General features: G+C 49.3%; 1 protein-coding gene across 11 annotated transcripts; it reads left to right on the forward strand.

Annotated features, from left to right (window-relative positions):
- The first annotated feature begins 9,946 nt into the window (after positions 1–9,946).
- Positions 9,947–57,605, forward strand: TLE3 (TLE family member 3, transcriptional corepressor). 11 transcript variants are annotated; one of them, XM_039856722.1, is made up of 20 exons: positions 9,947–11,072; positions 11,625–11,725; positions 12,208–12,271; positions 13,300–13,344; positions 31,165–31,227; positions 32,795–32,899; positions 41,382–41,586; positions 42,982–42,998; positions 46,633–46,752; positions 47,573–47,623; positions 48,288–48,440; positions 48,883–49,024; positions 49,513–49,712; positions 50,545–50,621; positions 51,378–51,627; positions 51,998–52,245; positions 52,733–52,880; positions 53,664–53,814; positions 54,674–54,750; positions 55,832–57,605. In XM_039856722.1, the coding sequence occupies exons 1-20, from the start codon at positions 11,049–11,051 to the stop codon at positions 55,937–55,939; spliced, it is 2,349 nt and encodes a 782-aa protein (XP_039712656.1). In that variant the 5' UTR covers positions 9,947–11,048; the 3' UTR covers positions 55,940–57,605. The 11 variants fall into 11 exon arrangements, with proteins under 11 accessions (XP_039712656.1, XP_039712658.1, XP_039712657.1 ...); XM_039856724.1 differs by having other exon boundaries at positions 49,513–49,697; XM_039856723.1 differs by having other exon boundaries at positions 48,883–49,015.
- The last annotated feature ends 12,932 nt before the right edge of the window (positions 57,606–70,537 follow it).

The raw sequence follows: 70,537 nt of genomic DNA on the forward strand, positions 1-70,537 counted from the left end.
CCTTCTTTCTTAACACTGAGTAATATTCCATTGTATGTGTAAACCATCTTTTATTTATCCATTTATCTGTAGATGGACACTTAAGTTGTTTCTGCTTCTTGGTGATGGTGAATAATGCTGCAATGAACATATGCCTGCAAACATCTCCTCAAGATCTGTTTTCAATGTTTGGGGGTACATACCCAGCAGTCTAATGCTGGATCTTACGGTAGTTCTATTTTTAATTTCTTGAGGAACCTCTATACTATTTTCCACTATTTTATATTCCCACCAACACTGCACATGAGTTTGAATTTTTCTACATGCATTATCAACAACATGTTATCTTCTGTATTTTTTAAAAAGTGGATGTCCTAATGGCGTCGAGGTGATATCTCATTATAGTTTGATTTCATTTCTCTAATGATGTTGAGCATCTTTTCCTATGTGTGTTGGCTACTTGTAGATCTTCTTGGGAGACATGTCTATTCAAATCCTTTGTCTATGTGTTAATTGGGTTATTTGGTTTTTGTTGTCGAGTTGTAGGAGTTCTTTATATGTTCCGGATATTAGCCCATTATCAGATATGTGATTTGCTGATATTATCCTGTCCCTAGGTTGCTGTTTCAATCTGTTGATTGTTTCCTTTCATGCACAGAAGTTTTGAAGTTTGATATAATTCCATGTGTCTATTTTTGCTTTTTCACATGGGCTTTTGGTGTCATATCCAATGCCATGAAGCTTTTCCCTATTTTCTCCCAGAAGTCTTGTGGGGAGAGCTGCCTCTTCTAGTACAGTCAAGAAGATGGGGATTGAGTAGATGGCCAGCTCTAGAACCTCTAACTTCAAGCATACCTGCTGTTGCTAAGATTCAGAGCTTAGAAAGCTGTATCACCCCACCACAACTTTCCCTTGACATTTATGAAGCTACTGACTAGACGCTGGAGCATGCATGGGTGCAGAAAACTCATCATCTCCATTAACGTGTCATCAGTCAGAAACAACTAGGGTAGCCAAAGATGACCTCTGCCATACCTCTGTTTTTCAGTCCTGCTTGGGAACATCTAATTGTAGAACCATATTTTCATTCAGGGCCTAACAGTGAAGGAGTCTAAAAGTGTGACTCCGTAGCCTCTTCAGTGCAGGAAGGTGCCCAGTAAGGAGGTTGGAATGGATGATGAGTGTCATGGGGCCTAAGCAATAAATTAGATGATGTATCAAAAAGTGCCCGACCCCTGTTTAGCACAGAGCATTATTACATACTGTGACCCACCAGACATGAAAGAACGGTAGGTTGATGAGGCAAGGTGGTATTGGGTAGGGTAGTAAAATGGTTATGGGCACCAACTCTGCAGCTGGACAGGGCTGATGTGTAATCCCAGGTCTATCATGCACGAGCTGTGTAACTTGAGCAGATCGCTGAGTCTCTCTGGGTCTCTTTTCTCCTCTGTAAAAAGGCAGGAGACAGGGAAATGGCTCAGTATAATCTGCAGCTCCTCCCTTCTGGGCTGCCTGGCCATCCCACATCCTTAAGGGGTATGATTTAGGACCTTAGCCTCTCTGAGTCTGTCTCCCTTTCCTCTTAGGCCATTTCACTGAAGCAAATGGGAGGCCGAGTTAGAGTGAAAGGGCTCTCTAAGCATGAAGACAACGCAAGGTCTTCTCCTCTAAGGCATCATTGGGACTCCTCCCAGAGTGTGAAACTTCTGCAGCCCTTCTCTCTAAGCAAAAGAAAATTCTGTAGTCACAGTTGAGAATATCTGGACAACTACTGTGTAGTTTAGTGATTCTAGAACTCATATTTTAGCCCCGGAACCTCTTCCTTTCCCCCCAAAAAAATATTTTGTAGAACCTAATCTATAAAACAGATAAAAATTGGAGTTGTTTCAACTGAAGTGGGGGAGGTGATTCCTGCAGCCACTCTCCACTTCACCATCTTCCAATTTTATCAACTTCTGCAGATCCTAGGACTTCCTTAGACCACCATTTGAAAACTTGACTGGTTTATGGAAATAATTCATTTCAATGCCAGAAGCCCGATTCTGGCAGAACTCACCTTAATCAACTTGTGTGTTGGTGGGCACAACTTCCTCTGGTCCTTAGTTTTTGATCTATTAAATGAAGATAATTTTCCCTGCTCTACATGTGTGTCTTGCCTGTAAGTCCATAGATATGATAGCGCTTTAAGCTGAAAACTCAAAAGTAAGGTGGTGCTGGTTTTGTTTGCACCTTGCTTAGTTTTGTAGATGTTTTGCAGTGGCCTAGTGGACCTCCAGACTTTCAAAATAAGTCTCTTGTTAGAACTTTATTCCAACATCCAAATCCGAAATGGTCTATCTACCTTATTTCCTCCTTTCTTACAACTGAAGCCCCTTCCTTCTTTTTCTGCCTCATTACCCTCTTCTTTCTGCCTGCTGCCCTAGCTCACACTTCTCTAACTGCCCCAGATTCCCTCCTGCAGAACCTCAATTCCAGGAAGGGCACCCCGAAGGAAGGCAAAGTATGCACCATTCCCGGGCCACCCCTCTCCCCGCCCCTAGACTGCACACAACCTTGTCCGCCTTGACATCTTTCAGAGCTAGGCCAACAGCTACTTTCCTATTTTCCAGCATAACACAGATGCCTAGGGGGCCCAGGCTTGCTGTCACCACTTGTAGGAGCTACCAAGGGGTCTCAGGACCTCATCTAGAGCCAACTCTTCATAGTGAGACTTCATTTGAATGAGTACATAATTGCTAATTTATAGGGCAAGTTTTAAACTGGCTTAAATTCTATACAAGATAGGATCCCAGAGCCAGTTGGTTTTAATTACTTTTAGTAGAGGGAGCACTGAGAATAGAGTAAAGAAAATAAAAGGGGTCTGAAGACCCTGCTAGAGTTTGAAGATAGAGGGTCTGAGTTAACAACCACTTCTTCCCTGCCTGTACACGTGATATTTTCCTTCTTGTGTCTTAGTTTGATCATCTGCAACTAGGGACATAAAGAACTAACCTGCTTGTTAAGATTAAATGAGTTAGTGTATGTCAGGGTTTCTCACCTCAGTACTATTGGTATTCGGGACCAGATAATTTTTGCGGGGGCTGTTTTGTGCACTGTAGGATGTTTACAGGCATATCTGGCCTGTACCTTCTAACTACCAGTAGCACCTCTACCCTGGGTTGTGACAAATATGTCTCTAGATACTGTCCAATGTCCGCTCGGGAGCGAAGTCACTTCCAGTTGAGAAACACCCATGTATGTGAACACACTGAATAAACAAACTCTTCACTATTATTGCATGTATGTGACAAACACAGATTTATCAATTCATTTACTGAAAAGATAGAAAGTTGAGAGCAGTTTGGAAGTGAAAATTAAAGCTTTCAGGTATATACCCTCTCCTCTCTCCTCCCGCCACCCACCAGGAAAGGCCAGGTGTGCTTGGCGAGAGTCCTGCCTTAATCATCCAGATTGACCCAGAGCCCTCCCCTCCACTGGCCTGGATCAATCTTGTAACATGAGCCTCATCCTTGTGAAATTGGATGCATTAATACCAGCAAAATATTTCTTAATCTCCTAAGCCTCTGCTTTGAATCCTTAAAAAGGAAAGAAAGAAAAGGCACAAATCTCTTAATTAGGGTGCCCAATCACTTCGATAAATATTTACCTGGTTGCACATGAGGCATGGAAACCCTGCGCCATCAGTCAATAGAGGTCAGCAAAGTGTACCTCGGGAACCACTGCGTGCAGTTCAGCTTGACTTTAGATGGTGTGTTGAGAGAATGTTTCCAGTCTTATGCTTCTGCTAAAGATGGGTGAACAAACACAAAGTCCCAGTTGGACACCAGAGGGTCATTGTAAATCATTGCCCGGCTTCCTTAGCTTTCTGGAAGTTGGGCTACCAAGCACACCCAACCATCCCTAGCGTTCCCCAGAGTGTCCTGGCTGAGCACATTGACCTTACCTAGAACTTTTCCCCTTCTTCTCTCTTGGCCATACCAAGAGCCACACCCTCAACAGGCAGCTTCCCTGACTGTCAACCTCCACCCTTCTATCCAATACTACTTCCCTACGTACTGTTTAGCTTAGGGCCTATACACAGGCTGGAATTAGGAGCTGTCTGGCCTTGTGTGTGTCCCAAAGGCAAGAGCTTCCCTTAGATGTTGGTATCCCCAAAGGGATCTAACACAGAGTAGCTTTCTGTAAATTCTTGCCTGGTAAGCAATCGAGTACCACTATTTCTATTTTACAGATGTGGAAACTAAGACCTTGAGAGTTTCTTGCAGATCTGCAGGCCTCCTGATGTTCAGGCTGGGGCTGCCGCACGGTACTGATGAGTGGATCCCTCTCTCTTGAACTTAGGAGTCTTCAGAAACAGATTTAATTGGAGCCTGAAATGGAAATGGGGATGAAGGAAGCAAGCTCTTAGCTTCTTTCCCCAAGGAGCAAAAATGCCTTGTCAGATGGCATGTTAGAAGTATTTGCTCACCCCGGCCCCTCTGCCCACTGTGACTTCTGTCCATTATTCTGGCCTGAGCTCGAGCTCTGCCTGCCCTTCCAGGAAATCCTCTGAGAACCCCATTTCACCACTCCTGTTCTCCCTCAGAGCCAGACTACTTTATACTCATATACTTCATTGTTGTGGCTTTGTGCTCAGAAATGCTATGGGCTCCACTGCTGTCCCAGTCTGATTTCTCTGTCTCGGCCTCAGTCTTCCACCCCCCATACCCACAGGGCTATTCCTTGAATTGTTCCCCTATTCTTTTCTCCCCATACCCCACTCGCCTCAGGGGTCCTTGAGCAATAGAGATGTCCAAGGTCGTCTGAGGACCATGATAAAAAATGGGAATTCCAGCAAGGGAGAGGAAGGCCTGCGGACCAGAGAAGAGCGGGGTGAGAGCTCAGGGGAGGGGAGCTGAGCATTCCCAGATGGGTTTAGCTATGAATATGTAGAATAAGATTGGGACTACTGCCTGGTTTATTCCCCCAAAAGAGCTGGGACATTAGGCCTTCCTCTCTCTGCAAGAACCCAGAAAATGTGTGAGGAGCTGAATCACTGGCTGGTTCCATGTCATCATCATAGCCACCATAGCTAACTGTTATTGATCACTTAATGTGCCAGGTTCTGTACTAAGTACAACGTATGCATTATCTCCATCGATCCTCAGAACAAATCTCTGAGGTGGACTGGATTGTTATCTCCACTTTACAGATGAGGAAATGGAGACTTAGCAAGATTAAAGAAGTACCAGAAGGTCACATAGCTTAGACCAGCCAGAGAATTGGAAGAGAGGCTGAGGGACCCTGGAAGTTCCCTTGACTTCTCAGAGCTCAATTTCCTTCCCTAAAATGAGGTAGCTCCAGGAGAAGCTCTACAGGGACTCCCTCTGAAACTTCCTACGCCCCCGCCCCTAGTGTCCTGTGGTCTGTCTTGAAACCCTGATCTGCATTTCCAAGAAAGCCAAGCTTGTGGAGACAGTGAGGTGTGGTGGTAAAGACTCTAGCGCCAAATTGTCTGGGTTCAAGTCCATTAGCCACTGAGGTGACCTTGGGCAAATCATTGTAACACTGTGTGTCAATTGCTCCGTCTGTAAAATAGGGGTGATACTGATAGCATCTACTTCATTGTGAGAGGATTAAGTGTTAACATGTGTCAAGTACTTAGAACAGTGTCTGGCCCAGAGTGAGCACTATGTAAGAGTTGGTTAAATAAATAAAAATTTCCTTTCCTGTCGCTCTATGGCTAGGTGCTCGCTTGTGGAGGAAGGCCTGGGATGACCAGTGGGTAGTGGGGGTGAAGTTGGGGACACAGAATTGCCCTAGCAATAGAGCCAAAGGTCAACAATCAGAAGAGTCTTACAGAGTCAACCAAAGGGAGGTGGGCAAGGAAGATTACTACTCTCTTTGGGCAGTCGGTACCAGAGGCCTCCAGAAAACCAAAGCCCATGGAGGCTGCAGAGAAAGGGATACAACCCTACCCAAGGCACTGGGATGGATTCCTCAAATAGGAGGCCACAGCCTGGTGGCTGACCTGAGCTAGACCCTTTAATTCCTGAGAAAGGCAAAAAATTAACAAAACATTTATCACCACTCTTTCTAAAGCGTTTGACAGTGATTTTTGAAGAAGCAGAGGAGCAGCTCTTGGAGCTGGCAAACAAACAGATGCCCATCAACCACCCTGCACCCCAAATGAAGGGCTGGGAGCCTTGCTCTGCAAATCCAGGCCAGGCTTTCTGTCTCACCTTGGTGACTTTTTTTTTTTTTATTGTGCCAGGAATTCCTCTCCCACGTGGGGTGGACTCCGAGGTACTCAATTAAGCAGCCAATGAAAAGTCAGCTCTCCGGTAGCAAATGACCCTGACACTTCTTGTAACATAAACAGTTGAAACGTTTCCAATTAGAACTGGAGACAGAGACGTTTGAACTCTCTCTCCATTCCCCTCCTTCTTTAAAAATAATTGTCAAGCGCTTAGGACAGGGTGTTGTATACATGTTTTTTATTTTCTTCTCTCCTCCTCGAGCATAAAAGAAATTTATTTTTCTCCTTGGTTTTTTGCTTTTTTTTTTTTCTGACTTGTGGGGTGGGATGGAGGTGGGGGTAGAGATGCGGCGAGCTTAAAGGGGTGTTGGTCTAATTACTTACCTCCTCGATCCTTCTGCTTCTGGTTCAGGCAGCCCGGGAGAACTAGGAGTGACACTGGGTGCGGAGTGACTGGGAGCGAGCGGCAGGCGAGCTGGGCCTTTGACACTACAGAAAGGGCTGATAGTATATGAATGAGTGAATAAATATGAATGAATGAATGAATGCTTTTCCTTTAGCAAATGCTCGCACGGATCCAGCTCGCGCAAGCAGATGGGGCGCTGAGGTTGGCTGTCCAGTCGGCTGCCCTAGATTCGAATCCGGACACCTCTTCCCAGCTTGAGACAACTTACTGAGCTTTCTCGGTCTCTCTTTTTTACTTTATAAAATGGGGCTACCAGCCAGGCTTCCTCCCTGGGGAGGGAGGTGAGTATGAAGAGAGTTCTCTCCTGGGTAGCATTGCCCTGCCTTGCACGTAATAAGCACCCTAACGCAGTACGCATTCTTGACTGCGAGGCCAATCCATCATACTCCGTGTCAGGCTCTTCCAAGGTGCCTGGGCCAGCGCTGGTCTCACAGATGAACTCGACAGGAGTCTGCTCTGTAGGCGCGCCCTGGCTCGTGGGGTCACCAGGAGCGTGGACGTCGGTGTAGGAGCGAGGCCTGAACCCGAGACAGAGCTGCTGTGCTCTTCCGTCCGCAGTCCGCGTAGATCCGGCCTCTGGGCCAGGGCTCGTCGGCCGACTGCTGGCGGGCGCCGTCGGAGCCAGTCCCGAGTGAGACAGAGAGCGAGAGGGGCCGGACGAGGCGCCGAGTCCCGGCATCTTGAAGGCATTGTGCTTAATAAATCCGGGAGAGACGCTCACCTACTCTCCCCCTCTCCTCTCGGCTCCCAAATCGAGACCTGCTGTGGGATACCCAGTTTATGGGGGTCTTAAAACCCCCTCCACTTTGATTAGCGGCTTCAAAGAACTCTCTTTAATGTTTGCCCCCTCCCTGCCCCACTCCACTTTTACCGGCCACCCCTCCCCCATCACTCCTTCTAGACAACAAAATACTTAATGCAAGTTCAAGGGATGGGGGGCGATTTTCAGGCTTCCTCCTTGTTCATGGGCCGTAGAAATTACCTGTTTCAGGCGTGCGCAGGAGTCGGGGAACCATGGAGTTTGGGTGTTTTTCTTTCTTTTTTTTTTCTTTTCTTTTTGGTTTGTGTGTGTGTTTTTTTACCTTTATTATTTAAATTGATACGTTTCATTACTAGGGAGAAAAATAAAATATTCCTTTGATACACAAAATCAAATTGATATTTAGCCTCTGCTTACTTTTTTATGCATGGCTCCTTTATACCACATGGTAGTGACAGATTGTTTGAGCTGGAAGGAAAAGCCATTCAAAGCTAATTAAGCAGCCATTCCAAGCACTATTTGCAAGCGGGAGGCTCAGAAGCCTCGGCATTTGTCAGCGCTCCCCCACCCCGCGTGGTTTTGACTGACAGCGCTAGCCGCGGACTGACAGCTTCCCGTAACTTCACCAATCAGTGATGGAGAGTCTCTTCAGCGGTTTCTGATTGGCCTTCGGGCCTTGCTCAGGGGCGGGGTTAGCGGCTCCCACGTGGGGACAGGAGCGAGAAAGGGGCGGGGCGGGTAGGAAGCGGGTGCGCCCACCCGTGACGTAAGTGGGAGGGCAGAGAAGGGGGAGGGGGGAAAAGGAAGCTCCAAAGAGGAGCCATTTTGTCTAATGAGTGCTGCGGCCAGATGCTCGCATCTGTCGAGCCGGGCTTCTCCCCGCCCTCCCCTTGGTGCGCGCCGCACACGATTTATGTTTTTATTTAGGAAAATAAATAAATGAAGAGAGGAGCGCGGTTCGGAGCGGCCGGCCAGAGCAAGCGCGGAGAGGTTCAGCTCCAAGGCGGGCGCTCACGTGTAACTCCCTGCGCAGCGGCCTCCGAGCGCCCGCTCGCAGCTCCTCATTAAGATGCACAAGCGAACTCCAGCTCCTAATGAGGGGAAAATATAGATCCGGGGGCGCGCGGCCGGCTCGCGCGTGCCCGCCATCGGCCCGGGGTGCTTGCGGGCTCGCGCAGATGCTGGAGAAGGACCCGGGGGCCACCTGGGTCCGCCCACCCGGAGGCGCCCGCAGGGCCTGGGGTGCGGCCTCTCCCGCCTCCGATCCACTCGGGGGCCGCTTCCCCGTGGCCTGCCCTCTCTGACGTAACCCCGAGCGCAGGAGAGCGAGGCTGTCGGTTTTTGGGCAAACTGGGCCCCGGAGTCTAGTGGTCTGCGCGACCGCGCGGGGAGTCCCAGAGCTGTACGCGGGGGCGGGCGAGTGGCCGTGCCTCCCCGGGCGTCGAGGCTGGCGGCTGTGACACCAACAGGCTCGCATGCGCGCCCCTCCTCAGGCTTCGCGGACGCTGTGACACGCGCGAGCAGGCTGAGTAAACTGGCTCGGAACTCGGAGCTCCCAGGCCCCCGCAGGGCAGGGCCGCCATCCCATTTCCTACTCCGATCCCCAAACCCCGCGCGCAGTGAGGAACTGCAACCAGGGCGTCGCTGCCCCGCCGGGAAGGAACCCCGAATGGGGACAGCGCGAACTGAGCCGGCTGTCCACGGGCAGCCGGGCCCTTCCATCTGCGCTGCCTGCCAAGGAAGAGTTCCCCAGACTTCTCTTCCTAGGCAGCCGCTGCACATCAAAGACGTGTTTATTTGGCTTTCCAAAAAAAGAAGGACGAACGAAGAGGAAAAGCTGGGGGCCATAGGGTGTCGGGGATGCGCAGGAGAAACAGTAAAGAAAAGGACACCTTCAGTTCCGAGCAAATTTTTAAGGTGGGAGGCAACTTTGAGAGCGACCATTTTCTCCGTCCTAAATCTTGTGAAGTGAAAACATTAAAGTGACAAAATGATTCTGTTTGTTTTATAGTATCTAATTGGGCTGCTTTGCAGACCTAATGAGATTAGAGGGAGAAATAGTTCGCCGCCACTGCAGAATAAACTGATACATTACTAACAGCCACAGGTTTTGAGGACTATACGGCTTGTTTTTTTTTCCTTTTGTTGTTACTCCTGTCTTCTCTTCCCCCCTCCCGCCAAATAATTATTTGCTAGCAGATCGTGGGAAAAAAAGGGAGGGGTGTAAAAAAACTCTAGCAGCCTAGGACTATAATATATATCTATTTATTATATGTCTTTCGGTTAATTCCTGATCTGAGCGCTGTTTTTCACTCCCATGCGAAAGTCACCAGCGGGTAGGGCCTGATTGCTACTTTTCATGCATAGTTTTAGACACAAGAGGGCATTGTGACGTCGCGCCCGGCGGCGCCCAGTCGCAAGCCGAGTCCGGCCGCCCCACGTGGGGGCCCTGCGCTCCCATTGGCCAGCTCCAGGCGAAGCTGCCACATTATTTTGTTACTTTTCAGTCCCTATTTGGAACTGCTCTCGCGGCAGTTCAGACCTCGTGCTCGTCCCCCTCGTCTGTCTGTGTGTGGTATCCGCAGGTCCGGGGCACTTTTCTGGTGTGCGTGTGTGTGTGTGTGTGTGTGTGCGCGCGCGCGCGCGCGCTCTGGGTGTGTGTTTGGGGGATTTGTCGGGGCGCAGAGCGGAGAGCCGGCCGAGGGGAAAGAAGGAAGCCGCACAGCTCCCCGGTCTCGGGCTGCGTCTCCCCTACGGCGCTCTCCTGCCTGCCGCTCCGAGGTGGCGGTGGCGGCTGCGGGCTCTCCTCCTTGAGGAAGCAGCGCTCGAGCTGGGAGCAGCGACAACCCCTTTGCGGAGGCTTCTCGTGCCCGCTGGAGTTAGGATGCCAGGGTGGCTGATTTGCACCCACTGAGCCGGAGTTTCTTCCTTGGCCCTGGGAAGAGCTGGCCGTGGCGGCGGCGGCGGCAGCAGCAGCAGCAGCAGCAGCAGACGGAACAGCAGGCTCTCCTCTCCGAGGGGGGGCGTCGAAGCGCCCGCGCCGGGCTCCCGCCCTCACCCTCCGGCGCTCCTGCGGCCCCAAGCCGCCACCTCGCAGTCAGCCCTCTTCCTCTTCTCGCCGACAGCCGCCTCGGCACCCACCGCGCGCCACGGATGCTGGGGCTGCCCCGGCGCGCCCCCCTCCCACCTGAGTGATCGGAGGGGGCCTGCGCTTGCCCAAGAAGGGGCCTGGGCTTCGGGACCCCGCGCCGGACCCGCGGCGGAGACGACGATGTCCGCGCAGTCCCCGGCTCTGACGTGCTCCACGCAGCCAAGGGAAGGCGGCCGGCTGCAGCCCGCCGAGCCCTAGGTGCACAAAGCCCGCACCCGCCGCTCGGCCTCCGCGCCCGCTGACGACTTTGCCGCCCGCTCCGCGGCTCTTTGTCTCCGCTTGCGGAGGGCGCCCGACTCTGGGATTTCGCTGTGAGAGCGGGCTGGGGGGGCCGAGGACGAGCTCTCGGTTTGCCGGCCGCCCCCCGCACGGGCTTGGCTCCCCCCTCCCCCGCACCTCCCCGGCCCGGGCTCTCGGCTCTTCCACGCTCTCGGAATCACGACCCCTCCCTGCCATGTATCCGCAAGGCAGACATCCGGTGAGTAATTGCAACTCGGTTTATTTAAGCATCTGTCATGGCAGGTGAACGAGGCAGTTTATCTGGCACCTCCATTTTGCTGTTGCTACCTTTATGGAGTGTGTGTGTGTGTGTGTGTGTGTGTCCTGCCGCGCGCGTGCGCTCACACAAAGGGATGGGGATGGGGGGCGCCGTTGAGAGAGGAGGTTCATTCCGCCTGAGTGGCATGGGGGGGCCTGCCTGTGTTCCTGGGGACCTGTTTGTTTTCACGCTGCCTCCCGCCCTCTCGCCTAAGTCTCCCAACTCTGCTTTGTGTCTCCCCCGCCCCCATCTTACTTGGGAATGGGATCTCCGTGAAAACCCGCGGCCAATTGAAAGGGATTGGGACGCTCCCACCCCCCCGTCCCATCTGGGACCTGAGTAACTTGCTGGGAAGGTTCTGGGCTGTGAGGGTGGCTTCTCCGATGGAGCGGGGGCGAGAGGAGGCCAGGGGCAGCCCCAGAGGGGCGCGGGCCGCTAGGAGCCCTGTCTGACGCCCCCGCGCCTTCCCTGTCTTGCCCTCGCGGGCTCCAGGCTCCCCATCAACCCGGGCAGCCTGGATTTAAATTCACGGTGGCTGAGTCTTGTGACAGGATCAAAGACGAATTCCAGTTCCTGCAAGCTCAATATCACAGGTAAGGCCGTTGGGGGCCGCCCCAGGGCTGGCGGGGAGGAAGCCTTCCCCCCGCGACTTTTGCCAACCCCCGCGGGGACGGAGGGGGCTCCCGACCCCGGGGCGGCGGGGCCGCCGGGCCTCCGCCCTTTGTTTCCCCTTTCTGAGCGCGGTGCTTTAACCCTTCGCTGTCTGCAGCCTCCTGGCTCCCCGCTGGGTCCGCGGGCTCCACTCCCGCCCCCAGGTGCGGGGGTCGGAGTCATGGGCGGGTTCAATCTGGGTTCTGGGGGTCCCGTCCCCTTGCGGCCCGGATCAGTGTTCTTAATCGGCCGCGGGAAGTTTCTAGTTCTTTCACTCCCCCTCTGCCCCGAAGCTGCGAGGTAATGGGGTACCTTGAGGGGTGTTGGGGAAGTGGAAGAGTGGCTCTCAGAGGCCTTCGGGTTGGGGCCGAGGCGGGGGGCTGTGCAGGCCCCAAGCCTGAGTTGGCTCCTCCTGCCCTCGCAGCCTCAAAGTGGAGTACGACAAACTGGCGAACGAGAAGACGGAGATGCAGCGCCATTATGTGATGGTGAGAGGCGGCGAGGGGCGGGCGGCGACCCCGCCGGGGCGCGGCGCGGTGCGGGGCCCGGCAGACTGGAGCCAGATTCCCCCCAGGGCCTGCCGCGGGGCAGCCCTGGGAGCCGGTGGAATCTGAGTGTGTCCTCGGAGCCTTCCCAGCCTCCTTCAGCTGGCCACTTGGAGGAGGGCGGGTGAGAGGAAGGGCAGCAAGAGAAACCCAAACCCCAGAATACGCTTCTGCGCTGAGAAACCCAAACACAGAATACACTTCTGCGCTACCTTTGTGTGTCCCCTTAGTTTGTGTTTTGAAGGTTTCCCAGAAGGCTTCTTGCCCCATCTTGGCGAGTAGGACAGGACTGGATTAGCCCACATCAGGATTGGATAAAAATCTCCCTTGGAGCCCTCCAGGGAGTGTTTGGAAACTTCGCAGCCCTGGGATCCAGCCAGAGTGGGCCATAATAAGCCTTACCCTCTATGCTTTTCCTTCCCCAGGCATTTTTGAGAGTGGAGGAGCCTTTTAAAGCCTTCATTGCCCTCTCAGAGATTCCGCATCTGAGAATCTCGTCAGCCTTGGGGCAGTAGGTGGCCAGTCTCTCTCTTTCCCCGTGTCTGTTCCAGGGAGTTTACCTCTTCCATCTGTGAGAGGGCATGGAAGGCACTTAAGTGGCTCCCTGCACTGCTTTACACATAAGAGGCCTTCGACACATTGCTAAATAACTCTCAGAGGACAAGAGGGTCCCAGTGTACACATGATTCCCTGTTGAACCCGAACCTTGTATAAACAGGGTATATGGCAAATTCAGTGCTTGTGGGAGGGAGAGCCCAACTCTGCTGACTACTGTATGTATAATATTCTGTTGCTAACAGCACTCACTCGTCAGCTCTTTAAACCCTGTATTGTTGGCTTTGGGGTTTGATTTAAATTTCTAGGAAATATATCATAAAAGTATGATTTGATCAAAACCTTCCCAAAAGCTGATATAGAAAAATGGAGAGATTTCTGTGTGGTCTGTTAATGGCAGTTCTTTTCACTTTTAGTACTATGAAATGTCCTATGGCTTGAACATTGAAATGCACAAGCAGGTAAGTGCTTTTCTCATTATAAAATGTATCTAAGTTTTAAGAACTTGTATAACACGTGGTTCCTTATGGCCTCTCCTCTTTGAAAACGAGCCTAGTTCTTCTGTTCCTCCTATTTCTTGAAGAGTAAAAAGATCCTGTCCTTTAAATGCAGGGTCTGAGGCTTTGCTAATTTTTTGGATGTTGAGCTTTCAGCATTCAAGTTTGTGATATTTGTTGTGGTCTCCGATTTTGGTGGAAGGTAAAGGAGCAAAGGAAAAGTTGTACCTTTAGGATCTGCTTTAGAACTTCTGAAACTCAGAGGTGGCTGGCTGCTTTTATCTGTTTTAATATAAAATTCTCAAGAGGAAATGCAGTAGGGTGTGTGTGTGTGTACACACAAAAATGTGATGTTCTGCCTTGATAAGATTAAACTTCAAGAGTCTTAAAAGCCAAGCGGAGCTGTCAAAACTTAAGGGAACAAGCCACTAACTGCTTAAAAATGTAAAGCTGGAATGAAATAGAACTCTAATGCTTTGCATTTATGAGGGAGCTTTCTCATCTCTTTCTTAATTTAAAGGCAGCTACATTCCCATTGTACAGAGAAGGAAGGTGAACAGGAGAGGTGAAGTAACTTGCCCAGGGCCAGCCTGGCCAGGACTTTAGATGGCTGAGAGTTGAGCTTACCTTTGAAATCCTGAAGTCAAACCAGTTTAGCTAGTGTGATATTACTTGATGGATATGTAAACTACCTCATGTTGTCACTCTTCTAATAACAGTATCCCTCAAACCTAGCAAATACAAATACTCTTTATCTGGGTGCATATCAGTAAGTAGTTCTCTCGGGTGCTAGGCTGGGCTGTGGGAGAGGCCTGTTTGTGTATTTGTGTTCTGAGGAGAGGCTGCCTATAATTTGGCTTGGCCAGCGATTAGAGTTGGCACGTATAAATGGCGTATAAATGGCACAGGCCTGTTGTTCTTTTAACAATCGGTGTTCTTGAAATCTCAGAAGGCTGTTGACTCATGCTAGCCTTTGGTGACCGTGACTTGAATGAATTTTCTGCTGTAAATTAACAGTCGTTTACAAGGTTTCAATTTTACTCTTTCAGAGGGCAGGACCCAGGGCAGGTGAGAAGGGCAGGTGACCTCTGGAATGCTCATAGATTCCTGTCTACTCCGGTGGCTTCTACAGAGCCTGTGAATCTGTAGTTTCCTTTTCTTTCTCGGAGGGAGCCCCAGTTTTGGGTGAAGGGCAGCCAGAAAGGGGCGTGAGTTTACTGAGCAATTGAGAAGCCAGCTTGTGGCTTCCCACGGGATTAACTCTTTGGGAAGGCTCATGAAGGCCACCAGGTTTTTTTCTTGACTCACAGAAATCATAAACAGATAGCGCTTTGTATGTAAATACGTTTGTCCTTGGAGGAATGGTTTTGTCCAACTTCAGGTGGAACAGACTTGGTCTGTTTTGTGCACTAAGAATACACGAAATGAAACTGGGGTCCTAGGTGTTAAGGACCATGGAGTAGTGTTATGCAAGGTGCTGTCTCCTCCCTTTCTCCACCCCCCCTTTTTTTTTTCCTTAGTGTTTAGTATCTTGGGTGTGTTTAAAGAGGGTAATTGCACCCAGGTTTAAAATTTATAGCAGCAGTTATTCTGAGAGCTTCATAATTAAGGTATAATATGTCGTTGCATGTTGAGGTCTGAATGGGTGGTGTTCTTCCCTGTGTCTGTGAGTGAATGGTTCTTTGGCACAAGAATCTACCTTGGCTGGCGGAACGAAGCTGTTCCCAGAGTCCTTGGGACACTGAACTCGTGAAGAGTTAACCACCTTAATGCATTTGGTGGTGGGGTTTGCATAAAGAACAGCTGTGTGCATCTGGGGCTTCTGGCCATTCCCCAAACAGGGTTCTCAGGGAGAGAATGCTTGAGGTTTGGCTACATCGGCTCTCGTAATCCTCTCAGCTGTCAGAGGCATATAGATGGATTCTCTGTCCCTATTTTATAGGTGAGGAAACAGAGACTTCAGAAGCACCAAGAGGGCAGAGCTGGGACTCAAATCTGGGCCTCTGGATTCCAACCTGGGTGCTTCGTCCTCCTTGCCTCCCCTTTGCCTTTTAGCTTCAGTTTCCATTTGCTTCCCAGCATGCTGCGCCTTTGCAGGGTTTATGGCAATCTCCGAGTTGGGTGAAATCGCCCTGTGGCTATGTAGGAACAAAGAGGCAAGGAGGTGAAGAAACCTCGGGCTGAGAAGTGCAATCCTGACCTAATGGGGCCAGCCACTCCCGCTTGCCAGCTTTCTGCAGAAAAAAACCCAGCCACTAATTGTAGTGTGGGTCTTGGGTGCATATGGCTGATGGTGGTTAGGCCTGAGCAAACAAGTTTATCAGCTGACCTGTTTAGCGGTTGACTGGTGTTTTATCTGCACACACAATCAAGTGACTGGAGTGCCTGAATTATTCATGCAGTGTCCTGCCCTCTAGACTTGACTGTTCGTGTGATTACATCTGCCTGGAACAAACAGGCTGGATTCTTCATCTTTAAGCTCAGGGTGGGGGTGGGGATTGTCTGTACTTTTTTATATAATAGATGCTCTCTAGAAGTAGCACCTTGAGAAGTGTGGCGGTCCTCAGCCTGCTCTCACACATACCACACACTCTTAACACCACCACCATGGGAAATGCCTATTAATTGGGAACCACAGGTTCTGCCAAATGAGCCCGAGTACTGACGGTTGATGAGGTACATTCGGCCCATTTTTATTTTACTGAGAGATTACATTGTGGCTGGCTCCTCTCTGGCCTGTTTCTCAGTCTCCCTCTCATTTTTTTTCCAAGCTGTCAAACCCCAGAGAAGTAATAAATGGTTTCTCCTCCTACTCCTCTACCTCCCTCCCTAATTATGGTAAAGCTAAGATTACAGAATCACAGGCCTGGCCCAAGACTTCAAGAGGTCACTCACCTCCTCCAAGCCTTTGCTCCCAGGCAGAATGTCAAGGGTGATTCAGCAAGGCCAAGGAGCCGATGATGGCCAACCAGCTCATCAGTTCCCATCTTGTTCCTACGGAGGCTTTGCAATGTCAGCCACAAATCACAAAGCTACTTAGAAACAAGCGTGCCAGAGCAGCTGCAGTGCCTTGGGCTTGAGGCCCTGACGCTGGGAGACACTGGTTCATACCACTTTTCACCTTACTCCAGTGAGCACTGAGGGTTTGAAAGAGGACTGGAGGCTTTTCAATTTGGAGGCAGCCTCATGCCAACACTACATGGTGTCTGGAAACTAAGCAACCCTACCTCGAAGTTTCCTTTCTCATCTACACCTTTCAAGTTACAGATGAGGAAACTGAGGTTCCAAAGGGGGAGCTGATGCTGATGCGTTCAGAGTCATCCAGTCCCTTGTTAGCAGTAGAGCTGCTACTGCAGCCTTTCCTTCCAATCCCAGATCTAATAGCACTCTGTGTCTTTAATTACTGTCGCTTCTTTCTGTGTTGTTATCTCACAAACCTGGCTACACCAAAGTCCAAAGTACCCCACTTCAGGTTGTATAAACCATATCAGCTGAACCCTCTTTGCCCATGGTCCTCTTCCGAATTGCCAGCTATTTGCACAATTAATGATTTAAGGTACATAATGACACAAGAATGCATAACCAGCAATCCCAGAGGTAAGGTTCCCAGGTGAGGTAAAGTGGTAAAACCTGTGAACTTTTTACTGGGAGATATAGAAAGCTGTGAGGGTGGGCATGAACACTGGGCTGAGAAAGAGATGGAAAATTTCCATTTGTCACCTCCCTTCTTGGGGTCCCCTCACCTGAGTAATAAAGGGCTTGGGTTGAAAGATCAGCTTGAGGTTCTGTGACCATCGTTAAGGTGTGGGTGGCCAGAGGGAGCTAGCACGTGGTGAGGTTTCAATGACCCTGCCCAGGAGTTGAGTCTGTCTTGGTGGGAGGAAGGTGGCACCACTCTCAAAGTTGAAGGGGACTCGGATCCTTATACTAGGGTTATGCCTGTTTGTGTGGTATCTGCGTTGAGCTAAGAAGAAATCTGAATATAATTTTTTAGCCACAGTCCTGGCATCTAAGAACCCCTCTGTACCCTGGTTTCTACTTGGCTTTTCCTGCCTTGCCACTCTTCCTCTAGTCACACAGTTCCTCTTGCTGTACTGCGTCCCTGCCTCACTCAGCTATGGGCTCGGCTGAGCTTGAAGCTCCCTTCACCCTGACCTGCCCACCCTAGAGGAGGCCCTCCCATCCCTCAAGACTGCCTTCCACTTGGCCTTCTCTGGCTCCCATTCTTTGTTGCCGATGGTGTTATATAGTGTGTGGGGTGTAGCGCTTCTCTGGGTCTTTTCCTTCTTCTCATACATTGATCACTGAAATGACCTGGGAGATGGGCAAATGTTCCCTTGTCCTCTCTTTACCCATCAAGGAAACTGTGCCTGAGTGGGAACCTGGCTCCTAATTTAAGACTCTTTCCGTGGACTCTGGCCCAGGCGTTTCCAAGGGCATAGAGTTCTTCTTTCTCTCTCTGGATTCCTTCTACCTCACCTTGTTTAGGAAGAGTATAGTCTATGTCAGAGACCCTTCATTTACATCTTGTCTTGGGAGTGAGTCAGTCAAGGAATGAATTCCCTTTTTCTTCCTGCACAGGAAAATGTTTTTCTATTCCATTTGCTGTACAAAATCCTGGGACGCCAGGAGCAAAAAGCTGATCAAGACCAAATCTTAGTGGGTTTTCCCCTATGATCTGGCATGGGCGATATCTTTTCTCACACTTCATTACTTCATTTTTATAGTTATGGAGGAAAGCCCTCTGCGTCTCATGCGGGCAGTTAGCACATAGTAGGTGCTCAGTAAACACTGCCCCCCCTTTACTCAGAGGGTGGAATTCTCATTGCCTGAGCCCTGTGAGTAGGAAGTGGAGGTTTTAATTGTGGCCTGGCCTCTGGCTCTGCAGGCATCCTCCTACAGCTCAGCATCCAGTTTCTTCATCAGTCAAATGAGGGGTTTGGCTTCATTCCCAAAACGGTGATTAGGGGCCTGGGATGTGCTTGCTGGGTGTAGGCTGGGGCTGGTGAACGAGACACCCCTCTGCTAGGGAGTCAGGCATCTAAATAAGTCATTGCAATGCAGTGAGGTAAGTGCTAATATGGCCGAGTGACACAGGAAGAGCACCCAGGACAGAACAGAACGGCTTATTCTTCTTGGGAAAGGGGAGCCGGGTAGGAGAACACTGCACCCAAGGGCTGTTACATGAGCTGTGTCTTAGAGGGAGGGCGGGGGTTTATTAGACAGAAGCTGGCATGGGAGGCTCCTCCAGGGGTGGAAACAGCTCGTGGAAAGGCAGTGAGTGTGTTCCGGAAGCCACAAGTCCACAAGTCTTAGGAATGGAGCTGAGGGGGGCTCCACTTGGGGACTGAGGTGAGGTGGTGACATTTTGCAGCAAAATGATCTCCAGGGCCTCTCTGCTCTCACACTCCTGACTCTGTGGCTCCTGCGTGCTCGTCTGGCTCTCTAGGGCTGGCCCGAATCCATCTGCCTGGGTGGGGGTGGGGGAACGCGCCTGTGTCCCCCACCGTAATAAGCTGGTTTGAACTTTATTTCCTAATATGGCATCGTCTCCTTTCTCGTATTGGTAATTCTGTAATGACGGGTTGTGACCTGCCCCTCCCCCATATTTAATTCTCATCAGCCCAGCTCTCCACTTTGCTATTAATGATAGCAGCCAGCAAAATAGCTTTCAACATGCCATTGACAGTCTGGTTTAAGAGCGCACTTGAAGTAGTGCTAGACAGCTGAAAGCACCCATAATTGTGTACCAGAGTGAGAACTGCATGCTCAAGGGCCTTGTTTTTATATGCTTAAAGGGACAATATCTTGTTTTCAACAAATGCTCTCTGAGACTCATAGCCAAGATGCTTTCTTCCCTTCTCTCTTTGCTTTTCTCTCTTGGCTGTTTCCTTTCTTTCTCCTGCCTTTCAAAGTAGATGTTCCCCCTCAAGTTGAGAGAAACTTCCGAGAAGAGAAGGGGAAGTTTCCTACCTTCACAAATGTAAAAAGATGATTGAATCCCTGGGTTTGTTGCTTTGAGGCATCCTTCTTCATTTCAGACAGCAAACTCCAGGGGTCAGTGCCTCCCCCAGGGTGGTTAGGACCTGGCATTTCTCAGGAGGTAATAAAGAGGGAGTCAAAATTCTCACCAACATTGATTTCGAGTTCTTTTGTTTGCTGAGGAAGTTGCACAGTCAGCATGAGGGTGAGACAGGCAGGCGTCCTAGCTGTCACTGAATGTTTAGGCAGAGGCCACCTTTGTGGGGGCTATGGGGGAGGGGCCCTCCTGTTGAAGAGTCTGATCAGGGACCTCTAAGCTCCTTTCAGATCAGATTCCAGGAGGCTGTTTTTGTGCAGAGGCCTTTCTGGAAACGTGAGGGTGGGTGTGGCAGGGTTTTATATTCTCAAGTGGCAGCTTATCCAGGCTTGGGGGTTACCCAGGGGTCCCATTTACTCAGCCCTGAAGATTTTGCCTGAGAACAAATTCCTCCCTCCCCTTTATCCCAGCCAGCTTCATTACTTTAAAGATACAACAGCCTTTTGGGAAGAGGTTTCCTTCATCCACCAAAGCTTCCCTTTACCAGTTGCATCCTTTGAAAGGTGAAGAAAGAGCCATGTTACCAACACTGGGAAAGACCAGTAGTGGGGCTGAGAGGCCAGGCAAGTCCTTCTGGGTCTGGAGTCTGGGCTCTGACCATTTCTGCTCCCCGAGGTGGGCTGTTCTTGGCAAAGGCTACGAGCATGGATGGGCTTGGCTTGTGTGTCTGAGGTTGTCTTTTATTTACTCACTATGTGAGTGATAGAAATGAGGGTCAAGGATCCTGGGGTAGCTATAACCATCACCACAACCACCACGACTGAATAATTCCAGGAGAAGGCCTTTATTGAGGATAAAGAATTTGTAAATTTTGATCTTCTAAATATCATAGATTATAATAATATAGCCGTGTTTCTGAAGCACTTATTTACAAAGCAGATTAGACATTTTCATTTTAGAAACCTAAAATGTTAGGCATTTGGTTCCAGGACAAGCAAACATTAGGATGAAAGCATCAGCATGGTGTGAAAGGCCTGGGGTTTGAAGCTTACCCACATACTTCCAGGACACTACGGGGTTATGTTCTTAAGTTTGGGCTGGTGGGAGCAGGGTGAGGAGTGGAGTGTGGATTGACAGGGCTGTGAGTTCCCTGGCGGACAAGACTGTTTTATATTCACAGAAGCCTCTGAGTCTTACATGTGCCTTAGCCCACACTTGGATGCATAGCGAGCATTTTGCAGGGAACTAGGGTAGGGTTACGTTCCAATTTGGGGTTTTCCCTGACCCTGTATACCATTATGGACTTTCTGGGAAGGAAAGAAGGCTTTCTTGTGTTTCTGAGAGAGGCCTGTCAGCTGTAAAAGTTGTGATTGTAGAAAGAAATGTGTCATAAGCCATTATTTTAAAGTGTCTTTAATATAGTTTAATCGTTTTTTTTCCACCTCACATAATGGACAGTTTTAAGTGTGAGAGGGGAAGAAAGTGGAGGTGAGGAAAGAGATAGCTAGGAGGAGAGGTGATAAAGGAGAGATTTGGAGGAATAGGAATGGGGAGAGATGGGTAAAACATGCTGAGGTTGGATTATAAGAAGGAACTGAGTAGTAGGAAGGTGAGGGTCAATGGCTTGGAGGTAGATTAGTAAACTATACTCGTCATGCCTTGGCTGTCTATTTAGGCATGAAGTTCAAAGTGTTATGGCCTTATTGCCCTTTTAAATCTTTGATAATCATTGTTCACAGCTCTTCAACTGTTTTTCTTTTTTTAAATTCTGGATGAAAACTACTAGCCCAATGGGAGAAGTTCCTTTTTAGTTTGCAGTGGAAGGCTACATCTTCCCTCAAATGCAGCAAGAGTTCTTTCCACCATACTGGGCAATAAGATATACATTTGGGTATATCTTATTACCCAAAAGAGTACTGGGAACACCAAGAGCAACTTGTGGCTGGGGAAGGAGACTCTTACTTTCTGGTTGGCCTAGAAGGCTTTGGTTTTAGACTCCTGCACCACCCAGCCAGTGTGCAGTTGAAAGGTTGGCGGAAGAGGCCTTCCACCCACTCCCCAAATGCTTCCCTGAGGAGAGCCCTCAACAGGTCTGTCCTGACTCTGAATCTGAAACTGATAGTCCTGTCGGGAATGCTTTGTAAGCCAGTGGTGATTTCTGTTGGGAAAGAGCAAGGCAATTCAGTGCAGACTAGTGGACAAGGTGTAAAGGTCAATCTTAGGGTGGTGGTGGGGTACAGGAACTGTCAGACTTCTTGTCTGAGGAGACATAGGGCAGACTCAGTGGGCCCTGAAGAAGTCGCGAGTGATACCCTAGAGTGAGGGACTAAATGGCCTGGTGGGCATAGAGTGAGGGTGAGATTGGGCAGATGGAGGCAGTTAGCTGGCCAGGACCGACTGGTCAGTGCGTGCCTTTCCTCTGAGCTCCCTCACCAGTGGAGAGGCTGCAGTCCTGTTCTTTCTTGCTTTGCCTAAGAGCAGGAGTCCTAGGGAAAGACTGGAGGAACTGAGGCTGACGGTGCTGCCCTGTCTCCCACTGTCTTTCCTTAGGACTTGATACTTCATCCCAGAGAAATGGGGATCTCCATGAGAAATTGGGGCCCCCTGAGAGCTGCCCTGTGCCTGCCGGCGTCCTCCCACTGTTGTCTTGATGCTCCATGTCACCTGATAGTTGCGTGTGGCACCAAAGGAACCCAGCCTGCAAGAACTTCTTTAGGAGGGGCTGTCTAGATACTCCCCTTAGCCTTTTTGGGGCTTCTCTTCTTTCACCTGGTTCTTAACCCTACTTTTCAAGGAACCTTTCTTTGTCTTTCTCTCACTATCCCCCTGACCAGACAGGCCCCTTTCTTAAACTCTCATGGTGCTGCAGGAACATTGGGCATTCTCCTGGCCTCCTGATAAACCCATTTTTACTGGCACCTTTGTGCCAGTGGATTCAGTTTCTCCATCAGAAGTCAACTGGTTCCTAAAGGAGGATTCTGAGAATTTAGTTGCAGAACATCAGGAGCTGGGAGGTGTGTCTTGGTGGCTAAGAGACAGCCTTTGCAGTTGGATGGACTTGGGTTTGAGTTTTAGGTCAAGACTGTGTGACTTGGGCAGACTGACCTCTGAACTTCAGTTTGTAATGGGGACGATAGTAACCCCTACCTATTAGGCCAGTGCTGGCTTCTAGAACTTTCTGCAGTAATGAAAATATATATCTTCTTGCCCAGTATTATAGCCACCAGCCACATGAGCTATTCGTTGAACACTCAAAATGTGAATACTGTGACAGAGGAACTGAGTTGAAATTGAATTTTAATTAATGTTAGCTAGCCACGTATGGCCTATGGCTTCAAATATTGACCTGTGCAGTTATAGGGAGTGTTATGAGGATTATGAGACAATGCATATCAACTACTTAGCATGGTACCTACCTTACATGTAGAAAGACCTCAACAAGGTCTTCTCACATGGGACAGAGTCCCAAAAGTTACCAAGTCCTCATAGAATGACGACAAGATCTTTTGGATTGTGGATGTTGTAAGACTTCCCAGAGCCCTTTCTCAGTTGTTAATTATTGGCGCCACATGCCAGCCTGCAATGGCCAGCCTGCATTGTAGGCACCGTTAGCACCGCCCGACAGGAACACCGATGTTTAAAGGGATCAGGTGACTTTTCATGGTCTCATGGTGGACCCAGGGACAGGTGCAGAACTAGAAACTAGGTCTGTTTCACTGTGAACCAGTGTTTATTCATAGGCCAAATCAAAGCGTTGTCTCATGTGCCCACCTCCAGACCCACCTGCCAGGGCTTTGTTTCAGTGCTGGAAAGTCCCCAGACAAAACCTTTAAGACGTCAGTATAAGGATTCAGTAAAACATGAGTGTTGGTGACCTGTACTGACATTTGAGGCTGGATAATTCTTTCTGGTGATGCTGTCCTGTGCATCCTCCAATGTTTGTCAGCATCCCTGGCCTCTACCCTCAGTTGTCAGTAGCTTTGCTCCAGCTGGGGCACTCAAAAATGTCTCCTGACAATGCCATGTGTTCCCTGGGGAGCAAAACCACTCCTCATTAAGAAGCCTTGATGTTGGGGTAGAATTCTGCTCTAGAGCTGGGAGATTGCCTTGCTCTGTGACCTAGGGCAGCTCCTTGCCCTCTTTGGGATTCGTTTTCCTCTTCTGTAAAAGAGATGTTAAATGGGATGGTGGTTTGGGAGGAGGTGGGTTTGAGAGGGAGCCCATCATATAAACAAGTTTCTCAATAGCCGATTTTGGTTTTTATGGCTTATGAAATGCCACCACTCCTGCCATTTTTGTCTGGGGAGAGACTCCTTTAATCTAAGGGAGGGACATACTCTTTGGATGTGAACTTGGTGGTGGGTTGGATGGGGCTGTCCTCTCCCCCTACACCTTATTTTCCCTTCCCTGCCACCCATGTTTTCCAGAGAGCTCCTGTCTTATTAAAGTCATGGCCATGGTTTTATTTATAGCATTGCCCTCATGGGGAGACCCCCAAAATTGAAGGAGCTGCCTCTGCAAGGGTAATGTGACTTTTACGGACTGTTGAGGGGCAAGGAAAGATTTACATAATGTTCCAAAGGGGATTAGGTGGGGGGTTGCCATGGCAACTCCAAGGATGAATTGAGAATTTTTCCTCCTGGCAGGAATTGGCCAATGGAGTCTGGGAAGGTGGGGGAGGGGACTTGGGGTTATCTGAGGAGAGGGAAGGGAAGGAGGGGTGGGGGGTGGCTGGAATGAATGGGCAATGTCGGGAGAAGGTATAATCTGAAAAGGCTTTCTCTGTTCTGTCTACACAAGCAGGCTCTTTGAGGGTGATCTCCTGGAGTGGGGGTGGGAGGCAAGCAGAGTTTAATGTGTTTGGGAACCTAGAAATTAAAGTGAACAAATATTTAAAGATTACTGGATCTTGTTAACAGGAAGCCTGGTAGATGGAAACTGAGAGACTGAGAAAAAAGTCTTAGAGCCTTAGAGCCAGGGAGGGACTTGGCTGACATCTAGGCCCAGGTCCCTCCCGTGGACGAGCATCTAGCCCCATATTTCCATTGGGCTGTCATTGAATGCTCCTGAGGATGGGACACTCAATTTGCACAGAGCACTTAATTCATTTTTGAGATGATTATGTTGGAACCAAATCTGCCTCCTTCATGTAATTAAAAGTACAGAGCAAGACATATCTGGGACTGGAATGCAGGTGTCTAGATTTTGCATTACCAGCTCTTTCCAGGGTCAGTGGCCTAGAATCTTCCTCTATCCCCCCTTCCCCACCTCCACCATTCCTCACTTAGCCTCACCATTCCCAGTTCCCTTACCACGTAGACCCTTGACAGAAAACATCTGAGGTCTCTGGCAGAGGGAGAAAGGGAAGACAAAATTCCTTTCAGAGAAAACGTGGAAATGGTCATGTTATTAACTCAGCACCCTGACTCCATTCCCTTTCTTCTGCCCTGGCTGAGTAAGAGTGGGCGTGTTGTAGCCCACTGCCATCCTTATCCTGTGTGAAGATCCTGGGGGCTGTGCACAGAGTGTCTGTCACAGGCCAGCCCCAGCCAGCGTCCCACTCCCTCCCATGGGAGACAGACCCTCAGGGTCACGCCAGGGCTGGGCCTTTTCTTGTACCAAGCCCTCCCAGCATAAAGAATTCAGCAGGCTTCTTCGGAAGCATAAATATTTAATGGTGTTGTAGTTATATATAATTTGATCAATATGTCAGTGCTAAAAGGGCCTTTAAGGAGGCTCACCTATCGTTGAGTGATCTGTGATAGAAACCTCCTCAGCCCCTCCAGGAGTAGGGGTCATTATCTCCTTTGGCTGCTAAGTGGATCATTTATTTGCCCCCTTCTTAAAGACACCGTGGTGCTACTTTCCTCTAAAGCCTGTGACTCAGATGGAGTGAGACCTGAGAACCCCATACTGGCTTTTGCTGTATGTCTCCCCTTCCTTGTCCCTGGACTTCCTTCCCACTGGCAATAAAACACCTGCTTGCTTTATTTCAGCTTGGCCCGAGGAGATACTGCCTGGCAAGGATTGTCGTCTTGTAGTCCAATCATCGAGGGCCTATCAGTTTAGAATTTCCTTGGAAACGCAATGGGATATTTAAGTTAAAATTGCCCAGGCACATTGGCACATTGTTCCGGAATCTTCTAATACTTGATTGCTGGGTGATTGCGGCACCCAGCCGTTGGGACCTCCTCCTTTTGCACAGCCCCCCAGCCCTCCCCGTGTCCCTGTGATTTTGATTCAAGATGAAGCAGACTCACTTTGAACACCCTAAAACTTGAGTCAGAAAACCAGGGAAAACCTGATTAAAATTGAAGAACCCCAGAGGGGACTGAGTCCCCACCCCAGACACACATGCTTCAAGAGGAGTGACCTGAGGCCCAGCCAGCAGACATGTCTTTCCAGAGGTCACATGGCATGCCAGACAAAGAGCTGAGTTGAAAACCACCATTTCCACACGACTTGGGAGTGTAACTCATGCTTCACATAGGCAGGTATCTTTTCCCCATCTCATTTTTTTCACGCATAACCACAAATGAGTCTCCAGATTCACAACACACTGCCCTGATTGTCCCAGGAAGAAGTCTTTGCTGTAGAGGTGAAATCAGCTGGCTATCTCACAGACGTGGAAATTGCTGTTATTTCCCACTAAATGATGCGTCTCGAGGAGCCCTTGCCTAGCTGTCTCCAGTTCACAACCAGTCTTTCCTTGTGAAGTAGAGAAACCCAGACAGGAACTGCTTGGCACACACAGATAGGCTATCACTGCTCTGTGACAGTTGTGTGCAGTTTGGCTGATGGACACATTTGAATGGTTTGTGCTCTGGCAAGACTGGTCCTGGGGACTGAGCCCCAGCCAACTCTAGCCAGCCCCAGCCTAGCCCAGCATCCATCCACGTCTCAAGATGGCTTGCTTTTTCACTCCTCATCCTTCAGACTCATGCCATGCTCTATTTTACTGAACTTTATGGAGGAAATACGTCATAGAGCAATTCAGGAATGTTTAGTATTCTAAACTCTTAAGTAGTGGCTCCTGGTTCTTAGAAGATATCTACTTTGTCCCTCCATTTTGCAGACAACAAAATTGAAGCCCAGCAGAGGGAAGTGATTTCCCCAAAGCTACACAGCTAGGTGGAGGCAGAGCTGGGGGTAGAAGCCAGGTCATACCTGTGTGGCTCTGGGTCATAACATGCTCTTTAAAGTGGCAAGTTTCTCCCTCTTCTTGTTTTTATTTTGCTGAGGTTAAAACAAAGCGTGCATTCTTAAGAGCCAACAGATACTGCCGCTTGGGCAGTTTAGAATCAAATAGTGAAGAGACCATCTCGTGGAAGTGGCTGTCAGCTGTACCATGAGCAGTCAGATAAATTGAAAACAAAAAAGGCTAATGTCTGGCTGGGTGCTGAGGCTGGGGCCAAGAGGTTGCTAGGGTGAGGCCCACATGCAGATTTCCTCTCCCTTCATTCGGTGTCCTGGGTCAAAGGCCCAGGGATGGGAAGCCACAGCAAAGTGAATGCTAACGTGTTAGAGAAATATACTTTTAAAATGCTCAAATACCCTCAGTTTACAGCAAGATGTTTAGAGGTCCTGCTTTAATGAGGAGATGATACAATGGGAGCTCCTAAGGCGCATTGAGCAGATTGCTCTTTGGGAAATTACACTTGCCCCCCACTATCTTGTTTCCCATCATTTATTTGCCTAACAATCTCGACAGAGACCTAGGGCAGATGTTACTCCCAGCGCCCAGTTGGGAGCGCAGACTCTGAATTTCACAGAATCTCGGTGCATGTTTCTCTGAAGTGCTTCTCTGTCTGTGTCTAGTAGATTAGTTCCTTCTGAGCAACGATGTTTTTCCACCAGCAAAGCCGCCTCCTTTGAACCCCACTTGAAAAGAAACTTTCAAAGGCAGCATCGGGCTCCCCAAACACCTTTCTCCAAAGGAAGCAGTCTTCCCGCCTCCAGGCACCCCTCCTCTCTGGTTCAAAGGCGGTGGTTTTGCAGGTCTAAGATGGAGAGAAGGATGGAGGTCGGCTCCAGAGCCACCGCTGCCGCATTGATAACGGAGTGCTCTGCGTTGCCAAAAGGAGTTTTCCAGCCTATGATCTGGTTCCAGTTCGTGGTTTGTGACCTGTCCTGATTGTTAAAATCACACATCTTGATTTTTTTTTTTTTCTTCTTTTCTTGGAACTGATGTTTAGAGCTTGTTTGAGTTGGATAAAGTGCTATTTTAATAGCTGTTCTAATCAAATGCTGTCGATTATTAACCCCGACGGTAGATTTTCTTTCAAAAATAGTTCCGTAAGCGCTTTCAAAATGTGGAAATTTGGCTTCTTGGTAGGAAGTCATTTAGTGAAGTTGCTTAATTGCTGAGCGTCAGTTTCCCCATCTGAAAAATGAAGATTTTAATAAGCGCCTTCCCTACAGGGTTATTGTCAGCTCACATGTGTAAAATGCTTGGAACAGCAGCTGGGTCCGCGGATGGTAGCCATTATTATCATTGTCGTGAAGAGTGGTTCTGTCCCGCCAACTTTCTATTTCCAGGAGCTTCCCCTCCTGCAATAACCACCCTCAAAAAGATAAACATGAAAAAACCATTTAGTGAACAGTTTTCCTGTTCATTCTTTGGTTTACCGGAGTGTACTGAGCCCATTCTCAGGGTTGGGGGACCTGTGTAGAGATGGGCAAGGCACAGTTACAGCCAGGAGAGATGGAATTTGCACACTTTTCCAACTCCCCCCCCCACTTCCCCCGCCTCCCACCATCACCAAGAAAAGAACCTCAAGGACGGGAAACTGGTTTTTTATAAAAGCTCTCCAAATGTAAGACCACCCTCTCTCCTCCGCCCACCCCTCAGCCCTGCACGGCCCTGTCTAGTGATGTACCAGACTCCTAAACTGCCACACAGCGAGGCCTCTCTTCATTGAGCCCAAGCCCAGGAGAGAGTCTGAATGCCTCCAGAACATTCCATATCTGTGTGGGGCTGTTCCCATGGCCCTTAGTTGATATTTGTGGTGTTGGAGACGGATGAAGAAGGCAAGAACTGCTTTCAGAGGGGTGGAAGGGGGAGGTTGAGAGGGGACTTGCTCTGAATGACCCTTCCGTGGTCAGTTAGTTAGTGGCCTGAATGCCAAGCTTTGAACTGGGCACGGCTACATGAAATCCTGGCAGATCCCTTTTCCTCATAATGAGAGGATACTGGGCTCCGGACCAAGCTGTGCGGGAAGATCCTACCTAGGGGAAGCCTGTGGCCACATGTTTGCTAAAGGGTATGTGTGGGGAAGGGGAAGGTCAGCTACTTTTTCCTGTAACTACCAAGACCTTGACACTTGACCTGTCTGCTAGAGGAAGTAGGCAACAGCTGGGAACCCTTTCATAACCACCCAGCGCAGAGATTGGGAGGGTTATAGTTGCTGAGTAGGCCAGAGTGACCTCCGGGAAGGTTCAGAGCCTGCTGCCTGCCTTCCTTCGGTGGGGAGGGGCCGCAGCCAGAGCCCCACCAAGGTGACTTGTGGTTGACCGCACCACCTCATTCATTTGGCGAAGGGCTTGGCTGCTGCCCATCCTGTCTCCCAGCTGTATGTCAACAGTCCATCCCCCACGGCCACTCCCACAGGTGCTGCCAACACTGGGGCAGGCCCAGGTCTATGTCCCCCTGGCCATAAAGTCTCGAAAAATAAATGCAGGGGGGCTGGCAAGATTCTTCTGGTTAAGCATTTATTCAGCACCTACTGTGTGCCAGACATTGCTATGCAAGTTATTTGAGGTAAGAGGCCTTGGACCAGTGAGCTTCCTCAGCAGTGACCCCTGGTTTATTTAATTTTTGTTTGTTTTTAACATATCTTTTGATTCTTTTCTGGCACATAAATATATGACAGTTGACTGTCCATGTTGCTCTGTGCAGGTTTGGATTGAGATATATACTAGCTGATTGTTTCTGGAACTCCTGCCATATACAACCCTGACTTTTATACTTTATTCTTCTTCCCCAGTATCACTCAATTTGGGAGAAGAAAAAATGAACAGAAATGAGAAAGAACCCATTTGAAGTATACTCTTTCCACTTACTTAGAGTAATAATTTCTAAAATAATTATTTGGTAATCTTCCCAGGTTCCTGGCAATATAAATGACAGGTGTCTAGTGGGTGGAGGCCAGAGATGCTGCTAAAAACCCTACAATGCACAGAACATCCCCACACAACAAGTACCCCAAATGTCAATAGCACTGAAGCTGAGGAGCCCTGATGTAGATGTCCTTGCTAGAGTGTACCCCAAATGTGCAGATGTGGTTGTGTGTCCTGCGGATCTCAGCAGGGGTGATGCTCCCCCACTTCCCTGGGAGTTTGGAAGTGGGCACTGTTATTGACACTCAGCAGCTCTGGGATACAGGGCGCAGAGTCCTTCACAGAAAAACCTGTTTTACCCTAAGTGCCCACAGTGAGAACCCCTGGCCTGTTCCTGAGAACCCGGAGTGTTCCAGGAGGGGACAGCGGCTCCTGATCGCCACCGAGGAATCCCCGATGCGGTGGACAGGCTGCCTGTGTTGGAGCCTGCTGCTGTGGCCGGAAAAGCCTCCCCAGTTCCTAGTCAATTGCCTGTCTGTCCACAAACCAGAGTCGTCCTCCTTAGTGCCTATGTTGGAGGGAGGGGGGGCGCAGTGCTGGCCTCAGGAATTCTCTGGAGGTCCGGAGGTCCAGGGTCTGTTTGTAAGCAGACAGCATTGTTTTTTAAATGCACAAGGGTTTCTCATCTAGGATCATTTGACATGCAGATGATCACAGATTTTTAAAGGCTGTTGTCATGGTTTTGTCTCTGAAAGATTGCCATGTGCTGATGAGAGCTTTGAAGCCAGCTCTGGGACCTCAGTCCTGGCGGCTTCAGGATTTAGAATGAGATAAGAAAAGCAATTCTGAGACTTGTCTATTAGTGGTGGGTCTAGGCCTTCCTGTCTAGGCTTAGTTAACCATTTAGTACCACTCTCTTTTAGCCATTTGATCTAAGGTTCACATAGGGCATGAGTGGCACAAACAGTTGATGTTTTTCTAAATGTGATCTTTTCTGGAGTGTTAGGGAGTGGGGCAGAGAATTGATCTGCCTCTCTGTGATCTAAAGGTTTAGTGATCTAAAGAGTTATTTCCTAAGCAGCTTCTTAGGGAAGGTAATGCTTTATCCTAAAAAATGATCTGTTAACGGTGAGATTTCATGCTGGGCAGCACATATATAGGAGAGGCAGCAGTGAAAAATAGGGGTGCAGGAGACCCTGTAAGCTACATATCACCTAGTATGAGGCTGGCCCCAGGAGACGCTTTGGCCCATGCTGCCTGGGGTTTCCCATCACCTTCCAATTTGTCTGAAAGCCTGTCTTGCTGTTGCCATTGGGGCTACCGGGAGTAGCAGTCTCCCTCACCACACTGCGTTTCCCTCTTCGGATAAGTCTCCCTCTCGGAATAGGTGTGCAGCGCAGGGGTCGTTCTTGTTTTGTTTTGCTTCATTTTTAATTAGAGCTCTCATCCAGAGAAGGCAAACTACGTTCTAACCCAAATCCGATAGGGATTTGGAGCTCTCCAAAATGTAGGCAGCCTGGTTAGGGGGAGTTGGAAGAGATTTCTTGGTGCTACAGATTTAGCGGGGATTCCCGGCTGCCTGAGGGCGGAAGGATGGAGCTCGCATGAGGATCTGTGGCTTGCGGGAGTTTGTACTTGCACTTGTCTAACGTTTTGGCGACTTGCTTTGTTTGCCTGAGCTTCATGAGTTCTCTTTTCTTTTGCAGACAGAGATTGCGAAGAGACTGAACACAATATTAGCACAGATCATGCCTTTCCTCTCACAAGAGGTAAGATCTTCTTTTACTGCATTCCCCTTTTCTTTCCAAAGCAGCCCACTGGCTGACTAGGTCTCACCAGAGCCCCAGCCTGTTTGTTCATACCTACTGAAGTTGAAATAGACAACCTGGGGATTTACAGAGTCTTCTGCAGCTGATTCAGGGACAGGGAGCCACACCAGAGGTGTAGTTTGTTCATTCTTGTAGTAGAACTGGTTCTCTGCCACTGCCTGAGACCGGAGAGGAGGGTTCTGGCCTGTGACCAGGGTAGCAGTGGGCAGTAGGTGCCTCTGTGCTGCTCCTCCCTATGCCTCAGCCAACCTAGAATTCCCAGCCTCTGCTTCCCGGTTCCCCAGCTTCTGCACCTGTAAATGTCTAGGAGCACAGAAGCCAAAGGCCAGACCCTGCGAGGGGAACCAGTACCCAAAGAGGACCTCAACCCGCAGGACAGAGTGTACTTGCTAGAGGCATGACCAGCCAATCACATCACCTTCTAAGGCACTTTCCAAGGGACCCCCACCTGACGCGGGGGCTGGGCTAGTAGGCAGTATGAGGGAAACAAATCCAAGGAGACTTTGTGGTGCAGGGCAGACAGGTGGGCTGCCCGAGAGGCACGTTTCCAGCTCACTCCTGCCCTCCACACCCCTCAGTGGCTGGGACTGTCTTAGCTCTCTCCTGGAGTCCTGGGTCTGAGTCAGAGTCATGACCATTAAATGATTGAAATCATGTAAAAAGAGGATATCGTGGTGTCCTCAGAGCTCGCAGCCCAGTAGGAGAGAGCTGCATATGAAGCCGGTGCTACCTCAAGGCTGAAGTGAATGAACGCACCAAAAAATTAATTAATTAAAAAAAAAAAAAGATTTTTTTAGAGTTGTTTTAGGTTCACAGCAAAATTGAATGGAAAGTACAGAGATTTCTCATCGCTTTCCCTGCCAGAGTGGTACGTTTGTTGTAGCTGACAAAGCTTCAAGGACACGTCATCACCCAAAGTCCATTGTTTACATTGGGGTTCACTTTGCCACTTCCCTTTCTTTTCCTACCTACAGTTGTGTTTTATTTGTTTTTCCTATTTATGCAGGCATAGATTTGAGTATATTTAGATACATATACTTTTTTTCTGAACCCTTTATAAGCTCAAGACATCCTGACAGCTCACCACTCACACTCTAGCCGCATCTCCTAAAAACATGGACAGGCTCCTGCGTGACTATAATACCGTTACTGCATTTAGGACATTAATAATCATTCACTAATGTTATCTGATATCCAGCTCATATTCAAATGCACAGAAGGAAGTTTTTTTTGTATACGCGGTAGTGGGGAGACAGTTGACTAATATCCATCTTTTGGCTCATTAATATTTTAACTTAAAACAATTTCTCGGAAGTTTTGATTACAAAGGTGATACATGCGCATTGAAAGAGTTTAAAGAAGAAAGTAAAAATGCCCTGTCTCCATCCCTACCTGTGTGCGGTGCCAGCATAGTGGACCTCCTCTGCCTTCTGTTGGGACTTGCTTGACTGCCTGTCCTAGCGGTGCGGGAGGCGGCCACAGCTAACCCATGCCCTGTTCCCTCCAGCACCAGCAGCAGGTGGCACAGGCTGTGGAACGTGCCAAGCAGGTCACCATGACGGAGCTGAACGCCATCATCGGGGTACGTGGACTCCCCAATCTGCCTCTCACCGTGTGTATAGCCCTTTTATTCCTCTCATTTACCATAACTAGAGATCGACTCTGACCTTAGTTGGCCTCAAAGAATGGAGACCCCAGGGCTCTAGCTTCCCAAGCATTTCATGAGCTTGTATCCATTTGGGGCTCTCTCCCTATTGGGTCCCCAGTTGCCTCCCACCCCCAAATTAAAGGGGTGCCAGACATGTCTCAAATCTACCTCTAAACTCATCAGCCCTATCCTCCCCCCAGCTTTTGGTGCTACCACCACCGAGCGGAGTGGGCTCTGAGATCACCTTCAAGGCCAGGCTGGCTGATGTGGGTCCTCATGCCTCCCGGGGCCTGTCTGCCCTGTGTCTCCTCCCTGGCAAAGGTCTGCCCTTCTTTGGCCAGCTGGGGTCAGAACTGTCTCTGCTGTACTGTTGATGTGAAATGTGCTGTGGAATTTGGGTTTGGGCCTTGCTGTCCCATACACTGAGCTGCCTGGCTGAGTATTCCTTTCGTGCCCTTGTGAATTCCAGCTGGGACATCTAGACAGGTCTTCCTGACCTTCTAGGTCGATGGAACAGGAAAAAATATCCGAGAGTGCTTTGTGAGGCTCACTTCTTGTTTGGACCCCCCAGTGAAAAGAGGAAGCGGATCGCTTCCCTTTAGTGCCCCTATCTGGCTTACATCTTCAGTTCATTTCTTGGATTCGAATAGCATCTTTCTCTTGTTTGCTACTTTGATTGAAACTATGGATGTTTCAGAAAAGCACCTGAGGAAAAATAGCTTTTCGGTGTAACTTTGAGCCAAGGGTCTTAGACCTGTTCACCTTTCCTCCTAAAATGATAAATTGAAGGGGGTGGGTGAGCTCACTGCTTTCTGTCCGTAGGCAGCTGGGTCATGGTCCCCAAGGGGGCTTTTGAACAATATAGATTCCAGGAGACTTCTCCAGAGTTCTTTTCCATAGGTCTGGTGGTTGGACTGGGAGTCTGTATTTCTGGAATTTTCCAGCTCATTCTGAAGGATCATCAGGCTTGGGAAGCAGCAGACTAATTGGCTGAGGTCTTTTCTAACATTCTGGGGTCCTGGTTAGTCTTTATTCCTCTTTTTTTTTTTTTTTTTAATGTGAGGTCATTAATTTCAAGGTGGAACTGTAGGCCCCAGAGTTTTCTGCTTGGTGGGATAGATGATGATTCTTGGCTCTTCATTCTGGGCTAGAAACCTGGAGACCTATGCTCTAGTTGTGGTTCTCCTCGTGAAACCTTGGACCGGCCTGTCTTGTCCTTTGGCTTTTCTGCATCTATAAAAGGAGGGAGTGGACCAGCTCAACTCTCTGGGCCAGGAATGCTGACAGGCTGGGGTCGGAGTGACAAGAGTGCTGTTGGTAGATCCCGACCCTCTGCCACACCGTTGGGGTCCATGATGGTTACATGGTTCTGTCCTGGTCTAAGCCCCATGGCAGCTGGTGAATGCTGCTAGGGAAGAGCATGAAGTGGTAGGTCGATCCTGGCAACATCGTGGGAGAAGCAGACCCTCATCTGCTGTGAGGGAAGGTCAGAGGGGACTCTGGAAGGGAGATGGTGAGCAAGTGGTCAGTGTTTTTAGCCATTGAGCTGGGAGGCAGCATCCCCAGCGGGGAATCATAATATTGTAAAGTTTGAAATCTCCTTGGGATCATCTATCCCAGTGTGCTTCAACCTCCACACTAGTGAAATTTGGGGCCAGGTGCTTTTTGGGAGGCAGGGGCCATCCTACACATTGTAGGGTGTTGCAGCAGCAGCCCTGGCCTCTACCCACTGGATGCCGGTAGCAACCGGCACACAGTTGTGACACCCAACAGTGTCTCCAGACATTGCCAGGTGTGGAGGGGAAAATGGCCTCTGATGGAGAACCACTGCTCTATCTAGCATGCCCTCGATTTACGAAGAGGGGAACTCATTTGTGGATGGCCACATGCCGTTCGGGGCAAAGCCAGGCGGAAGCCCAGGGGCCTGCTCCCAGCCCAGGGCTCGTTCTTCCGTTCTAGCCATAGTGTGGGGCCTGTGTCCCCTGTCTCAGTGACCGTTTATTTTTTTGGTTCAGTGGCTCTGCTGACAGGGGTGGGAAGTGCATTGGCAGTTCTGTCCTCTGCATTCTCTCCTCTTTCAGCCTCTTGTTCTATCCCTTTTTCCAGGACAAGCCCTCCCCTCCCTGCAATGGCACAGTGGGGTCCTCTCTCCCCTTCTGTCTCCCTCTTCAGAATTAAAATCTTCTTATGAAAAACTTTTTAATTTCTAAGAAAAGAGTGAAATTGGGGAAGAAGCACTGCTTGGATTAGCTCCACTTCCTTTAAGTAGTATTTAGGAAGCTACAAGTTAGGTCAAGGCAGCTCGAGGCAGATATTGGAATTCAATTAAAGCCAACGAGTGGGGCCTGTGACCCCCATTTTCAAGGTAATTGCTTCTCCAGCTCTGAGTGAATGCAGTCGTCGCCCTGTCATTAAGCAGGCAGCCATCTAATCGCTGCGCCTGACAGAGCCTCACAAGGCAGGAATTACGGACAGCTGAGGCATGCTGCACTGGGATCCAGGCTTGACTGCACTCCAGCGAGGAGGCGGCTCATCTCCCCAGCGAGGAGAAGGGAGAGCGAGCTTGCAGCTGAGCTGACTCTGGAAAGTGAAGCAGAGGAGGATGGCAGAGGGCCAGGAGGGCCTCGGGCTGGTGGCAAAAGGGCAGGAGTCTTGTCTTCAGCAGTAAAGAGCAGTGAAGAGAAGGGCCCAGGAGGCTTTTAGTAGCAACTAGTGGTCACCCCCACAGTGCTGTTAGATTGGCCCTTCCGAGAAGGAGAAGTAGCCCGGCCCCTTGGTCTGGGAGTTAGGAGGGTTTGAGCAAGTTGCTCCATCCCTCCAGACCTCCATTTCCCCGTTTGTGAAAAGATGGAGAAGGGCTAGGCAAGTTTCATATGATGTGCCCGCTTTAGTCAGTTTTTTGGGGCTTTCTTGGGCGTGGAGTTGAAGGATTCTGCAGCCATGTCTCAGCTCAGCTGAGAGAGAGAGGAAAGATAAGTTAGAGGTGTCTGATATGGGCATTCCTGTAGCTAGCGGCACGCTTATTACATGGATTAAGGTATTTCTAGGGCCTCCCCTCCTGGTAAGAAAGGCCGGGATTCAGTGTCAGGTTAGCGGGAGAGAAGAGGAGAGACAGAGGGGCAGAGGGAAGGAGCCCAGGCTTGCCGGCCAAGCCCCACTCACTCCTCTGTGGGGCCGCAGAGAATTCAAGTGTCCATCTGGGGAAGACAGGCCCATAGATGTCTCTGCTAGCCGGGGCCTGGCAGGACCCAGCTACTGCAGACCGCATGCTGTTGCATGCCCTTTATTCTCGGATCCAGATCATTGGGGGATCCTTACAGGGTCAAGATTCCTGAGTATCAGTGGGGAAATCTTATCCCTTGCAGAAGGCATTGCCAGGCACATTAGAGACCCTGTGAGCTGACATTATGTCACCCATTTCCAAGCCCTCTTTTACATTGCTCTGGTGCTGGCTTCAGGTCATTGAATTTGGCGGGCGGAATTTGGCGGGCGGAGGGACTCTCTCTCCACTTGCGCACTGACAATTTGGTTTCATTCCCTTGGAAATTATTAGTGGAATGATGTTATAAAGCGTTGACTTGATTTTTTTTTTCTCAGCAGGGGTTGAGGAGGAGGAATAGGGAGATTATATCTGCCTTGTCACAAACTACAGAGTATTTTGAAGCCATACCTAAGTTCTTGCATTCACTCCAGGAAGTTGATGAGCTGGGTTCAGTTGATTCAATTTTACGTGAGGGAGAAGGATGGAGTTGAGAGTGTGCGTTAAGAGTGCATTTGTTTTTTTCAGCCAGTCAGCTGTGGTGGAGAGAAGTAATGCTGGGTTTGAGTTCTGGCTCTGGTTGCTTCTGGCTTAGCAGAGTCCCTTAGCTGAGCCTGACTCCATCTCTGAACTGGGGATCAGAAAAGTGGTTGTGATCTCTAAAGGCTATTATAGAGCATTAGAGCTCGATTCACTGTGGCGCTGTGGGCCCACCAGCCATGAGAAGCAGAAGAAACAAGCAGAGCCCAGGGCTGCTCTCCCTCTCCTTGGAGTGCAGGCAGTGTACATTTTATGTAGCGAGGACTCTGTGCTTCCTTTGGTGGGCATGCTTGGTGGGTCTTGGCTCTGGAAATGCTTAGACAACCTCACTAAGTTTAACCCAAATCATGAACCTGAGAAGTGAAGCATTAAATCTGCTCGCAAAGGCATAGAGCATGATGTGCATAATCCAATTATGCATACTCTGCAAGCAGGGTCTTCCTGTCAGCCTCGCCTGTAAGTGACCATACCTCCTTGAGCCCAGGCACCTTGGCATGTGTGTGGAGGATGGGGACACACAAATTCCCCATAGGACGTGTTCTTGAACATGCTTGTGTTCTGGCATGAAATGATAAAGGAGGGAGAAGAGCACTCATGGGTGGGCTTGAGTCTAGACTCCTAGCTCCTGTTTTAGGGTTGGAGGTGAAGGGCAGATGGTTGACTTCCTTTGATATTATGGATGGAGAAGTCCTGGTATTGGAAGGAATAGTAGAAACTGGAGGCGGTCTGCTACAAAGTGGTAAGCTCCGGCCCCTCTTTGTACTGTAAACTTGATTTCATTTTTCCCCAGTTGAAAACATAGTCACCCTCCCACACAGATGTCACTGTGTTTGAAAACATTGTCCTCTGAAGTTAGGTATGTGTCACGGGAGATAGAAATACAGCCTGAGGATGGCCGTGCCCTGCCTGCACGAGGGGCTGGGGCTTCCACAAGGGGATGATGAGACAGGCGGATTATTGCCAGCTGACTCCACCTGCCCGCACTGGGGAGAAAACTTTGTCTCACTGTCTGTTGCAACCAAGACGACTGTTTGCAGACCGCTGCCCTGTCAACCCTGGCATCTGTCCCTGCCCCAGCGGACAAGGCCGGCTCTTGTATCTCTGCTTCTTGGGGCTTACTGGGCCACTCCTGACTGTGCCTTCAAACCGCCCAGAGGAGGCCTTGGGGACTTCCTGGCTTTGCAGGAGATTCTCTTATACTCAAAGATGAGAAATACACGAAAGTCTCCTTTCTTCTGCTGCAAACTCCTGCTTGACGGGCTATGGCAGAAACCATCCTCCTAGTCTTGGAAGCTCAACAGGTTTGAAGGCTGCTGTTTTCCAGGTTTCTGATGCTGGTTCACTGCTTCACGTTTTGGGGAAGTAGGAAGCCCCCTGATGTTCCTCATCCCAGTTACTTCCATCAGTATCTAAGTGGGCCTTAGAGAGGGGGCATGGATCTGAGCAGATGGTCACTTGAACAGAGCCACTCTGTCCAACCTCTTCATGTATATCTTTTCAACATTTTCACTTTGCCCAGCAAAAGTGCCCTGAGCAAACATGTTGGTCACCATTCGAGGTTCTGGGATGGATAAAACAAGGTCCCTGTCTTACCGGAAGTCACAATTTGCCGAGCACCGCATGAAGATGAAAGAAATAGTTATATTTGCAGTCTAGGCATAGTTTTTGCTAATGTTAATTCAGCACTTACTTTGCCTCTACATGTAGTAACGTGATCCTTACACAACCCAAAGAGATGGGCTGCATTCTGATCTCCATTTTGCAGATGAGGAAACTGAGGCCCAGACAGGTCTGCTGACTCATCTAAGGTCTCAGCTGATAATGGAGAGGTCAGTGTCCACCGTAGTCTGTCTGGCTCCAGAGTCTGAGCTGTTAGAACTCTTAGAAGGGAGAAATCTGTTCTGACCAGGATAATGGGAGGCTTCCAGAAGAGGTGGCATTTGAATTGGGGAAAGGTGAGCCTAGAAGGCAGGGTCAGAGGGCTGACATTAGTTGGTAAGGTAAGAATCAGGGTGTGTGGGATTATTCAAGTGAGTCTTCCCACAGGTACACACCTTCTCTTTCTCTAGAAACAGAATTGTTAATGGAGGAGTTAGTTTTGTTCCTAGGCAGCAAAGCTACTTCTACGAAGCCATCCTCCCTTCTTCTTTCTCTTCTCCCTCCAGTGATCTTATTGGCCATACACTGTAAAGAGTGGGTTAAATACTTCCATTCTTGCTTTCTGAGACTTTACTAAATAGTTAACACTGGCAGAATTAAAGGGCCTACAAGCAACTGGTCTAAACCCGAGGGCCCCTGATGGGGACTCGTTGTGAAACTGGGTATGTGCGTAGAGTCGGCTGGCTCAACCACACTGGGGAATACAACGTAGCCATTAAAAAGGACACGTTGACTTGTTCAAAACACCCAAATTAAAATCCGGTTTTATAGCAGTAAGTTTAACAAGAGCCCATTTGTATACATTTGAATTCGTAGATTTCCACAAAGGAAAATGTAGGCAGATGGACAGTGGGATTGTGAAGCGTAATGTTTTAGAAAAAATTTTTGATCTCTCTTTAATATTTTCTGACAGTGAGCGTGTGTTATTTTTGTAATAAGATATAAAAATTACATTTTCTTTAGAAAGAAAAGATGGGCTAGCTCAGCTGTAATCTCCCTTCCCAGAAAAGCCTGAATCTGGTTGGGTGGGTTGGGTTGGATCTCTACACTGGGCTCTCGTGACTCTGGCAGTGGGGCCGCTGGTCCTTGTTCCTGCGTGAGTAGATCTGGGGTCAGGCTGCACTGGGACCAGTGCCCACCAGCTGCTTCTGTAAACTATCTGGCAAAAGATGTGATAAGTTTGACCACAAGTCCTAGCCTTTCACTCAGGGCTAAGAAGTGAGCCCTCTGGTCCAGGAGTGCAGTGGTGGCTGCAGTTGCTATTTACTTTGGGATGGGCCATGTTGGCATGGGTTAGGGGAGAGCGGAGTGTCTAACCCCTGACCTCAAACACTTACTGGCTTTTGAAGCATCACCTTCAGCCAGAACTGCGGATCTTCACTGTGTTCTGCCATCTGTCAGCAGTGTCCAGAAAGTCACAGTTCACATTGACAGGCAAGCTTGTCAGACTATTGCTCTCTGTCGTTCCCACCCCCGCCCCCGCACCCCCCAGCCCATGCATTGGGGGTCTTTTTGCGTTGGGGGTCTCCTTAAGAACATTCTATAGATGAGGTCGACAGATTTGAGTCCAGATCCCACTTACTAGTGATGGGACTTGGCTAGTTACTGGCTACCCTTCCAGCCTCCCAAGTGGTCACAACCTCTCCTTCGCCAGGTGGTTGGAAGGGTTATAGATAATATTTGGAAAGTGCCCAGGCATTCATTAGTGTCGGTTCCCTTCTCTTGTGCTGGTTGAGAAGAAAGATGTACACACAAGTGGATATTAGCATATCCAAGTCCCCAACCACTCCTAAGAAAAGTTTTGGTATCCCTATGAAGTATTTGGCACAATCTTAGGAATGATATAAAGGGCATTTAGTCGTGGTGCTGAGGAGAGACCTAAGACTGCCCAAACCAGTCCCTTGGGTGTGAGAAAGGGAGGACCCCGAGGCCAGTGCTCAGAAGGGGTATGGCATCTGGAGCAAAGGAACAGAATCCTTGATTGAGGACTGTTGTAATTGGTATTGAAGACAAAATCGAGCATGGTCTTGTCAAGATTTTAGAACAGAGAGGAAGGCTACTGTAAGCCCACTGGTAAATATTAGCTACTGTTACGTGATCACTTAATGCAGGGGTCCGCAACCCCCGGGCCATGGACTGGTGTTGGTCTGTGGCCCGTTAGGAACTGGGCCGCACAATAGGAGGTAAGCAGCGGGCCAGCGAGTGAAGCTTCATTTGTATTTGCAGCCTCTCCTCAGTGCTAGCATCACTGCCTCAGCTCCACCTCAGATCATCAGGCATTAGATTCTCATAGGAGCACCGGTCCCTGGTACCAAAAAGGTTGGGGACTGCTAATTTAATGAGTAACCCACCTGAGGTCATAGGCTAGGAAGTACCAGAGCCGGGGGTTTGAATCTTGCTTTGTCTGGTTCCAAAGCCTCCACTCTTCTTGTTACCCTGTTCTCTACTGATGTCCAGCGAAGTTAGTTCTCATTTCACTGGCCCCCAAGCTCCTCTTGATCTTGGGGCTTGGCTGCTGTGGCCTCGGCTCTGGAAGGAGGCCCTGGAGTTTCTTGGCATTTGGGAGCCTTCCCCAGGATACGGGCTCAGGGTGGGGGATACTGGCTGCAAATGATGAAGGCATGTAAGCATAAGCAAATGTGGACTGCTAGGAGCTTAGAAATGGATCCCCTCCACTCAGGAGGGAGCCCTAATGACTGTGTGGTTTTTAAATGCATGCTTTATTTATCTTGGGCTTTTAAACATACATGGAGAAATTCTATCCTGGATTGGGTGGGGGGGACGGGTGGAACGTTCGAAGACATAAATCTTGTTTCTAAATTGCGGTCCATTAACAGACTTCCTTCAGCAAGATAGCATGTGGATTGAGCTGGGAACAAAGGTTTGAGGGGTGTTCCCCCTGCTGCCACATGAGAAAGCAGGAGGGATGGCCTGTGGCCTCCCCTGCCCTCTCCCGCTCAGCTGTGCTTACCACCAACTTCATTGCAGCAACAGCAGCTCCAGGCGCAGCACCTCTCCCACGCCACGCACGGCCCCCCGGTCCAGTTGCCACCCCACCCATCAGGCCTCCAGCCTCCAGGGATCCCCCCAGTGACGGGGAGCAGCTCGGGGCTGCTGGCGCTTGGTGCCCTGGGCAGCCAGGCCCACCTGACAGTGAAGGACGAGAAGAACCACCATGAGCTGGACCACAGAGGTGCGGCCTGGAGCTGGGGCTGGGGGCAAAGGGTAGGGCTGGGTTGGAGGCAAGGGTCCTATAAGTGGACCCAGAAAATGCTGTCTGTCACCCTAGGATCAGGAGGTAGCAAAAGATTTGGAATTCCTGGTACGTGGAAACCAGAGCCTCATCCCCCATGCCTCCCCTCTAATCTCTGATGGCTTTTTACTGTCCTCTTATATCCTACTTACCTCTGTGTTTTGTCCTCATCAAGATCATTAGGCCTTCGAGGACAGGGGCCACGTTTTTAGGTGTTTAACTTAGCATATGCGTCTCACCAGCACAGTTGCCTTGGGAAAGTTACACAGTCAGAGCTTATGGAAAGACTTGTTAGTTGACTGTCTTTAAGTCGAGGTGGCAATCACACTGCTACAGGGAGGTGATCGGAAAGACTTGGAATGAGAACTTGCCCCCGTTCTTCCCCCAGCCCTTAGTGTGAAGACCCAGGAAGCTGCACCGAGTAGGCCATCAGTAGGGCTCAGTTCAATTGGGAAAGGGAAGGGCCTGGTTTCCTGGCAGACCCTTTTCAAAACTGCCACCTATGTGGTCTGCCTTTAGGTATTTTTTCCCCCCAGCTTTTATTGAGATATAGTTGACATATAATATCATGTAAATTTAAGGTATACAGTGTGATTTGATTTGCCCTTAGATATTTACCAGAGCACATGGCCAGCACCTTCCGAGCCCCCCGGGCCCCACATCCCTGGGCACTGGGGGCTTTGAGTGTCGCCATCCTGCCTCGGTCAGGGCCACAGAGCGGTAGCAGGTCGTGGGAACCAGAGACTTAAATTCCTGTCCCTGCAGGTAGGATGGTCCTCTCTGCAGAGGAAGGTGGCCTCACGGCAGGCAGGAGGAGAGTCAGGGCGCTAGCGCCTGGCTAGGCAAATAATCAGTGGCTTCAGCTTTCAAGGGCTTCTTAGCAAAGAAATAGAGAATGGTGTTAATTAAACAACATATACCACTCCCACAATATCTTTATTTTAAACAATGACATTCTCATTTTAGATCCTCTGTATATTTTGCATTGCATGATCCTTCCCAAGCTTGTGGCTTAAAAACTGCTGACCAGTAGTCTTGGTGCCCTTCTTCGCATGTCTAGGAGAGCCAGGCCACAGGCCGCCCCACCCAGGGCTGGTAGCCAGGGGAAGCGTTGGAACTGGGGAAGTTACTCTTCCAAACTGAGAAATGTCACTGAGTGCCCTGCCTTGGCTGACTCGCAGTGAAGCCAGGCCTGCTGCCCGTTTGAAAACCTGTGAACTGGCAAAGCATAAAAGCCAGCAGGATGAGACTGATCTTTTTATTTTTATTTTTTTTTTTTGTCTTTTTGTCTTGGGGGCCTGACCCTCCTCCTGTCCTGGTCTTCGGTTCCCAAAGAGAGAGAATCCAGTGCGGTAAGTGTCGGCACTCTGGAACCCCTGGGGTGTGTTTGGGGTGTTAAGAGGAGAGGGGACCATGTGGTTTTTTGGTGGGGCTGGGGTGTTGTCATGAAATAGGAGTTGTTATCACCTGTTGAGTGACCTTCAATTAGGGAAGCCTTCATCTCTCTAGGCTTTAGGTCTGTCATTTGTCAAATGAAGAGCTTGGGCCAAGTGAGCTGCAACTCCTTTTGATAGAAGTGATTAACTGGGGTGGTCAGATGGCCAGCACTGGGTCCTTTTAGGGGCTCTGTGGAGTCTCTGGGCTGAACCCAGGGATCTCACATGCTAGGCCAGGGTGCTTCCCCACCCCCAGGTTGGCTGCCCCCTTACCTGATCCTGCACCCTCCTCATTTCCTCCAAATGCCTGAGGTTTCTTCCTGTTCTGTGCTTTGACTCGGTTTAAGAAAGTGCTAACAAGCAAGCATTAAGGCCAGACTGCCTGCATGTCTGCCAGCTCTGAGATTTGTTGTAAATCTTTGTGATCACACTGAGGCTCAGAGGTTCTGTTTCAAGTGAATAAGCCTTCTGAATCAGCGCAGTGGAGTCTGGATAAAAAAAAAATCCTCCAGCGATTAGCAGAGCTATTTTATTCCTCATCACCGTCTTCGTATCTGGGGCCATCTAATCTGTTAGGATGGCTTTGGTTATTACCTTGTGTTAAGTAGGACTTGGAAGGTCAGGCAGCTAACTAACCATCCAGACAGCAGCTTCAGCTCCTCCATCCCGACCCACCTTCCCTTCCCAGCCCTATCTCCCATTAGCAGCAGCGCTCCCCTCTCGACTTGCCTATGTGCTCAGAAATCTAGGTCCACATTTGGGCCCAGGTGTGGCTAGGTACACAAGAAAGGAACAACCGAAACTGAAAATCCATGTCGATGGCTTTGATGTTGATCCTCAAAAGGCAGCGTTTTTGGAGAGGTAGTTTGCCTCAATAGGAGGAGGGCTAGACTGGACGCCTCACGGCTTAGGGTCTGGTCCCAGCTTCATGAGACATTGGGTAGCTCTCTTGGCCTCTCTCAGCCTCAGTTTCTTTAACACAGGCATCTTCTTGCCCAGCCAGCTTCTCAGCTTAGTTAGGAAGACCCCCTCGGAACAGGACCCAAGATCCGGGAGGTGACCTGGTTAACAGACCTGCTGCAGAGCAGAAATGGGTGTTTGAAGCCCAGCGCCCTCCCTGTCTTCATATCGTCCTCATCATCATTGCTATTTGCTCTTGGCTCTGTGCCCTAGTTTAAGAGAGCTTTCTGCTAAAAGACACCCACAGGGAACCCCCAGGAGCTGCGCTCTTCACTCTGTGATGCTCACTGACATCCGTGCACACCTGACTCACAGAGCAGAAGGCAGGACCCGAGAGAGTCCAGTGGGAATGAGTCAACACGCCATCCGGGGTCTGGGTGGGCAGCTTGGGAGAGGCAGTGGGGCTGCGCACATGTGGCGATGGTGTTGGAGGGGGTGTAGACTGAAGTAATCAGCCCTTTAGAAACCAGGTTGTCAACAGATGTGGCCCACGGCCGGAAGGACAGGGCCCTGTTGGGGTGGGAGGCGGGGGGACGGCTGGGCAGGCTGGAAGCTGTCCCAGAGGGGTTAGTCTGGAGTCCAATTAGAGGTAGCTTCATTCATATTTCCTTGCCTAGCCGAAGCAATAAAAAATACTTAGTTTTTTGGCTGCCTGCCAGCCAGAGGCGGGCTGGATCGATGCCGCTAAATGCCTGACATGACTCTCTGGTAGCAGCGAGGGTTTTCAGCCTGACTGCATGAGAAGAAAGAGCTTGCTGTTCTCTGAGCCCTGCTCTGGGTCGCAAGGAGAAACACGAGCAGCCGCACACCCCCTCCTCCCCGCCTGCCTGAGAGGACAGGGGCTGGAAGCATTTCTGCTTAGCACGGGGTGGCCACCGTCGGAGGAAAGGAAATGAAATGACGGTGATTTTTCTGCCGGCGCTTGCAGCAGCTAATTGAATTGCGACTGTGTGCGCATCGCCGCTGCTCTTGCTCGGCTGTGGGGAAGGTTGAGCTGCAGTTCCATTATAACCTCCATTTTTTCTTCAAGGCTTGATAACTCTGCCATTTTAATTTGCTTCAGGCAGAAACTTGGCAGGGAAGGGCTGCCCAGAAACCGGCTTAGCAAAGGAAATTAAGTTCTGCTGCTGGTTCCCGCACTGTTCACCCCAAATGCCAGCCCCCCAGGAAAGTGAGGAGACGGGAGGTGCGGGCTCATCCCACCTGCCTTTTGATGCCCTCTTGTGAACAGACGTCCCTCTGCATTCCCACATTGCCTCCTCATGCGCCCCTGCACCACATAGGGGTGTCGATGGCTTGGACTTTCCCTTCCGTCCGGCTAGACTGGGAAGCTCCTGGAGGGCAGCAGGGCTATGCCCGTTCCTCCAGCCTGGCATCCCCCCAGAGGACGGAGGGACGGGTGCTCAGAACAGGGATGGATGGGGAGGGAGTGAGGGAAGGTTAGGGTTTGGCTCTTAGTGGTAAACCTCAACAGCCCCCTAGAGGGGCATTTGTTCTGACTTTATCCTCTGGGCACAGAGGTCAGCTGGCAGCTGTCCCTCCCTGTTCCCCAGTCCAGTGCTGACAGCCACGTATTGCCATTCCTAGCCACCGATGCCACCTCAGTTCCACGGATGTCCTCCTCTATGAGTGGCTCTCTCACCTTCAGGACAGCGTCCTTCCCAAGCCACCTTCGAGACCTTTGCTGTCTCAGCTATTGGCCTGTCTTTCCTCTCCCCAGGCTTTAGGCTCCAAACCGTTCTTATCCTTACTTGCATTACAGTTGAAGGAGAAAGCTCATTAGGCATTTCCAGGCCTGAGTAACTTGAGTTTCCTTTATGTTGCCTCCTGCTGGGGGGCTTTGGGCACACTTCCCAACCTCTTTCCCATCATGACAGAGGAACAGGGAGGATTGTCTCTGCCTTTACTTCCGTCTTTTCCCATTTTTAGAGAGAAGTGCTTCATAATTGCATTTTCTGTCTCTTTATAACCCTGGTATTTCTCTAAAGTTTCTGGAGGCCGCACAGTGGAGTAGTCACACAAAATGCCAGGTTGCCTCCTTCACTTAAAAGGCCTATGGGCAACCTGCTGTTCTCCTTCCCTCCTTCCCTCAGTGCCCCTGCCTCCAGCCCCCTGCTGCTTTCGGGATCAGCAGATGAAGTATTGTATGTGGCCCCGGTTTGTCAACTCAGATTCATCTTTCAAGACTCAGTGCAAATTCTGCTCATTCTTTCTTGTATCACATATGTGTGACAGGCGCGAGATGGGGGTGAAGGAGACAGACGTATGACAGGCATGAGATGGGGGTGCAGGAGACAGATGTGGCCCTCGCCCTCATGGAGCATACAGTCTCATAAGCCAGATAGCTTATTACAAGTTAATTATTTAATGCAGCAGCTTTTCCACAAAAGAGAATTGTGATGCTCCCAGGGCTCTTCCCGGAGGTACCTACCTAGTCTAGTGAGTTGTCGGGAAGGCTTCCCTAGTGAGGCATCGAAGGAGCCATACCCTACAGGACACTCAGGACACCTCTGCCGACCTCTGGAGTCACCACACTTAGGTATGACTGTGTGCATGAAATGTTCATACTGAATCGCCTTCTTGTTTCCAGAATAACTCAGTGTCGCCCTCGGAAAGCCTCCGGGCCAGTGAGAAGCACCGGGGCTCTGCAGACTACAGCATGGAAGCCAAGAAGCGGAAGGCCGAGGAGAAGGACAGCCTGAGCCGATATGTATGTCTGAGGGCATGGCGGGTACTGCTGGGGTTTGTGTTGGGCACGCTGGGATATGGGAAAACCTTCAGGACCTGAGTTGTTGGTGAGTCAGAGATATATAGGTAAAGGCAGGAAAAGCGGCACCACCAAGGAGAGGGTGTCTGGGGTGAATTGGTGGTGCCTCCCATGGATAGGCCAACAAACCTGGGCTGCCATCAAGGCACTCCCACAATGCCCAGTCTGCTCCAGGAGACCATCCGTGGTGCTCCACACTTTGGCCCTACAGCGTGATCATAGTGTCTGCTCTGCAGGCTGTGTAGGGGTGAGAGCTAGGACAGGGAAGAGTGATGCTGTGCTAGGATCCATGGTCTTGAGCCAAGCCCCTTTCGGCTACTTGGTGGTTCTGCGGCTTTGGACATGTTGCGTAGCTGAAGCCTCAGCTGCATTTCTGGGCAATGAGGCTAATCTCCCCTCCCACATGGAGTGTATAAATGGCGAAGTGAGACTATTTCACTTCCTTGTAAATGGTGGCAGGTACAAAACTCACTGGAAGAAGGTGTCTGACTCTGGAGAGACAAGTTAAAGGGGCTTAGAAATGTAATACGGCAGGTGAGGCTGCCAGTGGGTGTGGAAGCAGAGTAATCCTAGAGCTGGTGGGGCTGGGCTGGGAAGCAGTGGAGGAGGAAGGCCAGCTTAGGTGGGGCAGACAGAAGAGAGCATGGACCTTGGGGTTTGGCCCAGGTTCAGATCCTGGATGGTGAAAGCAGGGTGGTGGTGGTCTGTACTCACTGTAGGGTGGGGGCGTGTGGCCTCTTACAGGCTTCTTTCTCGGTTGCAGGACAGTGACGGTGACAAGAGTGACGATCTGGTGGTGGACGTTTCTAATGAGGTGAAGCCTGGTGCAGATTGCAGGGCAGCTTTCAGTTTGAGGGGGTTTGAGAGTTTCTCCTCTGGGTGGGAGCTATTGTGCATGGCGACTACACTGATGTTACCGGCAACCTGAACACGGTGATGAGACCTCTGCATTTGGGGCATCAGGCTGATGGGGAGGAGCAGGGCAGGACTGCTGCATGGTGGCTGGGCATGAATGGGCACTGAGGGGTTCTTAGGACAGTTCTCCAGAGAGACAGACTCTCAGCTATCCCAGGGTAGCACCAGATCCTGTTCCCTGTGGCCCTCCAGGTCAGTTGTGTTTTGCCCACCACTCGGGGTCTGGAGGTAGGGGTTGTGAGCCCCTGGGATCAGCCTCGGCAGGGAAAGACAAGCTAGAGTGAATCTACCTGAGGCCAAAAGGCCCAGCTGCCCAGATCTGAACTTGTGTTTGGTCTTGGGCCAGTCACCCCATCCCCACCCAGGCCTCAGTCTCCCCATTTAGGGAGCGAAGGGGTCAGACTAGATCATTAAGAACTAGTTGCCCCCTCTTGGGGTCCCAAGCTCTTTTAGCCAAGCTTCTTTCCCTGTCACCAATGCCCACTTCCTTCCCATCCCAGAGCAGGAAAGACTCTAGGCTGGTTGTTGCTTTGAGTACATCTCTGCATCACTTGTGTTTTCAGGACCCAGCAACCCCCCGCGTTAGCCCGGCACACTCCCCTCCTGAAAATGGGCTGGACAAGGCCCGCGGCCTGAAAAAGGACGCCCCTACTAGCCCTGCCTCTGTGGCCTCCTCCAGCAGCACACCTTCCTCCAAGACCAAAGACCTTGGTCATGTATGTGGGGTCTGCCCCTGGCACTGCAGAGGCTGGCCGAGGGCTGGGGAGGGTGAGGGTGGAAGGAAAAGGTTCTAGAAAAAGAGCTGGAGATGGAGTGATGCTAACTGGAGGGCAGATGGGTAGAGTAGAAAGAACACGGATTGGGGTTTGGCCAAGGTTCAAATGCTGGCTTTACCACTTACTGGCTGGGTGCTAGCTAGTTAATGTTTCTAGCCCTTGGTTGCCACGTATAAAATGGAATCAGTCTATTATAGTCCCTGCCAAACAAGGCTGGGCAAGAACTGGGGGACCATTGGGCAGAAGATTGAAAATGGGCCAGGGCTGGCCTGTGCTTCATGTGGCAACCAGCGTGAGGTGTCATGGCCAGCTCCAAGTGCTCGGTTCTGGGGAGAAAGGAATCTTCATGCCTTCCCTTGGTCTCTGTACCTTCCCCTTTCAGAATGACAAATCCTCTACTCCTGGGCTCAAGTCCAACACGCCAACTCCGAGGAACGATGCCCCGACTCCAGGCACCAGCACGACCCCAGGGCTTCGGTCGATGCCGGGCAAACCTCCGGGCATGGACCCGATAGGTATAATGGGTAGGCACGACAGGGCTGGGCACCTGTGCTGGAAGGGAGGGGTCTACCCAGGCCAGAGCTGGAGCTGCTCAGGTGGGCCAGAGCACCAGGGAGCGTTTTGGAGCTGGGACTTGCCCAGAGCCTGCCTTCGGGACACTTGATGGTCAGGTTTGAGAGGGAGATGGATGCCCAGCGATTCAACACTCATGTCAGGGCTTACCGGGGCCACTGCTGGGCTAGGCATGTGGAAGGAGCTTCAGACAGGTCAGGACACCTACAGTTTGTTTCTGCCTCTATCGTGAGTTCCGTCAGGCTCTGAACAACTTATTTCTTTGGGCTTGGGCTGTGAAGATGATCCCAGTTAGGTGGGTTCAGTATGAGAGGGCTGCTGGAGCAGGCAGCTGCAGAACGCAGGAGGGTTGCTGCGGGGCAGGGGTCGGGGGAGGCCTGGTGGTCTGGGCTCCCTCGTGAAAGGAGGGTGGGGCCCACTGACGCCCGCCTTCTTGCAGCCTCGGCCCTGCGCACGCCCATCTCCATCACCAGCTCTTACGCGGCACCCTTTGCCATGATGAGCCACCACGAAATGAACGGCTCGCTCAGCAGCCCCAGCGCCTATGCCAGCCTGCACAACATCCCACCCCAGATGAGCGCCGCCGCCGCCGCCGCCGCCGCCGCCTATGGCCGGTCGCCAATGGTGAGCTTTGGAGCTGTACGTAGACTTTTTGGCTCCTTTTTTGGGGGGGACTGGCAAGGAGTGGGAGCTGGTGAGGGTTAGGGGGACACTTCCTACACGCCGAAGGGGACTTCAAGGTCTCACGACCAGGCCTTTAGAGTAAGAGTGTTCATTAGATAGAAACAAGAAAACGACACAGTTGGGGACCAGCAGACCTGGGTCCCAGCCTTGCTCTCCATCAGTTGCCATGTGACCTCACATAGTGCAGCCTCCCTGGCTGCCCCTTTCCATCTGGGAAGTGGGGCTGATCCCTGTCTTTCTGGGCTCCTCGGGTATGGGATTCCCAGGTGGGTCAGGTGACTTCCACGGAGCAGGAGTTTGGCAAATGGGGCTTTGCATTATGCTGAGAATTGTCTGGTAGTGTTGATGAGCAGTTCTGATTGGGTTGGTAGAGAGAGGGCTCCTTTCTCAGGAGACAGTTTCTCTCTTTATCTCCTGTACTTAGGCAGGTTTCCTCTCCACATGACAGGCCCACTGGGACACGGGCGGGGCGGGGGACCAAAGTGGGACAGGGGCCAGCTCTGCCTTGTGGAGTAGGGAGAATGGAGGGCCAGGGGGTGGAGGATACTGGTTAGAGTTGGGAGGTCGGGACTATAACCCCATCGGCTTCCACTGTCCTGGGCAAGGCAGTCAGCCCTTCTGGGCCTGTTTCCTCTGAAACAGTGGGCTCTGCTCTGCTTGGCTGCCTCCCAGGTTCCAAAGAAGCCGTGCTATGCAGGCAGGACTCAGGAGGAGGAGGAGAAGGCGGCCAGGGTCGGGGGGATATATGTGTATCCTCACTAAGGGCTGGTGTTATCTTGCCTTACAGGTTGGTTTTGACCCTCATCCCCCCATGCGGGCCACAGGCCTGCCCTCAAGCCTTGCCTCCATTCCTGGCGGAAAACCGTAAGCTTTGGCCATACTTACTGCATACTCCTTGGGGAGGGGAGGGGAGATCACATAACCCACCCCCCATCCCCTTCCCCTTGAGAAGATATCTACCCTTTAGAGGTTGTTACAGGCCCAGCTACAACCACAGGAAATGGCCTCCTGGCCACACACCTGATCAGTTCAGGGCTCCCTCTGAAAGGGGAACTGAGAAGGTTTTGAGGGTATAGTCACTGGGTAGTCACTGGGCTCTGGGAGAGAAAAACATTTCAGATGTTGGGGCTCCTTTGGGTTCTACCTACTTGAAATGCCTCCGGCTGGCACCTGTAGTGGCCTAAAACAGTAGGCAGACCACGCCGGCTCACCCCCTGGCTCTGATGTGTACTCAGCGATTCATTTGGGTGTACAGACAGATCCTACCAATACCCCTGGTTCTTGAAGGAGGAGTTGGCAATCTGCTGGGTCCTTTCCAGGGTCGGAGTGTTAGGGATGCTGTAGATAGATGGTGGGAGAGGGCGCTCCAAGGCACAGGTGGGGCTGGTGATTTGGTTTAGAGCAAGGATGTATAAGCAAGAGAAGTCAAGGCCAGAATATTAGACAGTCCCCACCCTGGTAGAACCTGGCCAAAGAGGTTGGGGTTACCAGGTTCCCTAAGATTTGCAAGGTGGCTGGAGCTAAGGAGGACAGTCTAGGTGGTGCCAGTGGAACTGGGCAGGACATGTGGGAACTGGGAAGGACTGGGGACAGCAGAAGTGATGGTTCTCGCCCTTTCAGAGCATATTCTTTCCATGTGAGTGCTGATGGGCAGATGCAGCCCGTGCCCTTCCCCCACGACGCCCTGGCAGGCCCCGGCATCCCAAGGCATGCCCGACAGATCAACACGCTCAGCCACGGAGAGGTGGTGTGTGCCGTGACCATCAGCAACCCTACACGGCACGTCTACACAGGTGGCAAGGGCTGCGTGAAGATCTGGGACATCAGCCAGCCAGGCAGCAAGAGCCCCATTTCCCAGCTGGACTGCCTGGTGAGGATCCAGAGTTGTGGGCACCTCCTCTAGCTGGCATGGGAGAGCGGGGTACCCTGCCATGGGAAGAGCTTTGTCGACCTGGCTTGGGTCAGCCCTGTATTGGCTGGGTGACTTTAGGCAAGCTGGCTAACTTCTCTGAGCCCCAGTGTTACACTTTTTAAGTGAAGATGATACTCACCTCCTAGGGTTTGTGAAGAAATGCATGAAAGATTGAATGGTTGTGAACGAGCAATAGGGATGACCTGGCAACTGCCAAGAATGAGGGCAGGATGTGAGCAGGGATGGTGAGGGCGCTCAGGGTCGCTGGACCGGACCCCCCCTGGGAAGGGAGGTGGACAGCACTCAACAATGCCCTTTCTTCCTCTAGAATAGGGACAACTACATCCGCTCCTGCAAGCTGCTGCCTGACGGGCGCACACTCATTGTGGGCGGTGAGGCCAGCACACTCACCATCTGGGACCTGGCCTCACCCACGCCCCGCATCAAGGCTGAGCTGACGTCCTCTGCCCCCGCCTGCTATGCCCTGGCTATCAGCCCTGACGCCAAAGTCTGCTTTTCCTGCTGCAGTGATGGGAACATAGCCGTGTGGGACCTGCACAACCAGACGCTTGTCAGGTGATACCACAGGAGGGACCTTGTGCAAGTCACCTAACCCTGTGTCTGTCTCAGTTTACCCTATGTGAGACGAGCATGGTACAGGTGCAGCACCTTCCTCAGAGTGAGACTCGGTGTGGTTGCGGCAGGGCTGACCCAGAGTCAGCTTTCGGTACACATTGGTCCTCTTTGTTCACCATAGTAGCATTTGGCTTCTGTATGGCCTAAGCCCTTAGTCATGCAGTGTAAAGAGATTAAGAATGCACGTTGAGGAGGCACGCAGTGTCCTCCTAGAGAGATCCTCCTGTTATGCAGCCGCCCCTGGGCAAGAGCTTTGAGTAGAGTGGGAGAAGGGCCATGCCTGGCTCTGCTGCAAGCTTACGAAAGGACTATGGGCGCATGGTGCACCCCCTTCTGGGCCTTAGTTTCCTCTTCTGCTTAGAGGCTGCCAGCTCAACAGTCAGTGCTTTCCCTGGGCTCACCTCTCCTCCCTGCTTGGCCTTCATAGGCAGTTCCAGGGCCACACAGACGGGGCCAGCTGCATAGACATCTCCCATGATGGCACCAAGCTGTGGACGGGGGGCCTGGACAACACCGTACGCTCCTGGGACCTGCGGGAGGGCCGTCAGCTGCAGCAGCATGACTTCACCTCCCAGGTGAGCAGCCGAGACTCTCCTCCTCCAGAGAGCGAGTTTCCTTCTCTCCCAGGGGCCCAGGGGGCCCAGGCAGGAGACGAAGAGGCCCTCACCGATGGTCATTGCAGATGGACCTGAGACCAATCTGAGCTATCTGGGAAGGCTTCCTGGAGGATGTGGCAAGGAAACAGAACCGACAAGGCCTTGGACTTGGACACACTTGACCCACCTGCTCAGATTTTAATTCTCAGCTCTATTTTTGATCACTTTAGCCTGAGTTTTCTTATTCCTGGAATGGGAATAATAGTAACTACCTCCTAGGTCTGGTGTGAGCACCTGAAAATGGTCCCTCTAAAAGCCTCAGCCATAAGCCTGGCTCATAGAAAACATTCTCTGAATGCTAGGTATTACAGTTTTTTGTTATTTTTATTACTCATTTCAATATTTTAGTCTTACATATTTAATATTTTAGTGCCTTATTTATTTACTTTTTTTTCTTAAGGAAAGGCAAAAGTCAGAGAGACAGAGAGTAACTTTGAAAGTAAAACATCTATGCTACCTCTGAGTTTGAATCCTGGCTTACTTTCTAGAGTCAGAGATCTCTCTGAGCCTCAATCTCCTCACCTATAAAACGGGGGTGAAAAGTGACATCCCATACCCCTGGACTATTGAGCTGTGGGGGGCGGGGCTTGGTTTTGCAAATGGTAGGTGGGAAGTGATGGGGAGGGAGTAGTGGGACCTCATGCCCTCAAGGTCCCTGGAAGTTAGAGGAGGCTGACCTCAACTCTCCCACTTTTCCCTCAGATCTTCTCGCTGGGTTACTGCCCCACTGGGGAGTGGCTGGCCGTGGGCATGGAGAGCAGCAACGTGGAGGTGCTGCACCACACCAAACCCGACAAATACCAGCTGCACTTACATGAGAGCTGCGTGCTCTCCCTCAAGTTCGCCTACTGCGGTGAGCTCGGGGGAGTAGGAGCCTGGGCAGTCTGGCCTGCCCTCTGTTTAAATGAAGGGCCCAAAGCATACAGCAGGAGTAGAGCTCTGACATGAGCCAGGCCTCCTGACTCAGATGGTGTCCCCCATCTTGGTCCTTCAGATGCAGATACTGTCACAGGGTACTGAGCTCTCCTGACACCGGGGGCTGTTCCTGTTGGCCTGGGGCAAAGAAATAGTGTTCCCGGTCCTGCAGGCAATTCCTCCAGCAGTTTTCCCAGGCGGTTAAAACTACAGGCATCGACAGCCGAGAGTGCTGAATTGGAATGTCTGCCCCTCCACCGACTGACTAGCCGTGCAGTCTGGATCGCATCTCACCCTTCCTGACCCTGATGGGTCTTTCTTTGTGTCCCAGGACTAGCATGGGGCCCACTGCATGGCTGTGGGGAGCATAGTTCCCTAACGCAGGCAGAGCCTTTGCAGAATAAGGCTGCGCGCTGGCTGCCATCTTCAGCCAGGTCTGCAGTCTCAGGGCAGTGCCATTTCCAGTACTCCTGCCTTCTTCCAGTAGAAATAAGAAGGGTCAGTTGACCTTAGTGGCTTTAAAAAGAACCTTTCAGGGAAGTGTAATTGCTAAGGCAAATCCTGCAAATCCTACTTTTTTGTGTCCCAGCCCCGCCCACTCCTCCCCCTTGATTGCTGAGAGAGGCGTTCTCTGGGTGTCTCTCTGTTATGTATATCACTTACTAAATGCCTCTTGGAGCAGAGAGTTGAGCAGAGAGGCTAAGCACTGGTTAGCGGTTCATACCGTGTTTCCATGGCAGCCAGCCAGGTTTAGAGGGCAGCAGGCCCCAACTTGATGCTTTGCCTTCTACCTGCAGGGAAGTGGTTTGTGAGCACTGGGAAAGATAACCTTCTCAACGCCTGGAGGACACCGTATGGAGCCAGCATATTCCAGGTACCAGCCACCATCCAAGTGCCCCTCCTGGTTCTGCCTAGAGTCAGAGCCTGGCCGTGGTGATGGGGGTGGGGAGAGCGGGAGGCAACGCAGGACCTTCCAGCCCTGGCCCCTTCCAGTCCCTACATGACGGGGGTTTGAGGTCAGTTCTTCAGAAGCCAGGACTTGGGCACATCAGCGGACACACTCTGCCGCTAATGGCATCTGACCCCTCAGGGTAAGGGCTTTTAGACAGAGGCTTTTGTAGGATTTCTAGAGCAAAGCAGAATAAAAGCATGCTCTTGGCTGTAGCGTGTATGCTGAGCACTCATGGGAGGTATGCTGGGTAGTGGAGCAATCGGTGGCTTTTTTCAAAGCAGTGTTACCTGATATTCAAATAAGTTTGATTTCATCTCAACACATCAATGTAAGGAGAGAGGTAAGACAAGAGAAAGGGGGTCCAGAAAGAGATGGGAGAGAGGAAAGAGCTTTTTATGATTTTTCAAGATCTAAAGTCTGTCATATTACACTCTCACTGTCATAAACACACACACACACACACACACACACACACACACACTCACATGCCATCAACTCTCACAGCCAACAAGGCACTTTCTGTATCCATGCCTGAAGTGTCTGGCATCTGGTGCATCACACTCGTAACTTTTAGAGTCTCTAGTGACAGTTCAGACTTCAAAACTTGGGAGCAAATCCTTTCCTTAGCTCACCAGGCTCAGGATCTGGCCTGCTGACTCCTGCTTCCATCTCAGAAATGCTTCTTCCTATTGGTAAAGTCAGAAGAGAAGCTCACACTAAGGTGTTTTGTTTTGATCCTTACGAGTTACTTTAAAGATCACAGTGGAGCCTGTTGATGTGCTCTTCCTTGTGGAAAAGTAGGTAGACGGGGCATCTCTAACTTAAAAGCAGTTCTATGAGCTGCGTTTGAAAGCCAAGCTGTGTGCAGCTGTGTGTGTTCCAGGTTGGAGCTCTGGGGGGCGGGGGGGGAGGGCGATTTAGTTCAGAGCATTGAAGTGGTGTGGAGCACCCAGAAAGTGATTCCTGTCTTTTTCCTCCTCGCATTTTCCTGCCTCTCCTCCAGTCTAAGGAATCCTCGTCTGTCTTGAGTTGTGACATTTCGGCGGATGACAAATATATTGTAACGGGCTCTGGTGACAAGAAGGCCACGGTTTATGAGGTCATCTACTAAACAAGGACTCTAACAGGGCTGTCAAACTCTGGGAGAAAGACTCGGCTGTGACAGGGAGACCCTGGCGAGGGGCCCCGAGGACAGCGAGGCCTGGCGAGCAGCTGAGCATCCCGGGGCTGCGCTGTGGCAGGCTGGAAGGGCGCCTCGACTCACGTCTCCACTCCGGGCACAGATTGATGTGTCTCACAGACTCCGATGGATTTCTCTTCTCCTCTTCCCCTGCACCAGCCTGGCAGATGCTACAACTAGATTTATTTGGAGGCTTGTGGCTCCCACTCTCCACAGATACCCTCGTGAATCTCTGTCTTTCCTTCCCCTTTCTTTTGACCTGTCTCCCTGCCCCTGGGTCGGGGACATTGGAGTGGACCACATGTCTGTGCTGGGGAGGAGGGAATCTCATTTTCCCACTTGTGCAGCGCACAAGATTTGTGAAAAGTGTAAATAACAGACTCCTATCTCGGACTAGTCAGCGGGGGAGGAGGCCCCTTCCCACCAGAAACGCTAGCCGTGTATTTCGCCTGCTGTATTTGTAATCCACTTGTGGTGGTGGCTTTTTTTTTTTTTTTTTTTTTTAAACAGAAGTTCCCATCTGGGAAGAGGAAGCAAAATAGAGAAGGGGAGGAATGGGAAGAGAAATCCTGGGGTGGAGGAAGGGAGCTGCAGCTGGTAACCAGATTGACCATCAGCTCCCCCTGGGATGAGTGTGCTTCCATGTGGACTTGGGAATTGTCTCAGGCAGGCGAAGATCGACACCACACAGCCTGACGGACAGACGGACAGTGCTTGGGTCAGGGGCCAGCCTGGGCTGAGGGAAACAGAGATGGTCAGATTTTTCTCTGGCCTCCTGCCCTCTCTGCCTTTTGCCCTCTTGTCTCCCTCTCTCAGGGGTCTGACTCTTGCTCACTCAGTCTCTCTCCCCTCCTGGCCTTGGTCTCTTTGGTGCACACTTGGTTATTGGTATTGAGAAGTTGAGTTCAGAGGAACTCCCTCTCCGGCCCTTCTTAATCTGCGGACACAACCTAAAAAGGACAGAAAGTTAGAGGACAGCATAGCAACTCAGCTCAGGGAGCTACCAGAGAAAAATAGCAACTGATGTGGGTGCTTTTTTTTTTTTAATTTGAATAAAAAGAATCAGAACCGATGTCCTTTTATAAAATGCCTTCTCCCCTTTCCTGCCTGTGACCCCTTCCTCTCTCCGCAGAGGGGAAAGTATATGTAACCTGCAAGGTTGAACTTGGAAGAGTTATCTTACCCCCACTCGAACCTGGCAGGGCAGTGGGGGCTGAGGGGACTGGGGTTTGGGGGGCGGGGGCACCAATCCTGGCACACTGTGGTGACTTCATGCGGCTTTCAGTCTCTTGAGCCCAAACAGGTTACAAGTAGAATATTGTCTCTTGCAGGTACCACTTTTTGGTACCAAAATGTTCTGAGGTATTTGGTTTGGTTTTTTTTTTCTCCTTTTGGTCTTTTTTTCTTCTTCCTTTAAAGAAAAGCTAAAGGTCGCTGTGAGTTCTGGTGGTGGGCTCTCCGTGGATGTAGCATATGGAAGATAATTTTTATACTGCATTTTTATGGCTTATTTTATAATGTTTGATTCTGTCTGGTAAAAAAAAAAGGAGGGCTCTGGTGAAAACTGCCCATCTTCAGTGATCTTTCTCCTGGACCAGTAGCCCAGCCCCACCCCCCGACCCCCCAATAGGATGTGGAGGCCACGGAGACTGGCCAGGCACCCTGGACCTTTTGCGGTTGAGGGAGGCTAAATTCCTCCCGCCTCCCCACCCTGTTCCCACCCTCTGTCTCTCTCTGTCTCCCTGTCTCAGATGTTATCTGCCACTCTTGTTAAGGCTGTAGCCACAAGGGAGGGGTAGAAGAAAGTTGATTCCTGAAGAAAAAAGAAAATGAAAAGTCATTGTAATGAGCTGTTTTTATATTTTTAAAAGTTACTATTTAAAGGTTGGTTTGATTGTCGTGTTTAATTTAATCCCCCCCCGCTTGTCATTGTAAACATAAGTTCATTTCAGTGAAGGGGAGTGTTTTTGTGCCTCCCAGGCTAAGCCCTAGTGAGTGGGGGGTGGGAGCTGGGAGTTCCTCAGGGCAGATGGGCTGGACCAAGTCCCCTGTGGGGAGAGCTGCAGGTTAATACCAAAGTCCTGGACATCCGTCAATGCCAAACTTCTTGGGAGAAAAAGAAATGAACAATTGAAATTGTGAAGTATCTGTAAACATCTGGACCCTGAAAACCTGCATCATTTTTTTTAAAGCTTAATAAATTTAGAAGTTACCAGGGGGAGGGGAGACCCTCAATTCCTAGGTCACAAAGGTGTGTTTTGAAGGCTTCGGGAGGGATTTGCAGAAGGGGCAGTACAAGGAGGGGCAGGTTAGTGTCCCCAGTAAGGCAGGACAGGGCTGGGGCACCTCCCAGGCTCTTGGATTTCATGCCCCCATTAGAGAAGTCTCCTAGAACTGGGGACTAACGTGGTTTCCAATTCCTTATTTTGTCAAAGTAATCGTAACACAATTACTTGCTGTCATTTCACACACAGGGAATTTAATGTATTTAAAAAAGGAGTGACAATCAAAATAAAGCAGTCTTAATTCTAAGCCTGAAAATGATAGCTAGACTGCATACACAGGAGTCATACAGCTGGCTGGAAAGGGGATGTCCTCATGGAGGAGACACTTTGGGCAGGTGGGAGGGACACTGACCTGAGGCTGCAATTTAGCTCACAGCTGTCTGTTGACTTGATGTTTTAGTAACATGGCCCCCATTTGGACCACACTTTTCTCATTTGTTTATGTCCACACGTTGCAACAGAGAGCTAGAGGGCCAGATGGCAGGCTCTGGCCAGAAAATTTTGTGTGAGCCCAGCACTTGCCTGGGGGTTGCCCACTGGTGGCAAGATAGGGTTGGAGTTGGAGCTTGCAGGTCTCTGGGTGCGAGAGGAAAACCTCTATCAGTAAATCTTGTCCTACTGAGAGAAGGCCAGTGTTACTCTCATTTCTGAGAAGGGAGCAATCCCTGAAAGGCCATTCTACCAGGATTTCCTGGGCATGGTCAAGGACGGGGAGGTGACTAGGACTCGGTCCCCACCATGAAAGCTCATAGTCGAGGTTGGGGAGGGACAACAGCCCCTTCGTTGACCCCTTCATGGTGTTGGGAACACATTTTTTAGCTACAGCTGCTAGTGCCTTGACTCCTGTCTCTTCCCACTGCCACTTCATGCAAGCTCACGGTGCCTCTCCATGCTGATTCTTATACTGCGTGCTACCTCCTGTCTGCCTCATCCCTACCCACCACCACTCAACACTTTCCATTCAGCTTATTAGAGAGCAGAATCTCAGTCCCTACTCAGTCCTGCAGCAACAAATTTGCATTTTAACGGTGTGATTCCTTTGCACTACAAGCTTGTGCAAAGTTGGATTCTCTTCTAGTGAGGAGAGGAGGGGCCCAATCTCCGGAAACAATCCACTCCTGTCCTTAATCCTTCCAGATCCTGAAGGCCTTGCTAGCATTGTCTGGCCTTTTTTAAAGTTACCCCCTTCTAAATTGTTACTCTCATGCAAAAATCCAGGCTCATACCAATCAGCATTCGCACCTCACCTTTTGCACTTGTCTCTGCCAAGCTAGACTAATTTCCCTGGAGGACAGTGCACAAGACTTCATGGGCCCTGGGCAATCCTAGTGAATGATGAGCTTCCACTATCTTGACATGGTCATTCTAGTTCTTGGGTGGAAGGGAAATGACTTCTGCAGTGTTTTCATTTCAGCTCTCATGCTGAATTGCTCTAAGCAAGGAGATCTGATTAAACAAATGGAGAACGTGGTTGTCAGAAGGCAGCTTTCATGGTTTTAGTTCACGTTGGATAATGTACAAGTGTCCAGGTCATTCCTAGCAACAGCTGACCAGGCTACCTCTTCCAGTCTGTCACTGCCCGTTTCTTTTCCCCAACCCCAGCATAGACAGTGACTTTCCTAACTTGTGGGGTCTATGGGAAGGTATGAAGATACAGAACTGTGGATAATGGAACTAGAAGGGTCCTTAATGAGAACGCTAAATGTTATGGACTAGCCATCCAATATCCCATGATGATGGAGTGTTATTTTTTTACCCAAGAACACAATATTTTAAAATGAGCATTTTTGATGTATAGCAAACAAACCTGATCAACCTTTTTTTATTTGCATAGTTAGGTACCATTTCATGTGTGATAATATAAAATGTACTCTATTCCAGTACCCATTAAGCATTTTTCAATATTATACAAAAATTGAGCCTTTTGTATTTGAAGAGATATCTATACTGAGCCCCTGATTTTATAAATGGGACAGTTAAGACCCAGAAAGGGTAGTTGACCTTACCATGTGTCACCCAGCCTGAGCTGAGATTACAATTCACACCTCCCCCTCGTGTAAACAAGCATATTCTGGGCAGGAAGCGTGTGGGGGGTGGAGGAGGGGAGTAAGGAGGGAGCATGGTGTTTGGAAGATTAGAATCCAGGGTGTGAGGCTCTTGCCCTTTCTCCGACAGGACCGGTAAGGAAGTTCTTCGTGAAAGGGAGATGTCCGTGAAACATCTTGGAAACCAGCCTCTTGCCTCAAGAACATCCTAGAACTCACCTACCAGTCTTGTCCATGCTTCTACCCACCTATCCATCCATCCATCCATCCATCCATCCATCCATGCTTCCATCCACTCATCCATTCATCACCTGCTCATTTACCCATCCACCCACCCATCTATCTAGCCATCCTATCCAGGCAGCCAGCCAAAATTTATATATTGAAAATCTAACATATGCCAGGCATGGGTCTAGGTGCTGAGATGCAGAGATCAGTGAGACACGATGCCTACTCACACAGAGCTCTCAGCCATCTGGGAGGAACAGTCACATCAACCTGCAATTCCCACTCCGTGAGCTATGTGATGGCACAAACCAGAAGATGTCCCAGCACATAGCTGAAACATTAGCCTGGGTGGGGAGAGTCTGAGCAAGGGTTCCTGGAAGCATGAGCTAAACCAAGATCTGAACAATGGAGAGCTGTTGAGCCAAAGGAAGGTGGGGGAAAGTGTTCTGGGGAGAAGGAACAGCATGTGCTAAGGCCTGGGTAAAAGAGAAGGACTCCACCCTGTAACCCTCCCCTCCCTTCACCCCGTGTGATTCTTGCTCCTCCCCTGCTCTAGCTCCAGTCCAGCTTGCTCAAGCCCCAGTTCCTACTGCCTCTCCCTGGCCAGTCTCCTCTGGTGCAGGAGCCAGACTAGGATTCTGGGCTGAGCAGCCTGGGGAAACCCAGGAGGAGGAACCTGGGTAGAGGCCAAGGGCTCCAGCCAGAGCTGGGAGGGGCAGGGGGATGGGGAGGATATGGAGCGGGTGGGCCAAGAGAATACCCGTGACGACCACCAAGGCTCCAAGTCCCCAACACAACTGACATTTGAAGACCTGGGGATTTGTGCACTGGGTCATTGAACATGGTCAGTCCCTTCTCTGGGTGATAACACCCATTCTAAGTTCCCACTACACCTGCGCGTGCCTTCCTAGATGGCACATCTGCCCTCATCACTCCTCTGCTTGAAGCCCTCACTGGCCCTCAGACAGCAGTGTCTTAAACTCCTTAGCTCATCCTCAGGCCTGGGCCTGCCCCTCTAGAGTTAACCCTCATTTCCTCTCATTTCACTGTACACACTAGTCACGCACACCTCTAATGCCCTGCAAAGCGATGGTCTCTGATTTTAGGTTTTGCATATGCTTCTCTTTCAGCCAGGAGTCCCCTGCATCCTTCTTTGAACCCCTATTCATTCATCAGGACTCAGCTTCAGTGTCACCTCTTTCAGGAAGACTTCCCTGACCCTCCAGTCCTCTAGTCAGATTTGAGTATGTCTCCTTTATGCTCTCGGAGCATCCTCTGCCAGCTATCTCTAGCACATACTAAGCATGGTGTGTCGTGACTGTTAGTTTAATGATAGAATCCTCTCTCCTGATGTCCACCAGCCAGTGAGCTCTGAGAGCAGTGACCGTGTCTTGTATTTCCAGGACTTAGTCATAGTAGGTACTCAGGAAATGTTAGTTGAATGAATCAGTGAGTGTGTGGTGAAGATAGTAGCTAATATTAATACTTAGTATGTATCAGTGCCTCATAAACATTGTCTAATTCCATATTCATAACTGCCCTATGAGGTTAATTCTATTATTATGCTCATTCTATAGATGAGGGAATTGAAGTTCAAGTTGCCTAAGGTTATACAGCTTGTAGTGTTTGTATGACATTGCTGCTGGATGGATGGATGGATGGATGGGTGGATGGATGGGTGGGGTGGATGGATGGGTGAAATTTGGATGATGGATGGATGGATGGATGAATGGACAGGATGGATGGATGATGGATGGATGGATGGATGAATGGATGGATGGATGGATAAATGAATGGTGGACTGGTTGCATCATTAGGACTGGCTCAGAAGTTTGGAAAGAACTGGTCTCACAGGTGGAGGAAGAGATCAATGATCTCGAAATGAAGATCATAGGAGGGAAAGTCAAGAGACAGAAGTGCCTCTTGACCATCCTAGGCCTTTCTCATGCCCATTAGGGAACCTCTGTCAATGCCCAGACAAAACCATTTGCTCACCCTGACCCTGACTCTGAGCAGGTCACAGAGCAGGGCCGATGGCTCAGGAGTGGGCCCTTGATACCTCTTGGACTGCTGAGGCCAGATGAAAGAGTGGGATAAGGCCATAGCCTTGTCTCCTGGATATCACAAATGGAAGTGCAAGTGTTTGCTGACAGTAGGTTACAAGATTTGAAAAAAGCAGGTCTAGAATCTCTAATTCTGGCAAATGAAATAGCAAGCTAATAAGGATTCCCCATAACCAACCATGTGAACAGATAGACATGCTGGACAAAATTAAAACAATTTCTCTAGCATGACTTGAAAGAAAGAGAATCCTTTAATGTCGTGAATAAAAGACTTTAAAGGCAGTGTAAGGAGCTCCCAAGCTCAGAACAGTACGTAAAAACTATTTAAAACAAAAGGAGGAATGGGAGGTCTTAACATACCACTAACAGCAATGGGTAGATTAAGCTGAGAGAAATTTATAAGGATATAGAAGATCTGAACAACATGATTCACAGGCTCAAGATATAAACCCTCTAACCAACTATTGAAGAGCACAAATTATTTTCCAGCACACCTGGATGAGTTAGTTTTATGACCCCAATCAAAAGAAGCAGATAAGGCACTTTACAAAATTCAAAACCCATTCATGACTTTTCTTAAAATATCAAACTAGGAATAAAAGAAAAAAATCTGAAAATGGTTAACTAAACCAAACCATTAACCTAATAATAGATCAAGGTTAAATTTTAGAAGCACTGTTTAAAGTCGGCAAAAAATAAGAATACTCATTATTATTGCTTCTATTCGACATAGTGCTAGAGGCTCTAGCTAAAGCAATAAGGACAAAATGAAAGAATTCATAAACAAGGTGCAGTGATTGAAATAAAAGAAAGTTGTAATTATTTGCAGATGATATGACGGTGTACATAGAACATGTGCAATCAAAACATAAAAGTTTAGTTTCTGGATTTAAGATCATTCATTAATCAAAAGCACTCCTATTCATAAGCAGTAACCAATTAGAAAATGTAATATAAAGAAAACAATGCATTTATGACAGCAGCAAAACTACCTATGAATACATTTAAGTAAACCTACACAAGAATTGTATGGAGAAAAAGATAAGGTTATATTGAAGAAAATAAGTTTTAAAAGACCTATGTAGATCATAAGCTATACCATATTCATTGATGAGAAAATTCAATTTCATTTAAAAAACTGCCCTTCTCAGCAATCTATAACGCTTCTATAACAAATAGGATGTTGTCTATGTAATTTGATAAGCTAATATTAAAATTTATCTTAAGAGTAAAGAACTAAGAATAACAAATATAATTTTGAAGAAGAATAAGAAAGGACTTGTCCTCCAGATATCAAAACTTGTAAAACTGGAGTCAGCGGAAAGTGTGCTTTTGGTGCATGTGTAGACAAGAAGACCAATAGAACAGAGTGGAATCCATAAATAAGCCTCCATGTAGATGAGAATCTGACTATGACCTAGTTGTCATTATGTATCAGTGAAGAAAAGCATGATTCAGTAAATAGTTCTGGAGCGATAGGCCATCTCTATGGGAGTGGGAAAATGGATCTCCATGCATGCAATACTCAAAAATGAGGAGGGGAAATGATTATTGAACATGACACAGAAAACAAATCTATGATGAAAAAATTAAGACGAATTCAACTATATTAAAATTTAAAACACCTGTAGAGCTAGATATGCCATAAAGCTACAAAACATGAAAAATATGAATGCGGTGCCTATAACTGACAAAGAAGTGGCACCTGAAATAGGTGATGAATTCTTCCAAATCAGTACATGAAAGCAAACAGAAAAAATGGATAGAGGACAAAAACAGGTGATTCACAGGAGAGAGAGGAATGGCCAATAAACATGAAATGCTCCATCTCGCTAGTTATCAGGGAAATGTAAATTAAAAAACAAACAAAACGAAACAGTCTAACTCATTCCTATTGGATTGGCAAGTTTTTGAGTTTAAGAATATGAAGCTTTTATGAAGATGGAGAATGACTAGAATGTCAAACACTGTGTGTGGGAGCATAATGGGGTCTCCCGCTTGGTAGAGCTTTTGGTAATAGTCAAGTAGAAGCAACATAGCCCCATGACCCGGTAATTCTGCTTCCAGGTACATACTCTAGAGAAACTTTTACACAAGTATACAAAGAGATTTTCATTGCCCCATTGCTTGAAGTAGCAACAATAACTGAAAATAACCTGTCCATTATGAGGGAATGAATAAAGAAAAATCTATGCATTTTCATATAATGAAATTGTATATAGGCATTAAAATGCATGAGCTAGATCTTTATGTATCAACTTGGATAAATCTCAAAAATACAATGTGTGTGAAAAGAGCAAGTTACAAAAGGAAATATATGATATGACACTATTTATGTCAAATATAAATCCACACAAAACAATTCTAAATTTGAGTGTATATATATCAAAATACAAAAACATGAGTGGAAAGAACACACCAGGCCACCAGGATAATGGTTATCTGTGGGGGGGAAAGGAAGGGAAACGAGGCTCAGGCAGGAGTTTGGCTATACCTATCACATTATATTACCTTCAAAAAGTTTGAAGGAAATTTTAAAACATTCGCATTTTAAAAATCTGTGTGGTGGCTTTAGTAGTGTCATATTACTTCCTGTTCTTTTCTACATGTTTGAAATATTTCATAATTGAAGATTAAATAAAGAAAGCAAGCCAGAAAAATTGGGACTCGATAAAAAACTGTGGTTTCCGGTAAGTAAGGGGAGCTATGGGCATGGCAGGGGTCAGGGCTGGGGTGGGGGCGCACATGCCCAGTGGCACAGAATCAAAGCCCCAAGCTCACTATGTCATCTTAGCTGTGTTTCTGGACCCCTTCGGTCTTTACTCTTCACATCTGTGGAGTGATGCTTGAAGGCTGGATGAGCAATCTTCGGGACCTCTCCAGCCTAGATATTTTGTGATTCTAATAATTTTGTTGGTGTTCATAGGCAGCTGTCTCATGCAGTGAAAACATCGATTAAATTTGTTTAGCTTTTCATTACAAAATATGCCAAACAGATAAAAAGTAGAACATTATAGTAAATCTCCAAGTCATCCAGCTTCAACAGATAGCGACTCAGGACTAATGTTGTCTTATCTACACCCTACCTACTTCCACCTGGCCACCACCACTAGACTCTCATAACTTAATTAGTAAATATTTCAATATCTCCAAAAGGTAAAATCTATTTTAAAGACATACAGCAAAGGGAATATAGTCAATAACATTGTAATAACTATTTACAGTTTCAGGTGGGTACTAGACTTATCAGGGTGATCTCTTTGTAAGATATATAAATGTCTAATCACTATGTTGCACATCTGAAACTAATATAATATTGTATGTCAACTGTAATTGAAAAATAAATTTAAAAAAAAATTAAAATATAACCATAATGTTATTAACAAACCTAAAAAATTAATAGTAGCATCCAATGTCATCAAATACTCAATCTTCAATTGTCATATAATTTTTCTAAAAATTTGTTTGGTTGAATTAAGATCCAAATAGGGTTCAGACAAACCAACTATAATTGATATGATATCTTTTAGATTCCTCCTTCATACCTCATTCTCTTTCTCTCTCTCTCTCTCTCTCTCTCTCTCTCTTCCTCACTCTCCACACACTTATATCTTGAACAAACACAATTATTTGCCTTTAAAGCTCCTAACAGTCTGAACTTTGCTGATTGATAAATTGTAGTTAGATCTTGGAGCTTGATTAGATTCATTATTCGTTGGGGGATAGGGGCAAGAATACTTCATTGATCCATTAGGAAGTACGTACTATCTAGATGTTTCTCATTTTGTATGTTAGTAGTCACTGAGGATCATTGTCAAGATTCATGAATTTATTAGGGGCTATGACATCGTGGTTTATTAATCTATCACTCCTTCAACTATTTGCTTGAATATTGCTATAAGGAGAACCTGCCTCTCATCAACCATTAGTTATCTTTTGAAGTATAGTTTAAATGCAGAATAAATGCTTGATTCATTTACTTTAATTGCTAGTTTTCAAAGTAATGTTAGTTCCTTAGTATCCTCAAAACCGGACTCATTTTTAAATACTATGAACTTGTGGATTTAAACATATTTGATATGTTTCAGTCAAGAGGAGTTATTGTTATTGTTTCTCATATCATCCTCTTTTAGGAAACCTGAGTCTTTTTGATATGACTTCTGGTAGTCTTGATAGCTTCACTGCTTTCTGATCTAAGACAAAGTTCCTGGCTCATCTTGTTCGTTTGCGGTCCTAGATCTGGAATCAGCCATTTCTCCAAGGAGCCCTAGTCATTTTTAGTGGGTATTTAGAGACCATAATCTGAGGGCTAGGCATGCTCTATGCTAATGGACTGGTCATTGTTTTTAGATCCTTTTTGTAGCAGAGCTAAAAAAAAATGCGTGTGTGTGTTCATATTTGTTAAAGATAAAATACATCATGAAATCTATTGATACTTCTAATGCAAATTCAGGGTTTTTACTTGACCTCATTGTTATATCTGAATTCCCTTTCAAAGATTAAATTCTGAGTGGTTTACATCTAAGTGACAGTGAAAGTCAAATCCTTCCCTTGTTATCCTTTTGCTGCTTGCCTCATTCTCCAACCTGACTGTGAAGCTTCCTGGGGCCAGAGAGCAAGTTTGGTTCCCTATGAATTTCTGTTTCCTTACAGAGTAACCCTGACACATGATAGGTGCTTAGTAAATCGTTACTGAATGCCTAAAAGCATGGTGCTTTCAGTGAAAAATTTTTTTCTCCTTAAATAGAGAAGTAAAGTGAATGGAATCTAAAAACCAGCTGAGAACTTTAAGCCAAGTCTATCCATTCATCCACCTACCCATCAATTCAATAGCTACAGACAGCGCATACCCAGTGTTGGAGGCTAGGGACATAGAATAGGGAAATGAATCGTCTATGCCCTCAAGCAATGCACTCATTAGTGGAGAAAACAAACTTAAACAATTAGAACAGTTATAAAACACTGTTATTAATAAATAGTGGTCTAGACAGCATGCTATGTGGGTCCTGAGAAGATAGGGCACCTCTTAGAAGAGTCAGAAGGGGAAGTATCCGTGAAGGCTTTGCAGAGATAGCATTTTTCCTGAGTGTTTAAGGATGAGTAGGAGTTGCAGGTTGAGAGACAGAAAGGCTTTTTAGACACACTAATCCCTGAGTCGCCTGCCCTTCTGTAGTGCTGAGCAGGTTTGCTCTTGGATGGCTGAAGGTTTTGCAGATCCCTTGAGCTGGCGTTGAGGACTACTCGGTGGGTGACCCCAAGCGTTTCCCCCCCGTGGGGGCTCCAGAAGGGCAGGCAGGCAGAGTGAGGGAGGACAGGAGGAAGGAGGGAGCCCACAGGCCTGAGTCACTTTTAAAAACACAGAGAGGTCGCTCTTGTGCCCAGAGCACTGTTTGGAAACTGCTGCCAACTGCCTTGCGTGCACTCTGTAGATCAGCTTGTTTGTCAACAAAAGTAATTTGCATTCAAGCTTGTCTGGGGACACACTCCTTAGCCCCTGGGGAGCCCCAAGCACTGGCATTACTCAAGACTACCAGTTGACTAACCATCACGTTTTTATCAGGGTGGGGCACCCTCCTCTGGCCCTGCTGACCCAGTTCCTGGAGCCACAGCTGTCAGGCCCCTCATTCCTGACCCCCAGCACAGGCAGAGCTACCCTTGCAACACAGCAGCTCCTAGACCCAAAGATCAAAGAATTGCAGTCATTTGCAAACTATCGGCTAATGATAGTTGCCCTGCTTTACTAATCCCCACCCCCTATGAGTTACTTAATAGTTTTTCTTTAAATAAATTCCTTTTAAGCCTAAATATAAGTATATAAAAAGAAAACTTTTTATTATTATCCTAAATAAATATCACTCACCTTAAAAAAAGATAAAATGCTACGCTAGTAATTACAGTGAAAACAAATCAAACAGGCAGTGCCTGGAGTCTTCCTTACTCCATCTTTGTTAAAAAAAAGGGCGATGAGGCAGTGTTTGAGAGGCGCTGAGGACCCATGGCACCCAAATTAAACTTGCTCCTAGACCTAATCAGAGTGATTGAGCAGCGGAAAGAGGATAACTTTCCCGCTTTGTGGGCCCATAGTTTTCAACGTGTCTTCGCCTTACTTAAAAATTCGTCCCTCATACCACACTTTGGGAAAGCAGACTGAGTCCAATACCCTCATTATAGGTGAAGGCCCAGAGAGCACAAGTGACTTGGAATGGGAGTTCCATAAAGGCAGGGCCTCTGTCAGCCATGGTTCCTCCGTGTCCCTAGCTCCGCTGGCAGAATGAATGTGAGTAACCTCACACAGCCATGAGTCAAGATTGAAACTAAAACCCCAGGTTTCTTGACTCTGAGTGATTTTTGCATCACAGACTCCCCACCCTGTCCCAGGCCTCCAACACCTCTCCTCAGCTTCCTCTTTCAGTTCTTCTTGGGGAATTCCAGGGACTGTGCTTCTCAGGCAGGGCGGTGTGGTCCTGCCTGGACCTTGTTCTTATATCATGTCTCCAGGTGTCCCCAGTGGTTACAGCCCAGTCTCTAGGTGGCCTGACATGTGATGTGCAGAAGAGAGAAGGCAGCAGCCCCAATCTCCCCTCTCTAGCCTCAGCAGTCAGCACCGAGGCCCACTCTGGGCCATCAGCCCCGCCCTATCTGCCTGGAAGCAAGAGGGGCGGAGCACATGGGAGCCTGCCGGGCATGGACCGAGGGCCCCCATGCATGTGGGAGAGGCCTGGGCTGGGCAGGTAGCTCTTGTCCCTTCAGCTTCTCTCCCTTGCTCTTCACTCCAAGGACACTGCTCTCTGCCCCCACCTGTGGGCCTGGTTCTGTGCTCTCCTAGGGTGGTCTTCCTGAGACAGCCGTTCTGTCATCTCCTGTCTGGGCCACCCACCTAGCGTCCATCGGCTAGCCCTGAGACTTCAGAGATGAACAAGGCTCAGCCCTTGCCCCCAAGTTACACCAAGGTTAGAGTTGGGTAACAGACCTGTCCGCAGAGGACCCCAATATTCCATGGCCAGTGCTCCAAGGGCACTAGCATGACAGTATGGGAGCCCAGATAATGGGTGCCCACCCGGCACAAGGCCGGGATGGCTTCTTGGAGGAGGGCTGCCTAAGCTGGGCTCTAAAGGCAGAGGGGCATGAGGAAGGCCAAAGGAGGAGGGCCGGTGTTTCAGTCTGTGGAAAGGCATGTGAGAATGCCCTGACAAGAAGGTAAGAGATGAGGCTCAAAGGAGAACACCTGAGGGGTCAGATATGTCCTAGGGCAACCAAGGAGCCACTGGCAGTTTAGCGAAGTAGACTAGGATAGGATGTGGGCATTTGGAAACGAGCGCTAGCTGTGGCTTTGGGCAGGGCTTTGGAGAGGGGGGAGGGGTGGGGGAAACAAGCAGCATGAGCACTATCACGGTGACCGTGGCTTCAGAGCCTGGCACAGCCAGAAAAATGTGCTGAGTACACAACAGAAAAACTAGGTGACGAGAGACCTAAGCCCCTCCTTTACCTTCCACACCCACTCCATCCCACACCCCACCACCAATTAACAGGGGCTCAGAAGGGAGGCTCTTCCAGATGGGGGACAACACATCAGCTGGTCCTACAATTTCTTGTGGCTGACAAAGTTGGAGGCCTTGTGTTCTGGGGAGACTGGTGTCATTGCTGCCCCTTGAAAGGCAGCTCCCTCTGCATCACCCCTCGGCTTCATGGTAGCTTAGACTTCTGCCTCTGTCTCTTCCCCTTAGTCCCTCTTGGTCACCCTGCCAGAGCCCACCATGTCTGAATCTGCTGCCTACTGATCAATGATCATCTGCTGCCCCTTTACTCCCCCAGAAGTCCTGCTCAGTGCCTAGTGTCCTTCTCATTGTCCTTATGGGCCCTGCTGTCACCCCTCTGGACTCATTCTGGGCCCCACAGGGTCTTGGCCTC

Source organism: Pteropus medius, unplaced genomic scaffold, assembly GCF_902729225.1.
Source record: "Pteropus medius unplaced genomic scaffold, Ma_sr-lr_union100, whole genome shotgun sequence".
Taxonomy (NCBI): domain Eukaryota; kingdom Metazoa; phylum Chordata; class Mammalia; order Chiroptera; family Pteropodidae; genus Pteropus; species Pteropus medius.

Bases quoted from the DNA above. Each gene is read 5' to 3' on its own strand.
- TLE3 (XM_039856722.1), top strand. From the start codon at position 11,049: ATGTATCCGCAAGGCAGACATCCG. The intron at 48,441-48,882 runs GTATGTGGGGTC...TTCCCCTTTCAG, and splicing joins AGACCAAAGACCTTGGTCAT to AATGACAAATCCTCTACTCC. The intron at 51,628-51,997 runs GTGAGGATCCAG...TTCTTCCTCTAG, and splicing joins TTTCCCAGCTGGACTGCCTG to AATAGGGACAACTACATCCG.